A 60,948-nucleotide genomic window follows, 5' to 3' on the forward strand; every position below is an offset into this window, starting at 1 on the left:
TCCTCTTAAATCTTATACATTTCCTACAGTCCCTCTATGTCATTAACAAAGCACCGTAAGCAAAACTAGGGTTAGATATGTTAAGGTATAAAACTGACATCTAGATCCAAGTTAACCGGAGAAAGAAGGAAGTAGCCACATTAACCCGTGATTAATCAACTCAAATGACTGCCCTGTGGTAAAGCTATCAAGTCAACAACAACGGCATTACCTTTTTTTAACAATCCTTTAGTCGACAGTCATCTCTATTAGGTGATGGGGACTAACCTGTAAGAAATAAAATCTGTCTTGCCTAACTTAGAACCGTGCGTTATATAAATTTACAGTGAGAAAGTGCTTTGTTCATGGAACTCGAATAATATTAGCATAAAAACCGCAACTTTTTATTTTAGTTTTGCTTTGGAGCTAATAACGCCTGGTTCCGGCTTTCTTTGTTAGTAAAACGTCGCTATTAGTACTCTCTCTTAGACAACTTATTTCTCTGATTTTATAGCTAGAATATCTTCTAGAGAGCGTGATACCTTAATCTTTCGTCTTAGATTGCTAACTCACCAGTTTTTGTTCTGTCTTAACCAGCATTTAGCCACTCTTACCATGGAATCCATCTTAGACTGTTCTTAGGTTTGTTCAGCTAGCAAAGGGTATAAACCAATAACCTAAGTGATTGGGTCAGTCTATGTGAGTAAGAAAGGAGGTAGTTATTATTTTATGTACTGTGCATTTCTCTTTTCCTTTGACTGTAAGGGTAAGTAGTGATTATTTTTTCCATGTGCTAGTCACCCCTAACCAACACCTTCGTGATTCCTTGTAATACTAAGTAATAGCACTCTTTATGCTTTTTTGAGGGTATTTTGAATGACTTAAGTCCTCCAAAAAGCATGTATAAGAGATAAGTCTCTTCGGTTACTCGATACTCACGCATATGCCAGCGTTTTTAACTTTTTCCCTTTGTATTCTTCTACCTTGTTAACATCTTAAACACTTACCTTGCGTAAACTTCCTTGGCAATGACTGAGAACACAGCGACCTTGGCTATTCGAGTGTCATTATTTTAAAGATAAGCTTCTTAGCTTTTTCTGTGTGGGTGCTTATTAGAGTGTATATAGTAGCTGATAGTTTTATATCTTGCTAGCTCCGTTAGAGGCAAGTACACTCTTTAGTGAAGCAATGAATGCTGTTTGTCGCCATCGTAAAGAGTCCAAAAAAAAAAGTCTAACCAATAGTTAATATTCAGTATCTCTAGGGGACATTAGTTCCAACGGACAGCATGAAGTTAACCTTGAGCTACCGGTTACCTTGACACGATCCGCCTCGTTGTATGCCCGTCCGAGGGAAAATTGCACGCGAAATGCAGAGACTGATAAAAGCTCTGATATTTAGTAACATTATAGGCTCGAACTTCCTTGACTCTAGCTGAAAAGATATAGTAAGCTATTGGGGAATGATCGATCAAAGTAAGGTGTGAACCCGGTTACCTTGCTTTTGAGGGATATCTCTAAAAATTTATCGTAAACCACGAAGAGCTATACAGTTCCTTGACGTTCTAGTCCTAAGTTTTGCTCTTACTTGGTAAACCTTCCCCAGGGAAAGAAACCTTCATTAGGTGCTATTTTTCCTATGAAAGGTAGGCGTTATTATGATTCGAGTTTAAAATGAGCTTTATTCACTTAAGGTTCCAGTTATAGTGCTCTAGTCGGGAACTACACCGCTGTCCATTCGTCTGTTGATACTACTTTAGACATATATGCTGAACTGCATCTAGTCATGTTCTTTCATTTTTCTACATTGATCAGGCGGAACTTGGGCTGGGCCTTCATTTTACATATCTTACCTTATTTATATTATTGAAGAAAGGTATCATTACCTGAGCTAAGAAGATATGGAAAGTCTACATCTTAACAGAGGCGATTAGCTCCGGACTAAAACTATGGATGTACTGTATCTGCATACCATCTCACACACAGTGAAGAAGCTCCCATACATAAATAATTTAAGCAACACTATTGACCTTGATGCTAGGGGTTGATACACTAATTGAAATTGGTGGAACCTATGTATGTTGTATGTTGATATAGGAGCGTTCGAAGAACTGCGCTTTATTATTAGTGCTCTAGGTCTCTAGGTAAAGGGACACCTTAATTTTGGCTTCCATTATAAAGTCGCCGTTTTGGGGACTTACAAGAGTGCTTACTTCTAGTATAGTATACGGTATAAAATAGTTCTTTAGAGGGGCATATACATAGTGTTGTTTATAGTATACACTATGCATTTCCAGTCTAGTGCTAGTCATTCCATTTGCATTATCCACTTATTTAGTGCTGTTACCCAGAAATAATTTTTTTAGTATTTTTGCACGATCTTATGTTACAGTTTGAAATATTAAAAATCCTCAAGGTATTATAATTTTCTCAGGTCTTTGAGCTGGAGTGTCATCGCTTGTGTCCAAAGATATAATTTCATTGTAAGGCACAAAGATTGTTAATAATACTGCCCTTTACTCTGAAGATTATAAAAATACCACGAATGCTAAAATGCTTGGGGCAACTCGACTCAGGCATCTTCAAATGATGACTTTCATAGTACCCTGCTATAGTAAAATGGAGCTCTTAAAATTAGCAACCCATGTCACTCTAAGGGAAAGACTAATTCAATTAGTTCGATGGTTCGACCCGAGGTCAATGTTGGACGATTACCGGTATAGGTTCTTCAACTTAAGCCGTTGTCTTACTTACAAATTCGATATAGAGGCCTTAGTCCTTCCTAACATTAAAAAGGAATAGAAAGATCACGGGTGATTAAATTATTGACTGGAGGCTATTAGTATGTTAGCTTTGTTGCGCGCCCCTATTACTACTGCTGAACTTAAGAGTTACATTCTCAAAGTCACAAAGAAAATCGATGTATAATGTCCCATTAACCACGTAGACTTTTTTAGTTGATTAACTCTTCTCCCACTTGAAAAATCATAATGTTAAGGGAGTAGTTCTAAATACATATGACTCAAAGCTACGTCCTAAATAATTACAAAACTAACTGAACCTCCCTACCATTTGCTTAGATATTTCTCATTATGTTACACTAAAGTAGAATTAGATAGCACAGCTTGAAAGAAGCGGTACTAATGTTATAGCATATCCTTCCCCAACTAAAATTAAATCCGTTCAATTGCTAACGAAGTTATAGACTCTAGGATTGTAGTAGTAGACTTACTGGGATACCTGATAACCATCCTTTGTTCTCATTTGCTCGTAAAAAAGTAACCACAGATAAGGATAAGTACAACCCAGATTTAAGGATATATTTCAAAAAGTTAAGAGCTCTAACAATATAAATCGTAGTGTAATTCTACTGAGGGAACCTATGAATATGAACTTATTTGTGCTAAAAATAAGGCGCCTTACTACTAATAAATTTTATAAGAATTGATACTTACATTCTTTGCCTCCTTACCGCCTTCTGAGAGCAGGAAAGTACCAAATTACCAATGTTAACACGAGGAAGAAACTCTTTATCGTAGAAAAATTTTTTCTAGTAACGAAAACAATGACAGAGATCGATGGCAGTCAAAATAGTCAATCGACCATTCGTTCAAATGCCCAACACAATTGTAGGGCTTGTGTCATGACTTAAAAAACCAGGATTATTTGGTGGGTTACTAAGTTGTCACTTCTATCAAGATATTCAGAGTATTTCGATTATTTTAAAGAGATTTTATTTAATATCAGGATACCTGGTAAAATACTTAAAATCATCATAACGGAATAGACAGTTGTTGTCTTAGTTGCCTTAGCTCAGTGGTAAAAACATCGAACTTAGTTAAGGTCGTGGGTTCAATTTTCACCAAAGCGACTTTCGTATCTAACCTTAACCTCAAGTTTTAGAAGCGTGCCTAATTAGTTAGGGTTTGATGGTCAGGATGACTTCAAACAGAGACCTAGTGGCATAGTTGTCTGTAACTTGTTGAATATATATTATAGCCCTGATTCTTTCGGTTAACCGAAAATGGTACTATCAAGCTAAGGTACTACCAACAACTACCTTTAAGTTAGGTCATGTGTCACTCCCTTCAGGATCTGTTTTTTTATTTTCTATGGGAGACTTTAACCTTGCTCTGTCTTGTTTTTAGATTTACCCTCGATTAAGGTTTGCAGAGTCAGCTTGAATATAGAACTTTATTATTCTGTCGAACCCATTAACCATAAACCATTCTTCGTCTGATAACCCTCTCAATAATATATTTATCGTCTCTTACTCGTTGGATTGCCTATAGAAGAGTTAGTTAGCCGCTAGTTTGGCAGCTTGCTCGTTGCTTATCCCAGTAAGACAAATATATAGGGAGAATACGACGTTAATTCACTTAATGTTTAAAAAGATAAAAGATAATTAAGATTACTTTCATAGTTGAACAGATAGTAACTAGTTTCTACCTGCTAGGGAAGTTGTTTTACCCTGAAAGAGTATGAGACTCATTTTAATTGTCTAAATCTAGCTCCAAGGTTGAAAGCTTGTTTAAGTAAAATGATGAGGAAACTCGGCTTCATGTTTGTACAATAATGACAATGGCACTATCTCAGCACCAACCATCCTCAAAGTCGTCTAAAAGACCTAGGGATTATAGTAAATACGTTATACTTTAGTGGAACCAGCTAATACCACTTTAAGTGAGGCGAGTTAACTTGTTCTATTAAGACTTTATTTTACCAGTTGCAAACCTTTTTTGTTGACTAGCTTCCATGTAATAGTGAGTAGGGCTCCGTTAACTGGTAGTTACTAGGAAATATTTAATCATATACGTACATCATAATATAACTAAGACCTAATTACTTTAAAACTGTATCCAACCCTATTACGAAGCTTTAGGTAGGTACACATTTCTTTAAGACAATATAGCGTGCAAATTAGCGATTCAATCTTTAACCGGTATGACTCGCTAAGTTTTGTTAAAAGTACTTTTTACTATTAATGGTATGCAAATCTTGTTCTTACAAATTAGGTATTTTAAACTTTCGTAGTCATTGGTAATTCAATGTTTCCAATTTAATAAACGCTTTTTTTTAATAATGGAATCAGCAGTTTACCTAAAATTCGAAGTATGGGGCTTAAAGATGTATTTCTATGTCTCCCGCTTCTAGTCCAAACTGTAGTGCAAGTTATACTTACACGTTATTCTCGTATGAATAATGAGACTCTTTATTTAACTACAGTGGCAACTCTTTTAGATGATATTATTAAGCTTTTCTTGTCATTCATTATAATATGGATTATATTTGAAAAAGGTAAATTGTCCGTTTGCAAAAAAGTTATCTCTGAGATAGCCAAAGTGCCTAATAACTTCATAAAGCTTTCTGTACCTGCATTTTTATACGTTGTTCAAGATAACTTAACGTTTATCGCCTTAGAGAACATGGACGGCGCTCAATTTCAAACTTTGTTTCAGTTAAAACTAGTACTTACTTCCATTCTAAGCGTTTTGGTCCTTCATAAAACAATAACGCCCATCCAGTGGTTTTCGCAATGTTTACTCATTTTAGGAGTTGCTATGATAACTTGGAGTGGGCCCCCAAAGAAAACAGCTGGTGAAAGGGATAATTTAAAAGTTGGTGTAGCAGCCGTCCTGGGTTCTTGTGTAACATCATCCATTGCAGGAGTTTATTATGAATATTTTTTTAAGACAGAGGACCCAGGCAACGGAGACGACCTCGTTTTAAAAGAAGATTTAATGGTAACTTCTGACGACAACGGTTGTAGTAATTTAGAAAATAACTGGCAAAAAGTTGTTTCTAAAAATATGTGGATTTCTGAGCTGGAGTTAGCGTTGTGGTCTATACCTTTTGGCCTAATTGCGTTGCTAGTAAAAGACGGAACTGCAGCAAGTCAGGTTGGTATTTTTTATGGATTTACTTATGTCGCCTGGGGTGTAGTTTGTGTAACAGCTGTAGGAGGAATCTTATCTCTTATTGTTGTCGTAAAATTGGATAACATAATGAAAAATGTGGCGTATAGCTTATCTTTTATTCCAGTTACTATTTTGTCTATTATTATGTTCGACACACGCCTTAAAGTAAGCTTTGTCTTTGGTGGGATTCTTATCATTCTCTCAACAATAATATATGTTTTTTCAAATAAAAATCAAACACAGAGTGTATATCGCAATAAAGGGCCTCCATCAAACGCAAACGGGGAGAATATACTAGGAAATGAGTATTCTTACGCGCTGCTAGAACAAAAAATTCAAAGCAATAGGGAAAACACTTATTAATAGTTACAAATGCAAAAAGTTATTTTTTGTTAATGGAGCAATTGAAACTAAGTAAACGATTTTTTGACGAAAAAAGGTAGTTTTCGACCATAATATAAACTGCAGTAAGCTTTACAGCTCCTCTCAAGTGTATCCCGAAAAAGCCGACTAATGAATAACTCAATAACATTAATAAAACAATCGAATGGTAGGCCTCCCCAGTTTAATTATCTTAACGTATAGCCTCATTTATGGCAAAGCCTTATAATTAATTAACACTTTAAAAATTATAAATAAAACTTTTCAAAAGTCTCCTTAAAAGTAGAAAAACGTTCTGCTTTTATCGAGGATCGAATCGCGCAAAAAAAGTTTTCATAAAGTTGCAGATTGTGCCTGTAAATATAAATAACTTATTAAAAAAATTGTGGTTACAGCTATAGCAAAAAAAGTGTCTTAAAGTTAACCTGTATATTAGAATATATACCTTTATTTTAAACAAAGAGCTTAGCTTAAATATTGCTAATAAGTTTTCGAAAGAGCTCGGTTTGTCTTTATACAATTAATCAAATACATATAAGCAAAACTGTTATATTAAGCTATCACACTTAGAGCAACCGCCTGGCAAGTTTTAAGTTAGACTCGTTAGTAAACCGTGTAACTTAAACATATTCTTGAATGAGATAAGTTTAAAATGCTGCAAGTGTAGTTTGCTGAAAAGAGTTGACTAAGTTATGCAAGAATAACTAAACTACTAATAACTTTTAATATTTATACTCAGAAGAAGCTTTTCAAAATATTACTATGCCACCAGTTTTATCCTTTTCGAGTAAAAAAAAGAAGTACCCGGTCTAAAGTAAATTTTACTTTTTTAACGAGTTTCTATTAAAAACAGGTTAAAAACATATAGATAAGCATGTGCTCCTGTTTTCAACACTATCCACCAGAATATTTATGAAGTTACTGATGGCTTCAAAATTAAAAACGCTATATCAGACACTTCCATCTCTATAATAACTTTTGGTTTTTTGTAATTTGTTGTTAATAAAGATTAAGGTATATCCGGATCGAAAATTTAGCCTTAGTTATACAAATATTTTATGTGAACAACTATAAGTTTTTTAGTACACTTATCCTAAGTTCAGTATTAATATAAAGTAGAATGCAAGGCAGGTCTTAACCACGATTGGCAAGTGACACCAATTGTAAAAAGTTTTAAATCTAAATTTAACATAAGTGGTGGACAAACGCATGAGTGGTGGACAAATATTTAATCTGTTTACTTAATTTTCGATTTCGTAAATCAATTGAAGAATTAATTGTCTTAGTAATGCACGAGAGTTCAGGAAACGTACAACTAGAAAACCAAATTTCTGTGCAATCTAGTCTCTCCCCCCCCCCCAACCCCTATAAAACCTGAAAACAAGACACTGCACGTTCACTGAAAGCCATCATGAGATTAGCAAGTAATTAATACTCATCAAAAAAAAAGCGGATTTAACAACTGTTTGCGAGATCTTATAAAATCAGACGGTTAATTATGTGCAATGCATAAGGGGAGAGTTTTAACACACCCGACTTAAATGGAATTAATAAAGTTGGCCTCCATAGGAAGGGGAGTAAAAGAGAAGCTAAGCTTAAGAAAAGCGTCCAACAACGAAGCAAGCGCTAGCAGCGTTTCTCAAACAATCTAACAGGTCGAATACGTAAATCCATCATACCGAGATCGAAAGTTGTCGTCGTAGCTCAGCAGTTAAGAGCATTGAAGAGCAATCAAAGTCGCGGGTTCCATTCCCACTGCGCGACTCTTTTTTTTCGATATTAAAGGGTTGCGTACTTAACCCCTCCCAGAATATACCCCTATACAGATTTTCTCTTGGATACGCCAATACGACTATATAACCCGCTTCTTTCTCGTCAAGCCTTTTATTAGTAATAATTTTGCAGGGCAAAAGTGCTATTTATCATAAAGATGGCGAAATATACAAACAGGCTGAGTTGGACTACACAGACAAATAAACAAAATCTCTAATCTTTGTATAGGAAATTAAAAAAAGAACTCACAGGGTAAGAAGGACTTTAGCCAGCATTTCATGAGTGGAAAGCAGGTGATGCACATAGGACCTTCTACATTATAGAAAACCCTAAACGCTAGTAGCCTTGCAAACTAAGCACGTATTACGAATAATCAGTGCAGGCCATACAGGAACAACCAGGGCAAAGAGGGTTTACATCGTCAAGGAAGATGTCATCCCACAGGCTTATGTGCTTTGCCTTAGAGATTGTCTATTAATTATCACATAAGTTAAGCAATATTAGCGCTATAGTATTGACCATTCGGCAAACCGAGTGACCCGGTATGTAAAAAGTTAGGGCGTTACCGTCCTCAGCCATCAGAAGGGGGTACCTTAGATTCAACAAAAGTTGCAAAAATAATATAACAAGACGGCACGGTACATACGTGCCGTCAAATATATCAATTCCAAACTCAACAGCGTCCAAAACAAGTTCTGTCGTCAAAATAAAGATAAAAAAAAATAACGAGAACGCAAAGTTAATATAACTCCAGGTAAATCACCCGGAATCCCAAACGTACTGATCATGCGGGGCTTCTCCGCAGAAAGTTCATGCTAAATAGATGGAAAAGTTTATTTTTTAAATAATAAAATTAAAATAGAAAAATAAAAATAGTTTAAACTTTACATGTCACACTTTGAATATAGTAGTACACCTTTTCTGTAAGAAAGAGTATTGATAATTGTTAAGTTCCTTGCGTAAACCAAGTGTAGTAACTTAAAAGTACCATAAAGTAAGCCTATCACACAGGAGTAAATAAACTGATAACTTTTTAGACAGGTAACTACTCAGATAATGATGAAACTTTCACTTAAGAGTCGAAACGCAGTCTAAGTCTTTATAAACCCGATAAACATTTGAAAGCACAAAGTAAAAATTCAAAGAGTCGGATATAAAGTTTATAGTTAAATAGTCGACTAAATTTAAAATAATTATAAGGAACAGAATATATCGCTATGAACGAACCTTAATTATCACAAAGTTATTTACTTTTAGCTACTATAAAAAGCAAAATTGAAAAACTTCTGATAGTAGACTAAAGCTTTAGAGAGATTGGATACATAAATCACCACGACGGTAGAGAGAAGGGTTCTAAAAACATCACGTTTAAGATGCGAACCAAAATTTTCAAGTAAAAATCCTATAAAAAAAGGGGTTCACAAGAATATAGACGGTGTAGACTGTTTAAAGAAACCGTCAACATCTCTTTTTGAAGTTTCATAAGCAGATCTTCGCCTCCCTTCGATAGAACTGTTTCCTTGAATAACTCCAAATAAGGCACTGCTTTGCTACAAACAGATTTCAGATTATTCAAAACAAACAAAGAGCGTGGCCAAAAAAAAAGCTTACGAGATCAGGGTGGTCTTTCATAGCAAGGATACAATCATCAAGAAGCATTAAAGTCCTATTAACTAATATTTTTATTAATAAAAGCAATATACTCTTTAATAAAATGCCGAACCGGCCTCCTTATCTTTATATTTAGGGCAATGTAAAGGGATATTATCAATAAGCGGGCAGAAGACATCCGGATTTAGTTCTTCCACTAGTTTCATATAAACACGAGAACTTATCTATAATAAAAATAAGTTCTGCCCTTTAATTAGAGCTAAAGTTATTTCTAAAGTGTAGGTTATTGAACCCCCCTTCCTCCCTTAACGTAAAATAAAAGCGAAAAGTTAAATGCAAAGATTAAAGTTTCAGCAAAAACCTTAGTTCGGCCGTTGACGCTATTAATTTTAATATGTTTTTTTGTATTAAAATGCTCTGGAAGTACTAGCATTGGGTCGCTCAGTGTAAAAAAAAGTAAAAACCCCTAATTTTAAATTTAAAAAATCGGCTAACAAGAATTAATATTATACGGCGCCTCTAGTCCAAAGAACTTGCGAAATGAGGATATAGGGTAGTTGGAAGCAGAAGTAATCAAGATATCGAATCTTTAGAAGTTATAAAAATTGTTATAATATTGTATAAGTAAAATTCTATGTAAGTAAACAAAATAAGTTACAAAGTAGCCAAGCAAAGCTGAACAGCGGTAAGTTTTGGATTTATAGTACGTAAGTTATCTAAGGTTGTATAAGGAGGTGCCCCGTGAGAAGTGTAAACAAGAAAACATGGTGTATTCAGGGACTGTAAACTTCTCCCAAGGGTTAACGTTCCGATTCTCGGTCTAGGAGACGATGCAGAGGATTGAGTTACAAACATGAAACAAAAGATTACTTTCCCAAAGGCGATATCGTAATTACACAGCACGACAAAGGAAAAACAGCATCACAAACCTCGGAATTGATATGCTTACTCCACTTCACATGTGTCATGATTTGTTTAGTGAGAGAAATTATTTTTGATTAATAACTAAGCCTTGGGCGCCCTCTCTATAATTACAATATAAACCGCACCTGGGATACAAATTTTATCTAGAGATAATCTTGCAAGTAATTGACATTATTTTAATAATAAAAAAGCGAGTGCGTAAAGGGTTTTTTAGTTTACGGTGAACCTTTAAACTTCTTAATGCAGATAATAAAAGTAACTTCAGGTGGAAATAATTATAAATAAGGCCGCTCAGAGGAACAATCAATATCTATATGACAGCGAAAAATTAGGTATAGTTATAATTAAAATTTAGGACGCGTGTGTCCGAAATATCTAAGTTTATGCTAGTTCATCAGTCCTTGTTTAGTGCATATGCAAAGGGATTTTAGCTAGCCCAATGATGCGGGATAGGAAGGATGACAGAGAGTAATCAGAGCTTAGGAAAATATATAACGATTTTTAAAACAGATAAAATGGGGTAAACAGGACCCAACAAAGGCAACGACTGAGACCTGGGTAACAAGCATTAATCTCACTTAGGCAGGGAAACACAGACCTGCCGATGTCTCATATATCAACGCTCACTGAGCCGTTGTAAGCTTGACGCCCAGCATTCGTAATTCATTTAACATTTTCCGCGATGTACATGACATAAACATGAGCATAATTTCTATTGTTTATTATATCAGTCACCTTCCAATGCACAGACTTTTTTCACATAGAAGCTGCAAGGTGCGCATTGTATATAGTATATATAAGGTACTAACCTATTTAGATAGTATACTCGCCCAATACTACACCAAAGCTATCATTAATAAAAAGAGAGCATTATTGATTATACCCAATCGGCATTCAGCTAGTTTTTCTACTCACTAATGTTGCAGTGTGATAGTAAGATAGCATTACTGTCATTGCTCAACCAGTGTCTAGACAGTTAGAAGGCCCCTAGAATCGAGGCAAATAGTGTTATTATCAGTTCTTATGGTAGCCTTTCAAATAGCAGATTAAATCTAGTACACACCTTGCTTTCGAGCGCATCTATTCACTAATGATGCAGTACTAAACATAAAGTAAACCTAATACAACGTATATTTCTATATCAGCTTGCCTTAAATCTAAGGGCGGGCAATAACGCTATTATATTAAAACGGCTCACTAGATATTCTAACATAAGCGAATGTCTTGTATGATCATATCAGCTTGAAATCAACAGGATAATACCACCTATATCGCTCGGAGGAAAGATAACACCTCCAGATTGTACCAATGCCAGTGTTTTATCATTTTAAGAGCCGTCCTCCCTAACCGTACGTTAATGCATTTCTAAAACCTTTTGTGTCCACGCCAACTCAGGTAACTGGTATTAACTTCCTGTGTTTAAGCATTCCCATAAAGATAAGGTTAAATTAAAGAGTACGAAAATTTACTTGATATTTTTCAGCTCAAGCGCATGTAAGCAGGTCATCATAGAATGTTACTAACCTCGCAGTGTGACCGGTCACTACATCCGCCGTAGGTTAGCTCTATGATGGTACTTCGCCATTACGGATCAAGGCACTTCGGGTCAGGAAGATCATCAAGCAGTGCGGCAAATATAACCTAAAAGCTGTGCCTTTAAATTCATACTATAGCACCCATCTTTTTCGGGTGCGTACGATGCTTCAGTGCCACGAGAAATCTGTTCGCAGGAAATACACGAATAGTAGGATTCTGTTTGTTAGGCTTAAGAAAAGAAAAATAGTAACTTTTATTAATGTTGACTAGCACCCAGCTAACATAACTGACTTAATTTAACAGGTCACATAAGCTTGCCTCACTGTTTTAGAGCGCAGAAAGGCTAAATGAGCATTTGGTAGCGCCTTAAATATATTTTTGCAGTGCTTAATTATTTAAATAATTATTATTTCTTAGAACCAGTAATAGTGTTTTACAAAATATTGTTTTAATAAAATTTGTTTCTCTTCTTGAGGAGAATTCTCTGGATTAATGCAGAATTCCAATGCTACTATCAAGAACGGAAATACAAACTCCGATTTCAATCTAGTCGAGACAGTATATGCAGTAATAAAGATATTTCTGTTTTCACGGTTAAAAATTTTTTGCTAGTCCTTATGAATCCTAAAAAGTACCCCTATATGGAGGTTGTTGACATAAATTATTAGTCAGTCTACATTTATTTTTTTTTAAGGTTATTAATTAGTTCTAACTCTTGTTTTAGGCATTTGGCGTATCAATAGCGATTGTTAGTATATCAAGCTTTGGGTTCTGGTTTAGTTCTGACACGATTTTAAGCTATTTTTAGGCTGCATGGTAAAACTGTCCCCTCGGATTATCACCACTATACTATAGACAAATACAAACATACTCATAAGCAAAATGCTTACACATAAGTAAACAATAACCTCACAAATGATAAACATTAGAAATGTAGACCAAATTCTTAAAAAAAAAAATATAATTTTAAACATTTGGCAGGTGTGCAGTTAGAGTGGGTTAAAATGTCAAGTTATAAACTGCCGGTACTATAAAAGGTACGCGCGTATCCGAGATTAATTAAGATTATTTCCTAAATGTATAAGCCCCTCGCAGGGGCCAGGGAAGCCTGCTGGGTTTGGTCCTCTGGGACATTCTACACCTTAGTACAAGAAGAATATTCCGGAACACTAGGAAAAAAATTAAATAAATAAAATATCGATTCAATAAATCAGCCCTCACTTCTTTTGTATTCTTTTTTTTTGCCTTTTGTTGCGTTGTCAGTACCAGTTCATTCTTTTTTTTTGCTCTTTATTTTACTTATAATTATTTATTATGCCTTTGTTATAACGTTCTTATTTTATTTTATTTTTTTTTCTTTTCTTCACTCTATGCTTTTTTTTTTCTTTATACTTAATATATCACATTTCCTTTATGCTTTTGAAATTATACTTGTGGCAAGGTCCTTTGCTTAAAAAATGCTTCCCGACTTTGTTAATAGTCATTCGACATTAAATTATCCTTAACAATGGATATACACGATTATTTTTTCAAAAGAAAAAATTGGTGAGCCTGAGAACCCTATATAGGAGGAACTAAGTAAAGTGGCTCTTGAGATTCAAATATTTAACTGCAGCCTTCTCCCAAATATTAAAAATAAAATTAAGGAACTCAAAACCGCAGAACCTGAACTTGCAATTCAAAATGTTAAAGACGCATTTGGGAGCCCCTCCTTAATTACCTTTATGCACAAAATTCATGAACTCAGCTTTGCTTCGGGAGACCCAATTGAAACATTTCAACAATCTGCCAAAAAGTTATAATTTTAATCGAAACAAGTCGAGGAACATTTGTGTTATTGACAACCTTGCTCCGAATATTAAGGAGCTAATTATTCTTCATAAAATTATTGCTCTTATACATAAAGTGGGGTCTGAATATAAATGTGATACCATTTCGTCGGAACAATATTTTATAGCAACAATCTTTACGTTCTAAGCGTCCTATTACAAGCTGAAACTAGACTAAAGGTAGAAAACTCTCTTAAACCTTAACCCCTTAACTAGTCAAATAAAACAAATTACACCCAAAAACTCTACGCATAGAACTATTACAGCAACTTACCGACAACGGAACGTAAAGGATGGCAGGGAAGAACTTGCACTTAACACCATACAAATGAAGGCATACCTCAACTAAGAACTAAAGGTCCCCGAAAACTAAGTGATGAACTGATTGTTGACACCGGCGCTTATCCCCATTTTATCAAAGACCACGACCTTTTTATAATATAAAATACGACAAAAATGTGGTTAATACCCTGAGTAACCAATTTGAAGCATCTCTGGACCGATAAAATTATTTGATCGTGGAAAAGCAATCTTTCCTCCGGATTTTCGAAATAACTTAAATTTCGGTTAGGAAACTAATTGAAAAAGGTTTTGATGTGCGTTTAAAGATAACGAAGTAACAATAATTAAAAATAGTAATATTATAGCGCAAGGTGATAAAAGAAGTTGGCCTATGTTATTCATGTTTACCCAAGTTGTAACAACTACTCCACGGTATTATTCACCGATCATACCAACTCAGTTCCCATCGAACATTTCAAATATGGATACCTTAGCTGTCAAAGTTTAAAAAAACTCTTCCTGGCATATCACTTTTTAAAAATGAAAGATGCGAGCTTTGCTTGAAGTGAAAAATGAAAAAATGAAAAAAAAAGTGAGCAAAAAGAGCAAATTTCACAACTAGAGCTTGCCAGGATAGCTAGTATGCGTTGACACTATACAATGGGACGTAACCTCATACGACGTTTGTAGCGGCCACTGGCCAGGTCTAAACCCACTACAATACTATTTGCCAAAAAATAATGAAGAAATTAAACACTTTGTAACTTGCTGGATTAAAAACATAATAAACTGATTAACAACATTAAACTTACCAAAGCCATATCTACTGTCCTCATCGAGGAATTGGGCATCGATGAAGTAAACAAATTCGTTAGCAACAGTCTAAGCCTGGATCTTCGACAAGAGGGTCTCCGACTATCCATAATACCAAAAGATAAACCATAGTATATTTTATGCGAGAGGGTTATATAAACTATACCCAATACGGCTTGCTGTATATTAAAACAATCAAACTATCTCTTAATCACTGACGTGAGGCATTACGTGACGGAGTTACTAACAATATACCCAAGAAAAAAGAACGCCGTTCGTCTAATGAAATATTTGGTTTAAAATCAGCTGGAATTAAGTCTCTGTCCACTAGGTTGCCAAGTCCTTTTTTAGACTCGAGGTTTAAAAATAGTTAAAGGACAGCACTTGAAGGAGTATTCTTATCAAACCGCGAAGTCTCTAGCCACGATGAATAATCAATTCTTAACATGAAAACAGGTAAAACTTTGCGATCTAGGGATGTTTAATTTTACGAAGATACATTCCCTTATGATCCTATATAACAGCCAGAAGATGAAGTGTATGTGCAAAACTACCCTGGATCTGTCACCCCACAACCAACTCATCAAGGAAATTGGTTGCCAACCGCTTCTTTGAACGAAAAAAGGCCAAGGTTAATGGTAATGAGTAACCAGATAAGCCACTTGAGAATACTCTAAGTCATAAGGAGAGCACACAAATGGAGCCTACCTTGTTATTAAACCAAAAATTAAAGGCAGACCTTAGTTGGCGGGATTCAATATTATTTACCCGAGGAAAATACAGATAAGAATGATATTCTAATAACAACAAATAAAGAAGTTAAGACAGATACCTTTTAATAGTGAGGTAACTTCGGGTCCATTTACATACACTCGAAGTTAATATGAACCCCTTCCACCAGCATATCATTAAAAAGGACCCTCAGGTGTTTTCAAACATGAGGTATGATTCCACTCAATAGAATCCGTCATACCAAAAGGAAGCTTTGTTACACATCACCAGTTTTTGACCAAAGGTAAAAATAAACTAAAGAAAACGTGATATTATAAAACGAACCCCTACAGTATACCTGATGCAATGAAAATAAAAGACCGGAACGAAATTTTTATTGAAATAACATCAACGGAACATGAGCAAACGGATATCGAATTATGTGATAATAAAAACAATATAATAAATGCCTAAGAACTATTTAAAGAATTTGTTGTCCAACTGTGTCTCGAAGCTGGTTACTTAAGCTATGAAACAAGACAGAACTACGAGGGAAATACTAACTTTAAAGGACAGAGACCACAAGAAGGCCAGTTCAAGAATTATCTATGACCCTTCTAAGAATTAAAGGTCACCGAAGCATTTCTGACCCACAACTTTCTAACTTTTACTGGAGCCAGGAACTCTATGAATAGAAGTAGATATAAAATTACAGCATTTGAGGAACTTAGCCCACTATTGGATCATGATGACTTCGAGGTGATAGATTTGGCGGACGTACCCACTAAAGAAAAGGTTATATCCACCAAATGGAAACTCCATATTAAACTGAACATCGTATTTAAAACCAGACTTACAGCAAGAGGGTATCAACAAACCCTGGAGTGGATTATCAAGAAGCTTTCTCCTGCACTCTCAAAATCATCTTTTCTGCTTCTACTTGCGATATCCAACATTTCGTAGTATTCCTATACATGCAGCCGATATAACTACTGCTTTCCTACTATAAAGTTACGAAACCCGTCTATGTCTATATTCCACAAGAATTATACCTAGTCATGAATAAGCTGCATCCTAATCCAAGAGTCTTGCTAGAGGGTCACTACTATAAGGATAAGGAGTGTTTCTTAAAAATTAACGTAGCTTTATACTGTTTTAAAGATTCTTCTAGCTCTACATAGATTTATCATCAAGATTAAAAAGGTACGGAAATATACAGAGCAAAATTGATGAGTGCGTTTTTCACTCTACAAATTTCGATACATATGTTGGTAGATTTGTAGACGCCTGTATTATACTTGGAGTCAAAGATCTTTTCTTAAAAAAGGAAAGCAGATTACAATATAAAAGGATGCGACAAACTTATAAAGATCCTTGGAATTAACGTAATAAACTATAAAGATGATCGAGCCTTGATCAAACTGGCATTATCGAACAGCTTGCATCTAAATTTCATATGACCACCAAGCAAAACTTATAGTACCAATTCCTACCAGCGTAAAATTGAAACCCTTTTTGGAAGCGCTCCAAGTCGTTTGTACTGCAGCCTAGTTGGATCGTTACGAAGCATCGCTGACAGCACACGGCCGGATATCACAAACACGACTTCTATGTTGGGAAAGTTTTTGCACTGCAGTAGTGAAGAACACATGAAATATGCAATCAGAACATCGCAATACCTGTACTGCACCCAAGCACTTTCATTAACCTCAAAACCTGAGGTTTACCAACCTAATATGCTATTGAGTACTACTGTAACGCCTCAAGGGCCGCCAGTTAGAGCTTTAAAACCACAATGAGCTATATTATACTGATTAATCGCAGCCCTATTCTCTGGTCTTCCTACCTTGACAAAACTAAAGTTAACAAATCATCCTGTGAAGCTGAATACAAGGTCTTAAGTAAGGCTTTAACAAAAATTAATGAACTTCTTCCTAACTTTAATACCAAAATAAAATTTTTTATTTATAATGAAACAGTAAAAGATATACTGAAAAGCGATGCCTCAAGTAAGCGTATGAGACATATTGATATTGATTATCACTATGTTGAAGACGACTTACAAAGAAAAAATTGTTCGATTGAGCACATTACTTCAGCAGCACACTTAACTGCTATGTTTACGAAGCCATTATAAATACAGAACTATGGGTGCCTAATCCCAAAATTTATGGAGGCAATTAATCAATATGCAGTTATAACATCCCGGGTGGTTGTAAGGTGTATCGAACATTCTAAACCCTCAGTACAAGCATGTTCCGGGGTAATAGGAAAAAATATAAATATAAAAATTGCCAATCCAATAAATTTGCCCTCATTCCTTTATGTGCTTTTTGTGGTGTTTTATTAGATAATTTTAACATAATTTGTATACGTAATTTATCGACCGAAAATCTGAGTTGTCACAGTAGCTCAGTGTTTAGAGCATTACCGCGCAATCTCAAGGTCGCGGATTCTATTCGCGTTTTTCTGGTCTGTTATTTACGTGTACAACTTCCTACAAACAGAATTCCTGATAAATTTAACCAAATATTTTATATACAAATATGGCAATTTTTTATATTACCTGACCTACTCCAACCAGCCCCTATATAGGGCCTAGTATACTGCTTAATCTGACCTAAGCAAGGAGCTTGAACAATCATGACGTCCGGAAGGACTGAAAAAGCGGGATATATCGGGCCCGGGTCCCACTCTTAGATCTAGTGTCTGTAGAAAACCGCTAAAAACCACTATCGAGAGAGGCAGTCTAAGGCACAAGACCCGGGGCTACCTGAGATACTGAGCAGCACTACTGCCAGCCAAGTCTCCCCGACTGTGAACTCCTCACCCAGAAGGTAGGAGCCCTTGTATATGGCAATTATTAACTTCAACTTATTTAATTAATGAAACCAAATTAAACATTATTATTTAAATCTTAAATTAAATTTTTAATTAAACAAGTACTGGAATTGATTTTTTATACCTTTTTATAGGTGTATAAATGCTTGAGTGCCTTACTAAAAACCTAACTCCCGTTCTTTTCTTTTTTTTCCGGCCTTATACGTTGTTGGTGTCATTACACTATGACAAATGAGTACGCGTGGTTCCATTCAGTGGCAACGACGCACCGGACGAAAACAGAACAGCTAGTTGGATTCTTAATAGAATTTTTACATTAACGAATTAGCTCAAAGATCAACCAACTTCTCTGTTAAACCTCTGGGTTATGAAGAAGAAGAATTTACTCAAGGTGGAATAAGCAGTATGTAGGTAACTTGAATTTTTATATTAAAATAGTAGCAAACAGCTGAGGTATATCTAAATAGGCAAGCAACAGTGGAATAACAGATTATTATCATAAAAATACAGATTATTATCATAAAAATTATTAGGTGGTCAACATCGTTCCCTCGTTAAACAGTGTTATTATGACCGAGTCATAATTTCTTTACAAAACCGGTTTCACGTTTTGTGATACGATAAGCTATTTTAAGGAGGTATTACTAGGTGCCCTAATATGATCAGCGGATCCAATTTCGATTTTTATCTCCGGCAGAGGTGCGAACCTTTTAACTTACTATATCACTTTTAGACATATTTTGAGACCTAGTTCATTAAGATTCCTCAATCCATATCCCAGGAGGACCCTGACTGGTAGTACGTTGTCTTCTGCCATTATTATAATTTAAAGCTAGCCAAAGAGGGACTAACCCTACCTGGTGGAATCCCAACACCTTATAAGTTGTTATTCTTATCAACTTAATCCGTTTAAGCGCTAGTATAATCGTTACCATTAAAGTTTTCAAAATGGTTCTATTCTCGATGAGTAGTTTTAAATTTAGGTTATTATTACTTGTGAAAAAAGTGCTATATACGCTGAATAGAGAACGCATATTTCACACCTATATAACCTTACATAAGGGCACGATTTAACTATTAAATAATAAACATGTATATTTTGTTCCTTTCTTCTTCTTTTTTGTTTTTCTTGTGTGTTAGTGCGCCTTTTTTTTAATCTTTTAGGTTTTCTTAGAAGGTTAACAGCCAAGCTCGATTAACAACTGTCTTTTTAAAGCGCACTCCAGCTTTTGCAGTAAGTTAGCCGAACTCAGTTGAGGACTGGGCGAATTGAAGTATTTACTTGGAATCCTACCTAATCAGTATAGATGCGTTTAAAAACAGTTACTGATACTAAGTGTTGCCATAAGAGAAAGCTCGGATTAGTATGGCGTTATCTCTAGCATAGACCCGAGTTTAATGAATATCGGTAGAGAATTTGGGGGTTTGAACAAGTTGAGTAGTCCTATAGGTTATTATAGGTATAATATGCTTTGTGTGACATATTTAATGTTGTCAAAGAAGAGCATCTTTAGAAGAGGAGTTCGCGAATATGAAAAAATTGGAGGATGAAGATAGTAAATCGTTAACGTTTTGAGCTTTAGGATCGAACTGCAAGGTAGAAGCACAAGAATTAGCAAAAAAAAGAGGAGCGCCCTACCATGTTAAAGAATATGGGCCTCCTTTAAGCAGAACGTAATTCAAATTTGTTCAAGATATAAAGTATTCTTGAAAGGAGTTCTAGCCTCTGTAATATCGTGGGAATTTACAACTCAACAGAAGGTTGGGGTACACGAAAATGTAGTCTCAAGTGCAAGCTTGCCAAAGCTGTCTTTAAGGAAGAAGGGCGAGAGGACTAACAGTAATATGAGAACTTATAAGGCTATAAAAGCAAAATTTTTAAAAATTAGAGATGTTTGGACTTGGAAAAGTATGCGAAGTGTTGAAAGACAGTGCAGAAACCGAAATTTACTAAGTGGGAGAACTCTTATGTTCCTAAATAGTGCAAGTAAAATTTGCTTGGGATTGAGTGCTGGCTGTCGCATATCTTATGGCTTGAGACTTATGAAGGCTTTTCTTCCAACCAAAGAAGGGATCATGGTCATAAAAGGTCATATACCAGTCTTAAGTGTTTAAAATTTAACAACTGTATGGTGAGGATAAAATTCTGATCATATTTGTTCCCCATTAATAAAATATATAAATGAAACCACTTATAGATACTATACATTACTAGCAGTCTAGCAATAAAGAGCTCATAGAAACTGATCCCTGTATGTTCTAGAGGTACATTCAGAAATTGTAAGGCAGCATATATCTATCCAAAGTTTATCCGATTGTTTTTATTAAAATGAGTTCTTTTTAGAAATATATATAAGTATTGTCTCTTCTAATGTTAAGCTGGCTAAATGCGAGACCAAAGATATCCTGCTCAAAAAGCATAGGATATATAGTTTGTGGCGGTTAAATCCCTGAAAAGAGGAGGAAAGATAGTCAATGCTATAGGTTTCAATGTTTTAAATATACTGCAGATCAAGTTACAAAATTTCAAATGCAGTTTAAAACAAACCGTTGGGCTAAAGGCGCGAAGGACTTGCTAACTACGCCAATTTCTAAGAGAAACATCCTTCAAATTGTAGAGGCCGCATATACCATCCCATAAGGAGAGTTTATAAAATACTCTGCTAAAGCTTTAGTGAATTTATAGATTGAAATACATCATTTCAAACTGATCATACCACTTTGTGCAACTAATGTGGCTTTTTATTAGTGATATGATGAATAAATTTGTAGTTACGCTTAGTGATCAGCTTTTATTTAGAGAAGACTGTAGCAGAGCTGTGTTAATACTTTATAATAATGCTTAATTAGACGAGGACATATCCTAGAATTTTGGAAGAAACCCCAATGGCATCGCTGCAAGGAGCAAAAATTTACGGCCGAATGGCACTTGAAGAATTTGTTATTTCTGAGACATAATTGAAGGAAGATAACTTTCGTAGTGACCTAACTTTATTGTTTACAAAAGCGCCTGAAAGACAGTGAAGGCGGCAGGTAGCCATATATTAAAATAGAATTCACACAAATATGTTCGCTACTATTTCGATGTTATAAGTATGGAATCTGTTGGCGCGAATGAAGAGCTCTATTACTATGCAAGGTCGATATAATTGCTGCTTAAATTTTTCAGGCAAGGCCATGCAAAAGTTTGATGAGATGATTGAAAACGCCTATGGAAGATAGTTTAGCGAACTATCTAGCAAAAAAGTGTTCTAACGTTAAGGTTCTTAAGGCGTTGCTCAGTCTCAGGGACAACTAACGTATTAGTTGTCGCGGTAATAAGAAATATATGTGACCCCGTTATCGGCAATACGCTATGTAAACTCTGCTGTTCACCACTCATCTTCATAGAGAGAGGAGATAACACGTGGCTTCCGGTGCTTAGGCTAGTAGGTAAACTAGTTGGCCACCGCTTTAGAGCATTTAAACGAATACATAGCCTCCATGATGCTCCATAAATGTAACTTCTGGCTCAGTCACGTCTGTTACCAAATTTAACCAGTAACTGAGGGCGTGGGATTTTATAAGCCCATATAAAAATAAATAAAAAATAATTTTTGGAGAGAACTGGCAGGGCCTTTATAATCTAATTTTTGTTAATTTAAAATCTCTTATAGATCCATACATACAAAACTAAAATACAAGAAATATTTGTAGATGTAAATTATAAATGTTATATAGAATGCATACAAAATTTACCTGTGTGTTATTCTTATAATAAAACGGGCTGAAATATTAGCTAACGCTGTGTAAGTAATAATAACGCTTATATTGAAGTATCCTAACTATAAAAAAACTTAGAATTTTTAAACAATAACTATTTGGCAAAAGCTATAAGTACAATGCGCACAAACCACTAACAGTACAGCTGCCGTAGTTTAGAGTGCTACATTCAACACAAAAATTTGTGTTTCCATAAGTTTAAACGATGATTAGTTATAGAATTTTAAGGATTTATGGGATGTTCAGCAGCAATTCACGAGGTAGTCGACACTGTTCAGCAGCCTTTGTGCAGTGGAGGCTTTACAACTTGTTTAGCCAGACTATTGATATATCCATACTCTTCTTGGCAGGATTTCCAGAAACCAGAAAATATCACGTAAGCATTGACGAGGCTAACATATAGAAAAGTAAAGAAAGTAGCTCGAAACAGTAAGTTGGTTCGTCGATTCTTCTTTTTCTTTTGCAGAAAGAAATTTATGCAGTACTTCTCTTTTATTCTTTCAAGTCCCAACGAATGTCAATGTTTTCTTCCTTAGTTCCGGTGCAAAGGGACTGGATGTAAACCAGTTATCAGCATTTTCTCTTTTGTCTGTTCCATGGATAGGAGAAGCCAAACGTAAAATTAACTGAGTAGGCTCCCCCGTTTTTTTATCATCACAATGGTTAAGTCCATCGCTCTCCTTGCCAAACTAAATATAGGCTTTCAAGAAGTATTTGGGTCTATGCAGCGTACATTAATTTTCAAACCTTATTTTCAAGCTTTATTGGCAAATACATGTGGAATTTGCATCTCCGGTATTCTGGACAATTTTTTACAAACATACATCTTCATTACTAAAGATATTGCAGCCGTTGCATCAGTTTCGTTCTCCCCGCTCTACTAGATGTATCGCTTTAAAGGGAAGACGCAGCAGAAGATATCGCAACCGGCGTTATCTGTAGCAAACAGTGCTTCAAGATCTTCATAATTTATTTGTAGATTAAAGAATATATCAGGAGCCCTAAGAATGCTCGAAATTCTACGATATTAACCTCTCTGGTATCTTATTTTATTATTTTCTAAAGAAAGTTGCAGCCTAACTCGCGACAAATTTCGTTTTCCGTTAAATTTTTCGCTCAATATTTCATCTGGACCAAAAGCTCCCAGGCAGAAAGCTGGGTACAATAATTTCCTTTTTTCTTGGCTGAACTAATAACTCCTGTATCTGTAATCATGTTATACTTCCTTGTTTCGAGATTGACATTAAAGGTCCTAAAGATCATTTAGATTTTTTCTTTTCATAACATGCTTCGGGACTTGTCTTCTGCTTTTTTCTGATAAAACTCCTCAGGTTCAGGTGTGATAAGCTCCTCTTCGGAATCACTCTCATGGTCTCCTTCTTCACCATTATATTCACACTCTAACTCATTATAAATATTTGTTGCCCATCCCTTAAAACCAGGTCATCCGATTTCATTACATGACTTGAAGACGTGTGAGCTCTAACGCCAATCGAATAATCAGTAAAGTATATAGTAAGGCGGGGTTTGGTAAACCCCAAATTTAGATATGTAGGGATATAGTTTGAAATTAAAAATTATTTCGCAGCGTGCGTGTACTATACCGGTAGAATGCTAACTGACTGAAAGGTGTACAGACCATGAACAACCTCTAACTACCTATAATCATTTAGCAACACTTCTTAATTTCATTGGAGTTTGACAAACCAACCCCACCAGTGCGGAATTTTGAAAGCATTGTCTTATTTTAAAAATATGTTAGGTCTAGTTACCGCAATGAATGATTTTCTGCCCCCTTAAAGGTAGGCGTCCACTTTTTGACGTGATGGAAAATTTAACAACATACAAGGAAAGCTACGGATCCCAATGGTATTCTATCTACCTTTTGATGTAAAAGTATAATTAACTACATTCTCTTTTAAGCTACAAGGGTTTGTGAAAGTACGTGCGTTTCTTCATTTCTAATTTAGTGTGCAAAAAATTACTTAACTCCAAATTTATAGAGGCTAACTAAAGATGCTACAAAAACTTTTAATAATAGATAAGTAACAAATGTGGTTTTTTGAGATATATAAGGAGGCCCTCAAATATATATGGCATGATGTTCTACTTTATATGAATACTTTCAGTTTTCCTTTTCACTTAGTTACTTTAGAACCTCATACCTTACGAAAACTTTTGGCTGCTAGAATAAACTTGATGAAGTCTCTTGTTTGAAGTTTTAAGTGGATGTTTTTTAGAGCTCTATTGTTTTCTTATTTTTGTAAAGTTCTATATGCCCCATTCGATAATCCAATAAATAATTTTTCTTGCCCAGTACGCTGATAATGCCACAACGTTATAGTTTAAGGTCCGCCTTACTAGTATTGAAAAACATACAGTAACCCTCTTTGACAACGCTCAAGGCATATTTTTTTTAGGCTGTCAATTAATGCCCTTAAAAGTATAGATTAATGGGGTTTCAGGATAGGACTATAAACAGAATAATGACTATGAGAATTGTGCTTTAAAGTGCGGCTACACTATACATGTCCCACCTTAAGTAAACCTGTCACACTGTATCCTTATGAAGTTGCATTTCCAAAATTGTCCAATATAGCAATTGTTAATACAACAAGATCATAATAAAAGTAATTGAGGGTTAACTTATTTAGTTTAAAATTTTTGTATTTATAATTTGCCTAATATCCCGAAACATTCTTGATGTACTGAGGGTTTATGTTCAAGACATTTTAACTGCATATCAATTAATAACTTTAATAAAGTTGTAATTAGACTCTCATGTTCCTATGTTCCTGTGTTGATAAGGCTTCGTAAACATGTCAACTAAGTTTGTTGCTGAAATTGTGTTAACCGAACAATTTTTTCTTTGTAATTCGTCTTTAACATAGTGATAAAAAAGATCAATACGTTTTTATGCTTTTTTGAAGCATCGCTTTTCGGTATATCTCCACGGTTCCATTTTTAGTATAAATTTTTATTGAGACATTAAAAAAAAAGTTAGGAAGAAGTTCAATTAATTAAGTAAGTATTGCAATAGTGTTTCATAAAGCTTTATTTAAGACAATGTATTTAGCTTCACAGGATGATTTAGTAATTTTATCTATAGTTTTATCAAGACAGGAAGACCATAAGACAGGTGGGATTAATAAGTATAACATAGGCCATTGTTCCAAAGTCAAAACTGTTAGTCCACGAGGTATCACAGCAGCATTCTATTAGTACATTATGATGATAGATATCAGATTTTGTGGTAAGTGAGAGCTCTTTGGTATATTATTATAGGTATTGCAATGTTCTAATGCATAGCTGCAGACTCCATGTATCCTTAGCTACTACAGTGCTAAGCCCAACGTTGAAGCTGTGTATTGCCAGCGATGTTTCGTAACGACAAAATTAGGCTGCAGTGGACATGATTTAAAGTGCCTGCTAGAAGTTCAATTTGACTTTGGTGAATAATTTGGTTTTATTCGAGACTCGATTATCTTAATAGTTTATTATGTTATTTTTTAAGATTTTTTCAATTTTTTGGGATTCTTTTATATTATATTGTGCATTCATTTTTTAAAAAAAAAAACAGTGATCTCCTAGTATAATACAGTCGTCTATATATACTAATTACATCCATTGAGTTGTAGAGCGAAAAATGTATAAAATCTGTACCTTTTTAAATCTTTATAAAAAAGCCTTTAAGAAACTCTTAAGCCGTATAAAGCTAGGTTAATTGATAAAGCTCATTTTATAATTTGGTGGTAATGACCTTTAGCTAGCGAGTCTCTTTGCTTAGGATGCAGCTTGTTCATGACTAGATATAATCTTTGGAATGGGCATATACAGTTTTTTAAAACTGGGTGCAAGAAAGCAGTAGTTATATCGGCTGAATGTATAGGTATATTACGAATTTTGGATATTGCGATAGTAGCCGAAATATTGATATTGAAAGTACAGGAAAGAAAGTTTTGTTGATAATCTCTTGCTCTAAATTTGGTTTTTTAAACGTTTTTTTATTCGGTTTATATTAAGGAGCTTCCATGTGGTGGTTATACCCTTTCAATTATGGGTACGTCCGCCATTTTATTATTTCAAAACTGTCGTGATCCGTTAAAGAGCTAAGTTCCTCAAATGATGCAGTTTAGTATTTACTTGTGGGTTAAAAATACATCAGTAATCTTTAACTTATTAGAAGGACCGCCCGTAAATTTCTTGAAGCTGTCTTTTTGTAGCCTTATTCCTTTTTAAGTTAGTATTTCGTTAGTTTCACGTTTTAACAGATCAGGTTTGGGGTGCAGTTCGACATAGAATTCTTAGTGTTGTTCTTGCGTATAATATATATTGTTTTTGTTATCGCATAGTCTGATACCATGCTCATCTTCCACTTGTGTTAGTTTAATTGTATATTCGTTCCGATCTTTCGTTTTAAAATGCTTTTTTAGTATATTATGTAAGTTTGTTTTAACAGGTCCGTTCTCTTTAATTTGTTTTACTTAGCAAAAGACTGGTGATGAGTAACGATGGCAGATCTCGTGTACGTAACCACCCGCGCGTCCTTTTTGATAATACACATGTAACGAGAATTTACTTTAAGTACAGGTGTATGAAATTTAACTGGGGTAACCTCACTATCTTTAGTTCTGTTTCAACTTCTCTTCTCGTAATATCATTCTTTTAAATTTTTCTTTCAGGTAAATTATAATAAATTCCGTCAGCTAAGGTTTGCTCTTTAATATTTTGGTCGATAACAAGACAAGATAGGTTCGGCTTCTGAGCTCTGCTTGTGACTTAATGTATTCCCAAATGGTTTATTTCATTTCTCATCATCATTAACCTTGACTCTTTTACATTTGAGAGGGTTTTATGAAAAATTTTACGGTAAGTTGGTTGTAGGGTGATAAGCCCAGGGTAGTGTTGTTCACATACTTTATCTTAGCTTCGTATAGGATCATAAAGGAATACCCTTTCAAACACCCCTACATCGCAACGTTTTAAAGGTTTTTGTCGCTAAAGTCATTAAATTTTTATAAGGGCACTCTTTCCAGTGCTCAGTCCTGTGACTTCTTTTCAAGCCTCGAGCCTGAAAAAAAGACTTTGCGACCACGTGGCTCACTAAGTCGATTCCCTGATTTTAATCAAAAAGTTCATTAGACGAGCAATGTTCTTTTTTTTTTGGGTACGTAGTGGTAATTGAAACCGGCTCACGAAATGTCCCACTCCAGTGTTTAAGAGGTAGTTGTAATTGTTTTCAAAAACAGAGATTCGCATTAGTTAGTTTGAACATTCTTTCCGCTTAACATATACTATGTATATCCTTTGGCACTATGTGTAGTCATACACCCTCTTGTCGAAGATCCAGCCATAGCCTATCTTTTTTCAATGCGTAATTCTTCGAATGAGAGCAGTAAGTGTAGGTTAGTTAAGTTTTGTGTTTTTAACAAGTTTATTGTGTTGTTTAATAAAGCAAATTATAAGGTGTTTAAATTCTTCTTTATTTTTAGCAGTTAGCGGTGTAATGTGTTTAGACTTGGCAATAATGGCATTACGACGCACCTAAACTTGTGGTATGAGATTATGTCCCATTGCATAGTGTCAACGTATTCTAGCTATCCTGGCAATTTGTAATTGAGTTTTACTCTTTCGCTCTCTTTTTTTTTTTTTTTTTTTTTTATATTTACACTTTAAGCAGATTTCGCAGCTTAAAAATGGTATTCTAGTAAAGAGTCTTTTAAGAATTTGAAAGTCAAGATTTCTGTCTCTGAAGTGTTCAATAAGATTGGGTTTGTAGGACTGAAGGATAATATTACAAAGTAGTTATTACAACTTGGGTAGAGGCTAATAACATAAACCCCCCTACTCTTAACACCTTGCGCATAATGTTATTATTTTCAACTTTGTTGCTTTGTTCTCTTTAAAAAAATGTACATTATATACCTTTTTATTTAATTTCCTAACTGAAATTAAATTACTTCGTGAATCTTCGAAAGATTGCATTTCCCCGATCAAATAGTTTTAAAAGCCCAGACGTATGCGCTTTAGTTTGGACACTTATGGTATCAACCACATTTTTGCCGTATTTAAATAAAGTAAAAAAGAGTGATCTTTGACAAAATGGAGGTAAACGCCGGTATCAACCATCGGCTCATAATTTAGTTTCGGGGAGGTTTTGTTCTTGGTTAAGGCCTTTCCCCATTCTTAAGGTGTCTAGTATCTTTACAAAGGATCGTGATTAAGCTTGCGTATATTGTAACTTCTTCCTTGCGTCTGTCACACTCTATTAGTAGTAAAATACTTTATAGTAGTTCTAAGGCTAGTTGATATCAAAAATCTATCGACGAAGTTGGGAAATGTTTTTGAGCAAAGGACCTCGCTTTGATGGTAATTTCGGAAAGCGGGCCTTTTAAATTAAAAAACAATGGTATAAAGAAGAAAATGGGGAAAAAAGGAAACGAGGGCTGATTTACATATAAATTTTTGTACAGTCCACCCGCTTATAACGAACTCCAGGGGGCCGGCTATTTCTGTTCGTTAAAAGCGAGGTTTCGCCAAAAAGCGATAAAAAATTTGGAAAAAATAGGACAGTTAAAATGTTTTTTTAAATCATTATAAGCATGTTTTATTGGTTCCGGTTAAAATCCATTCAAGTTAAGTTTTTAAAAAAATAATCGGGTTTCGACTTCTATTGCAAAGCATATTTGCCAAACGTTGTTTCAAGTCCAGAACCCGAAAGGTTTGGTAGCGAATTCGTCATAGGCGAGGTTGGCTGTTCTTATATTTTTTCATATTCCTGGCTTTTTAATGTACTGAGGGGTTTGGAATGTTCGAGACAATTTAAAACCTTTCAAGATGTTAATTGATAATCACTTTCTGTAGCAAGGCAGCGTTACAATTAAAAAATATTGAAACAATAAAATGATACCTTTGCTCTTTGCATTTTATATGCGCGATGTACCACAGCACTACTATCTTTACGAGAGGATAGCCTTATACGCAGCTAATACGGTGATTTACTCTCTAGGTTAGTTGTTGTCTTTCAGTTTAAAAAAAATTAGCAATTTTTCAAAAACCTTTTAAAAATTTTAGCTTTTAAGCTTTGATATGTTAACATTTGTAGCAAACTACACTATTCTAATCGCCTTTGTAGAGCTCCGTTTTTTAAAAGAGCGTTTCCTAGCCACTAAATGATGTTCTTACAAATTAACATTTTTTTAGCCTCAATAGGACATTGGACTTTTTGTATTCCTTACCGGCTTTTCTAATGCTATTTAGTTAGCCGTTTAATTTTACTACACCCTATTTGTTCGTTTCACGTAACACACATATTTTTCAGGCCTGCAAATAAAATGGTTATTCATTTTTTAATATGTACATAGCCAAAGGCAAAACTGTTCAATATGCTTTGCGTCCATTTAGCATAGTAAGAGTAATATATTTCTTACTTGCCTTGTCCAACTCTCACTGGTAAAAAGGAGTTGAGAATTGACTTCCTTAGCTAAAATCTTAAGAGCATGGGTACGCACACTCAAGGTCGTGGTTTGGAGTCCCACCAACGCGACTGTCTTTTCCGGTCTTTATCGATTGCATGTTGAACCTCGCCGTCATATAAATTCTATTCAAAGTATTTAAAAAAATTGTTTACTAGTTGACCACATATCGGCACCATTTAGATAAAAGCATGCATGGTGCACACCACTGAGATAGCCTTCGATTTAGACACAGCTGTTGCGCACACGGTAGGAGCTATAAAAGAGGTCTATGGTGGGCACTCTTTATTTAAATGACGCAAAAACCAGCACAATGACCTACCAGACCACGAGAGTGTTGGGGGAATACACAAAGACTATGTGGGCCAAAGGCCAATCAATGGGGTAATATGAACTGTAAGCTCATGGAAAGCTATTAATAAAATTGTGTGAACATAAAACTAAGCGGCCCCAAAATAAAAATCTGTAAGCATCAGAGGAGATCAAAAAAGAATAGAGCTATAATTTAGTGCTTCACGATAAAACATATCAGTGTTGTACCTGACTTGGTACACATATTAATTAACACTACGTAGTTAATTGGTATTATATTGTTCTATGATAGTTTCTACCAAAGCAAAGTAAAGCATGTCGTTATAACCAGGGACGTCACTTAGTAATGAACAAGTACTAGAGTTTTTGGTATGTTTGTAAAAAGATTACAAATTCTTAGAAAAGGATAATACTGGCAGGGCCTGGCAATAGTATAAAATGGACTGAATTTCTAAACATATATACTTTATAGTTGTTACAGATTCCTTAACGCGTCGGTATAAGGTCCATTTTACATGATTATAAAAGTTAGGGGTGAGACTACTAAAATTAATCGCTGTAACAGAGGTAAGTATTTCAAAAGAATATTACAAACAGGCAAAAATTTTACTAAATTGGTTTTTTTTATAACAATTTTAGTGTTATGGAAAATTAAGAGAAGAGACAGGCTGATCTATTCGACATGTTTCTAAAGCAAATTTAGGTCCAGAAAGTCAGAGCCACTTCTGAGCTACGTTAGGGAGGCAGAGAGTATGCAGGCCTAGTTTAAATTGTACAATATAGTTAAATTATTGAGAAGGCAAAGACTACATGACCTAAGTTAATTTTTTGGTGAAGTGTACTTAGTTTCAAAGACCTTTTAGTAAACTATACTGTAACACTTTGAAAAGGCTCTATATTTGGTCATCACAGTCTACACACCATTTACAAATTAAATATCTTCTTTCTTATCTTGACTCCAAGTTATAGCCGAGTATCTAGAAACTAGAATTTCATATTTTGAAGTAATTAAAAAAATCAAAATTTATAAAGTCCTTTACATAGCTAATACCAAGAAAAACGCACATACATTTTCTGAGTGTAGCTTATGAGTTTTTTTCTTTGACTTACATTCGCTTTTACAACCTATGGAAGGGTGCGATTTTTTAATCTTCTACAACTATTGGAGCTTTAATTTTTTTTAGACGACTTTAGGTACATTTTGAGCCTTACTTTAAAGTCATAAGCTTATGCAACGATTTTTTGTTAATATGAATTATAAAGTTTACGTAAAAAAGTTTTGTAGAATTAACTAAAGGCAAAGATAATTTTAAAAAATTAGAGCTATCTCTTTTGCTATATATTTACTGAACTTTGCCTTTCACTTTAATAAAAGTTTTCTACCAATTGTTATTTATTTAAAAATAAAACTAATTTTTTTTTTAAATATTTTTTTATCTACAAAATAAATTAATTAACCTTTATTCATTTTCAGTGGTGGCCATGTCTAACGAATTTGGTGGAAATGCCCTAAGAAAATTTAAGTTGGTTTTTCTCGGTGAGCAAAGTGGTATACAAACCTTTTAAGTATTGACTGAATGTAATTTAAGTGAATATTTCGATAAACTATTTACGTTCATAACAGCTGGTAAAACTTCACTCATATCGCGCTACATGTACGACACTTTTGATGAAGCTTATCAGGTATTATGCCTTTTTATTTATTTAATCCTTAACAATCGCTTTTTATATATAAATTATTAAAACTCTTTTCTTACTCTCAGGCCACCATTGGAATCGACTTTTTATCGAAAACAATGTATTTTAATGACAAAACGTTACGCTTACAGCTTTGGTAGTTAATAAAGCCTTCCTCTTTTTAAACCTTTTCATTTTCAGTGGTTTATATTTGTTTTTGTAATTATTGTTATTTTCAAGCTTACTTTTTATAAATATCTTTTTAAAGATAGAATACAATAATTTAAGTTTTTATATGCCCTATACTTATTTCTTGGTTTTTTATGTTATCTTAATTTTTGTACGCCCGTCTATAGGGATACGGCGGGTCAAGAGAGATTTCGAAGTCTTATTCCTAGCTATATTCGAGACTCTTCCGTGGCTGTTATAGTTTATGACATAACAAGTATTTTTCTTTATTTTTTTTAACTTGGTGAATTTACAGTTTCTATTAGTTAGAATATATTTAATAATATATTGGTACTTTAGACCGGAATTCATTTGAACAAACCACAAAGTGGATTGAAGATGTTAGACAGGAAAGAAGCAATGATGCAATCATCATGCTCGTCGGTAATAAAACGGATCTGGCAGGAAAACGGTTATTATTTAAGCTTTATTTATAGAAAGCAGTGTTGTAAAACCAAGAGTATAGTACTTCTGTTACTTTAAGCCTTGATTAATAAAAGGAATGATTATTAAGCGCAGACACTTCAACCATTCTTTAAATAGAAATTACGCGGATAATTTATTTGTTTTGAAAAAGGAAAATTATCTGATTTAATTACTATTTCCAACTACTCATATTTGCAGCATTGGAGTAATTAGTGCAAATGAATAACTTAAGTTTCTTTGAGTAGGGTCATCGGGGTAGATGAAGGAGAAAAGAAGGCAGCAAGCGCCAATGTGATGTTTATTGAAACGAGTGCTAAAACTGGGCAGAATGTAAGGGAGCTGTTCCGCCAAGTGGCAAGTGCTCTTCCCGGCATTAACGGATCCACAGAAAGAGAAAGTCTTGCGGAAAACTGTAATTTTTTAAACTTTGGAAATTTTAAAGCAACAGCGAGTTTTAGCGTACAACTCTTAATTAAGCGAATCTTGTTTATTAAAAGTTGAATAAGAGATTACATGTAGAGTTGATTATTAAGCGCTAATGTATTTTTTCAGTGATTGACGTAAGTTTGAAGGACCCCACTGGAGGCGCATACAAAAAAGGATGTTTCTGTTAGGAATTGAAAATCTCCTTATAGATATTCACAGACTATCATTTACTTTTGTTAAAAAAAAAAAACAAATTAATAAATTACAATTCTTATGACTAGTCTCCGTATAATCAACTGTAAAAAAAAAACAAAAAATTCGAATATTGAATATTTATTTTTTATTTTTGATGCACTGCATGAAGCAACTACTTTTTTTTCTGGGTATAGTGGTCCAATATTTGGGTATGTGGCTCTTGGTTAAGCGCGAGGTCAAGATCACTGAAGGACAAGTCAGAGGTGTGAAGAGGTGCGTTAGGATGTTGCGTTTTTAACGAGGGGGTTCCTTGCCAAAAAAATAGATAAGTAAGAACAGCAAAGCGAAGGATCCGTGAGAATGCCTTGAAGCACTTCGGCAAGAAGGGCCTTGTCCGGATTCATAGTAGCCAGAAGGCTCAAGTTTAGACTTCCGGTATGCTCGTTTATAAGCTTGCAGCACATCTTGTCGATGGCGCTGGTAGCTAGCGCCGTCTGGATGAATGCCTTAATCAGGTCGTCAATCCCCAGACCTTTTTGCACGCAGCTGTGAGAAACAAACTTGCAAGGGGCACTACCTGTTAACCCAGGCGGTTAAAGTCCTTTCTGTCCACGAGCATTAGCCTGTCGGTTTCAGTGTCCCAAGCGCCATCGTCTTTTCGTACAGAAAGGTTAGTTCCTGCAAAGAAAAAGCTCATAACTTTTACGTAATTAATATTGTTGCCAGCAATAAAACCTAATATTGTCCACGAATCATGACCCTCACTAAGTTGCTCAGGAAGAGGCGCACTAGCCTGGCGAGAATACATAGCGAGAGGCCGATACCCCTTGGATGTAGCACAGACCTTGCATTATCATATGCTAAAGGAAATTCAAATTAAAAGAAAAAGAAAGTTACCGTACCATCATGCGCAGATCATAAACGTACGAAGTCAAATACTTGGCCGACGGCATGGTCCCCACATGGTAGTAGCGTGTCTTGCTGGTAATGGAAGACCACTCAGCATTGCCTCCAAGACAACTGAAAACAGTGTAATCGGGTGAATTTATAAACAATACCGATCAGTTGTTGAACGATGAATTGGTCATAGTCGTGATGCCCCTGCATTAAGTCATTTAGTTCCTTTTCATTCGTGACGGTATAAACGCTGCATTGCCGGGATGATAAATGACCTCTTTTTCCCCTAAAGAAAGAGAGAAGGTATACCCCTGTCCCGCATTAGAGTAAGGGTTCTTAACAACAGCCCGCCCTCCCAGCCACTCCACGAAAGCCGGAACGTCGCGCTTCGAGACTTCACGAAATGTTTGAGGGACTGTTATCTGAAAGCCGTGGTGTTTGAGCTCCTTGTTGTAGAGATCATAGGCCAGAGCGGCAAGGCTTTTATTTCGGCCACCTGCCAAGCTATATAAAGTGAAAAGTGGTAAATTCCTTTGTAAATTTTGCATCAAGTACTGCAAACCAGACGACCGTGGGGTTTAGTATTAACGTGCGTGAATCGACCGGAATTCTGTTCCAAGGTCTCTGTGTAACGTATCGAAAGCATGCCCGTACGGGAAGCCACTTCTCTTCCGGAGTAACTTTAATGTGACAAACACCGTCCTCCGACCACTTAACTCTAACAAAAATTTGTCGCCAAACAGCCCGTAAAATTTCAGCATATCAAAAGGCTATCAAGAGTGTTGTAAACAGACCTGACCAAGTCGGGTGGAGATGTCTCACCTGGACGTGTGTAAGAAGTAAAGTCACGACACTCCACTAAATAAACGGGCTCATTAAACACGGTGGCCAACGCAGCGGCATACCCGCTCGCTTCCATAATGTTCTTATCATACAATACTGCAAGCACTCCTGTTAGTTAAGGTCAATAGAGAAGCATAGCTTAATAATACCAAGGCGATTTGAACAGTTTGGAATAAAACAATATTAAATATTAAATCATGAAAAGCTATACCTTCGTGAATGAAGTCTGATTGGTTCTTCTGGGCTTCCAAAACCATAGGCTTGAAAGTAAGCTCAACCAGTTTCCTATAGCAACTACGCAGTACAACACAGGTGTATTTAGTTTTCAAAAATTAATTGTGTTTTATAATAAACTCTTAAAACCCATATTCGTCATCGTCAGAAAGGTGGGGCATGGATTTTTGTCCAGAAGGACAAGAATTGGTTTCAACTATAAGCATGGCCCGATTACCAACTTCGTTGGTCACATAAAACAAATCAGAACCAGCCCACCTCAGATACTTAGGCTTAAAAAAAATATGCTATTTTAACAACCACAAAAAATTAATATATAGAGGAAAAGTGTCAACTTACTACATATTTTAAAGCGGATAAAAGGGCCTCAGAATTAGCTTGCGGGTGAAGATGGCAGTAACGTTTGACCATTTGTTCAGTGGAAAGATTAAAAAAAAAAGAAACAAAGGGATGAAGTTGAGAATTTAAGACTCGAGGGTAATAGTGCTTGCGTGATTCAAATTCATCCGGCTCATATCTCTTGCAAAAATCTGTTCGACTAGACTCCCTTTCGAAAAATAGTTCCTTTTAATTTAATAATTAGTTAAATTTTTTAAAAACCTAAAATAAAAAACTGATAAAAACAAGTGTAAAAATAAACAATAGCTTCAAGCCCAAAACCTTTTGTATAGGATTCAATTTAGAACTACGCTTCTCTTCCTCGACGTGGAGTATCGACTCGCCTGCCATCGTTACCTTTAACTTAGCCCAGTTCGACTCAGTGAGTAAAAGAAAATTAAAAACAACCACATAATGCTCTTACCAGTGAAGGTGCAAATTTTTTTCTCTTTATATAATAGCTTGAAGACCCTTTGTAACAGATTTAAACTCAAAAAATAAGATAAGAAGAAAAGTGTCTTTTTGTAAGGTAAGTAACACTAGCCAAAAAATCATAGAAGTTAACTTAAAATATATAGGGGACCCCCGCCACAGCAAGGAAGAACTAAAGGCAGAACAAGTTGAAATACCTAAAAAGCGGAAGCAAAACGCCATAACTTCCCATAAGCCTAGGAGACCCCAAAATAATTGTTTTCTGTAGGTTGAGACCTTCCACAGCCCTTTCACCACATTACTGTGAGTGCAACTTAGTGATTTGATCAGTTGTAATAGGTTTAAAATGGCTTATGACCGTTTACTTCTCTCGAGTAAGCTCAAATTTGGCTGTCTGTCGTTAGAGGTTAGGGTATTAAATTACAGAAAACGAGAGGTGTATAATTAATTTTTAAAGTACGCAAATTTTTTAAATTACCTTCGATTCCTCCCTAGCTGATGTAGTTGATAGTTTTGAGAGCGCGCTGACATGGTCTTCTGGATTATCTAATGAAATTTATTCGTTAACACCGCCAATTGATAGCCTGGTTGCTGCTACATGAACCCTGACGACAGCTGGAGCTAAACCGACTTTAAAGGCATATCATTACAGAGGACCACTTTTGGGCGCTTTTTTAAACGAATTCAAAACGACTACCGCACACAGTCTACGCCACTTAATAACGGCGTGATAATGATTGTAAGCGATGGAGAAAAGGTTCTCCTCTATCCCTGTTAACTCGCTGCTCAGTGCGTGCCTATAAGTTGGGCTACATTTAGCAATGCAGACATGACACCGCAAGCCCTCAACCACTGGTGGGGGGTTTATCAAACCACGCACAGCTGATGAAATCGCTGTTATAAATTTCGCGACGGTAACCGTATTTCCTGTTTTGCACTACAATATATCCGGTTCCTTTTCCCGAAAGCCGCCATAAAAGAACTCTATGATTAATGTTTACTATACACTAATCCTTGATCCAAAGGATGCATGCTTATTTAAATCTTTTAGCTAAGGATGTAATATAGTATTAGTACTATGTACAGTATTAGTTAACTGCAACAGATCTTTCTAAGAGAATTAGATATACAACCGCTTCGAAAGGCGATGACAGTTCTCGAAGCTTTCATCAAGTTTAGTAGATTCTTTAATGGACGTAAAAGATGTGCCGACAACTGCCGTCTCGAGGTTCGTATCGTAAAAGTGGTCAAAAAGATTCCAGCCATTTTAAGTTCCTGCTACGGCAATAAATTAGCCCTAATTTAGGCAGCTGAGGATACGGTGTTTTTAAGCACCTAAAAGAGTAAAAAATGATCCTAAAGGTCAAAAATAGTGCTTCTACAATCAGCTATGGTGCTATCTAATACTCCGTGGACTTCAGCAGATTCCAACAAACATCACCTCATAACCTACTTTTAGCTGTGGGCAAAACTGTGGAGGTCGATCAATTACGTAGATTGGAAGGGTTTGTTGAAACACAAAGAAAGCACTTCTAGAAAATCAATTCAGATTTTGGAGAAGTGCTTTGTGAAGTACAACGCTACTCGGAAAGATTTGCTAAGCGGTGCTGGCACTAGAGGATGTGGCCATTAAATGCGGTGATGCGGAACACTTTTCATTTTAAAAAGGTGCGCTTCACTACTACGCCTCTAACCTTTGATAAGCGGTTATGTCGGATCCATTGCGGTTATCCAAGCACTCTATCCGCTGCTATGTGGAAAAAGCGCGCTATCTCTGCGAAATAAATGGCGCCTTTATTAAATATGCGTGTCCTATTATGGTTAACGAATCTATTACTGTCACATACGAAAACTGTCCACGATTGCTCGGCTTCCTAGGTTTAAAACAACTTTAAACTTTTTCTCCAAATTGTAGCTACTGTTTCTTTCTAATGTGTTAGTAGGCATTTGAACCTACAGTTTGCTCAAGAACTGACATACAAACCCTAATTAGGCGCACGCTCCCATGACGGCCCCCCGATGTGCGTTGAGCGCACATTTGTCGTTTGCATACCCCTACTTACCTAAGCACTCTGCGCTCGGTTTTACTAAGCAAAAGCATAAACAATCGATTAAATCCTGTGTATTGCACGTTATATTAAGATATTACCAAACTTTTGGCCATAATTTTTTTTAAGGGGCTAGGTTGACGGCTGACTGCATATGATTTGAAACCCAGTAATTAGAAACCCTACGGGTAGAGTCAGTTTATTTTTTTTAATTAATCTATTTATTAACGTTTTCTTTTTTTTTTACACAGCTAACGTTTTAAGGAACAACGAGCAAATCCATCTACCCCTTTCGGGGTTTTGAGAAGATACCGCAAAAAAAGTTATTTGGTGTTGTTCGCGATACTACGGGTAATGATAGGGGTGCTCTCTAGCTTTTGAGGTCGATGAGTTCTTTGTGAGCTTTTAAACATGTCTCTCTGCTTAATAGTAGCTAATTTTTATATAAATAGTTTTTAGTGTTCAGCACTACAAAATTTTATTATTACTAACAAGAATATTATATTTACGTATTGTAATTTTACTGTCCATTCCTCTCGTTACCATTTTCTAAAGATGGTTAAGGAATTTAGATCGAATTATTTTATGTCATGCTTCCAGAAAGATAGAGAGTAGAATATATATTATTGATACTGACGTTCGAAAGAGCGCTTTAGAACAGTTCATTCCGTTTTTCAATTTCAGTTTTTACAAAAATTTAATATTTGGAGTTAATTTATTGTGACTGTACAGCCGTTTATTTCTCTTAACGTTCCTTGCATTTCTTGGGATCTGTATGCCAATAAACTTTTTGGTAATTGAAATTTTTTTTGCTTTCAAAATTTTGGATTTGTATGTTAGTAGTATGTCCCCGAATGTTCGTGATTAATCCTAGCATGCGCTTTAATTTAAAGGTATAGATTGTTGGGAAGACTATGCAAGAAACCTTTTTTTAAGTGTTGAAGCTGGCGCGAATGCATTTTTGTGTAATAGTCGTCTCAGTGCGTGTTTGTTTGTATATCGGGCGAGCGACGCAATAAAGCTGTATATCTATAATTCTTGTTATTCTTCGCTACCTTTTATTAGGCGCTATAGTTAAACACTACACGAGAAGATAGGGAGTTCTAAACAAACATCAAATTAAAATTCTATTTTCTCATTTAATTGTGTCAAGTTTTATATTGTCGCAAACTAACCTTTTGCTGTCGATTCCCAAGAATAACCTTTATTATAATTTATGAAGGCGAGGTCAAGTACGTATGCCACCAATGACTGAAAAAAGAGAATCACGTCAGTGGGAATCGAACCCACGACCTTAGTTTTGCGCGTCCATGCTCTTAACCTCTGAGCTACAACAACAACCTCGATCCTGGTATGATTGTTTTACAGTTCTCTTACCTACAACAAGGTGATCTATGTACATGGTAACCAAGCGAGCATTCCCACGCAGAACTAATTTTTAATATTAGAGTTGGTGAGTTTTATCGCTTCGCCTAAAGGTAAGAATTTCACAGGAGGCTGATTAACGGTATTAGGCGGAGAAACTGTCTCGGTGCCGTCGGCAGCATCACAAGTTTACGTGGGCCACTAAAATAGTTTCAGTATAGCAGTAAAAGTGTCGTCAAAGCCGGGTGCCATTCGTCTCGGTAGGACTTAATGATCTGCTGCTTTACTAGTAAACAAAAAAAGTCATGAGACGCTGCAACTGTAACGCACCGGATAGGTTACATTTATGAGGATGGGTAGGTGTAAAAACAAAGATATTATTGATAATTTATGTGTATACGTATAAATTTACTTAAAAATTACAAAGAAGAGAACTACAGAACAGAAAAGTACAGAGCCAAGACAAGGAACCTCAAAACTCAGGTTACCTCTCAGTTCGAGTTGCATTTCGTACATGCAAAAGCCATCTAAAAGTTGATAAGTCACACTTGGTTAAAGGTGTGAGGTTGCGGTGAAGAGCTGAGAGAGTACACCAACTGGCTTGAATTAGTCGTCTAGTAATTTATAAGCAAGAATTCGTTCTTTTGTAGCTATAACAGCACTAGTGTAACTACTTTATTCCTTGGGATACATATAATTTCTTAACGCGATGTCCCTTTTATTGTTTCTCTTTGCACTTACTTTTACTTTTTTAAGCCAATTTAGTTTCCTTTTTCTCGCATATATATAGTACTAGTAGCCAGCACTCTTTAGTCACTACCCAGATCCTATAGGCTAGAAGTACCATACGTATTATATAGTCACCGCACTGTTTCCACCACATGTTTCGCAAAAATTTATGCTACTTTATGTGATTTTGACAATGATTTTGGAATCGAACTTGAATTGTAACTTACATCACTCATTATGTAGATTTTGCTTTCATGGCTTTCGGCTGAACCTATTAACTCGAATGTGAAGTAGTGTACTACATAACTTAGCATGTTCCCCCATTCTTCACATCATATTTCCATTCTTTCTAGGCATATTACAATGAACTGCTTTGAAAAGCGAGAAAGTACTCAGCGAATCTTTAAGTAATTAATGAATGAGTTGTTATCTCTTTATGTGTTACGTTACTTTAAAGCAAATAAAGTCAACCGTCAAGCAAGATACTTTGGTCAGTGTCCGCAAATGCAGGTTTATAACCATCATGTTTGCCTGAAATTTACAGGGAATTTAGCACCTGCTTCGAGACTTTATCAACCGACGCGTTTTTACCATTTTAAAAGCATATACCATTCTATGTAAGGCGAAACACCTACGGATTCCAAAGTAATACCTAACTCTTAACCCTTATATGTGCACAGGAAGGTACCATAGTCACAACTAAAATGTTTTGTAATCATTATATTGACCGGTTTAAGCTACATAAGCTTTCGATCAAAGTAAGACATTTTAGTCGTAGAGGGTGACATGACCCATGCAATAGTAGTCTGCTTGCAGACATTAATCCACCTTTGGATGGAACTTGCTTGATCGCCTTAGATCGAAACTGTAGGGAAGCCGCACGAAATAGCACGCTGGCTGAGCGAATTTGAATATATAGGCTTCTCTGTCACAAACACTTTTACGATGGACAGCCTAGGGACAAATTGAAGGCCTCGCGCAGCCAAAGGGTGTACGCCATTGAACGAAAGTCTCAAGATATAACTACCAGTCTAACGTAATGACTTAGTATAACGATATTTAATTCACAATTTAAAAAACAAGATACAAAAACACATTTTAAGGAAAACACAAAATAGAAAAACAAAAATAAACATAGATTACAAAAAACATCTTGTATAACACATTAAGTATAAAGTACACAACCGTAAAACCTAAAACAACAAAAAAACTAACCCTCTAATTTTTACAGGAAATTGATCCGTGATTACTCCAATCAGAAACCCGAGAAACAACCAATAAAAATACAAGCAAGGGGGATGAAATTTTATACCAAAAATTTAATTTGAACTACCTTACGAATTAGGTACAAAATAAACAGAGTAAAAGTTTATTTGGTTCAATTAAATTTATTGTACATATATGGAAGCGTATTTCGACCTTTTGGAAAGGTATAAAATACAGATCGCAACTGGTCAATACAAGCATTCCTGATTTTAATATACTTTTTATGCATTTCCTTACACAAAATTTTGTTACAAAAATGCGCCTTGCCCTGTAACTTACAAGGCCAACCTGCATCGCTGCCCAAATGGGATCTCTAAAGGTTGATTGGCCACTACCTAGCGAGGGTCGAAGCCTAAGGAGGAGTCGACACAAGTTTGTGCGCCAGTAAAGAAGACAATCTCAGTGCACGAGAGAAAGCTCGACTCGAGAGAGGAGTAAACGAGCTCCTCTCTATTATACGACCGGTTCTCGGTGCTTATTTTTTGTAGTAAACAACACTAAACCGATGAGAGACTTTTATGAAGTATGCTACTATATAGTAAATGCTAGCAAAATACCCTATTTAAAGGTGATGTATATTAGGTTACCTCCCTGAATGATAAATTATTAATTATGTTAAATGACTGTGTTAAATTAGGTTAGGTTACATTATGTTATGACCTTTCTTTTATTAAGTTCATCCTTTGTTGATTCGGTAAGACAACCTTGGTCCTTCCTTTTTGCGACTATTAGATTGCTAGCCGCGTTAGAGTGTAGATGCCTTCTCCAAACCACCCTCCTATTAGACAATCTCTTTAATCTATTAAAAATTATTTATCCTTATAATCTTGTACTGGCCAGAATCAAAATAGCTTCTTTCTGCGAAGTTCTACTATCTAAGCCACAGTACCAATTTTAACCTACACTTTTTAAATTTAGTAAAGTTAGTTTTTTTATTTATTTGTTCTCAATTTTTTTGCGTTTGTTTAAGGTAAAAGCACTAAAATAATAATCTATATTGGACTTCAAGAACTTTGCTAGTTAATCACTAGATAATTATTTGTTAATATATTGTATTGTTTAATTATGGTTAGTAAGAGAAGGGGTACTATAGATTCTAATTAAAATAGCTTAGAAACATCGATTATGACACCTTAGCTGTACGTTGTGAAATGGTTATGAAGGCTTGGCATGTTACTCTAAAAGCACTGAAACAAATACTTTTCTAAGGTGTAAAAACAGAGGCATCAAGATTAATAAAATAATGGACATAGAACCAGTTTACAGCTAGTTTCTATAGGATAAGTTAATATAACCAAATCAACCTTTGTAAGTCGCATAATTTCACTCTGGCATCTTAGCAAGTATTCCCAAGGTTCCACAGGCTCTTTCTTCAGTAGATGTAATGTATTTATATTCATTTTTACTTTACCATTTTATCAAACTCTGTCACACATTCTACTATACAGAGAAGTCAGCATTTCCAGTTAAGTAAAATTAGCTTGAAAGCACCAAAAAGTTTTTTTTTGCATTTTTCTGAGTAAAAAGCACTAGTCTAAATGCTAAGGTGTTGAATAAGAAAGTAAACTTAGAATCTCTCTCTTTCTCTTCAGAGCGACGATCAAAGCTAGGATTTACCATTTGACCAAGCTAATAACCATTCTCAGATTGTATTATTACTGCTGTTGAACCATTCACCTTGGGTTAAATTGCTTGCTTCATAGTATTATTACTGTTGACGAGTGATGTACTAGTTTTAGACCCCTTTCTACAGCATTTGATGAAGACATTAAGGAGCGTATTTGAGGCCGTATGCCATGTTTATACCTTGAGTTTTAAACCTTTTTTACTAATTTACACATTCGAGCTTCAAAGAGCCTCCGGTGTTTTCTCCTAAAGGAGCACTTTGAGTGGCTGAAGTGTAAAAACCGAAAAAAAACAGGGTGGTTTGCTTTTTAAAGGTCAATCTCCCAGTGTCGTTAACCAATTCTTCTTGGTAGTTAGCTTTAAATTTATAGTTGGACGGTATACGGCTAAATAAATTTAATTTTAAAAGATTTAATTTTTTCCCCCACCTATAGAAACTTTTAAAGACACAGCTCTTTTAACAAGCCACTGTCGTCGATCGGTGTACTAAAGTTCTATTATTTGAAGTTTACCCATTTTTTAAGACGGTACGTTTTAAAAAAAAAAAAAATGGAGACATTTAGGTAGTTAAAAATATTAAAATTTTGGAGGCGGTGAAAACATAAGTCGTACCATTGTTACAAAGATTGGTTATCTCTCTCGAGCTTAAAAGAATGAAGTAGCTTAATGCAAATCTTGTGGATATGAAACTGTGGTGACGAGAGTTTGTAAAAGAGAAAACTTTAAACAAATTTTCTTTCTAAGTCAAAGCTCCAGAAAAATTGCTAATATTATTGTATCAAAATTTTCGTCAACGGGCGTTAAATGTCGTAAAAGGACATTTTTAACGTTCTGCGACCTATTAAAGCGGACCTGATTTCTGTTAAGTAAAATAATTCTTCGCTTCACTGAAAAATTTAGATGGATAAAACAGACGTTTAGTGGTTTAAAAGGTTAACAGTTAATCGTTTTGTGAAAAGTTATATAATATAATGGAGTAGTGCCTTCAAAAGAATTGCTGAAACTTGGCAGCGCAGTGGTAGTGATAAACATGACAAATATGAATTTGGCGGAAGGTTTTAATTTATTAAGAAGCAATCCACTAATATTATAAACAAAAATTGCCATTAAACAAGTTCAGAAAAGATAAAAGTCCAAAAGTTAAGGTTGTGGATCACCTCAGGGAATTTGAAATATAAGGATATAAGTTAAGGGGCCGGTTAACCAAATGTTGTGGGTTATGGGAACGTCCCTGCTTAGTTAAAGGTATAATTCTTATGAGGGTTTAGTTTATCAGAATTAATAAGGGCTAGGTTAATTACTTAAGTATCAAAACTCCAAAAGAAGAGACTAGTCGGTGAAAATCGTACCCACAACCATGACTTTGCTCGTCAACGCCCTTTAATAACAAACGTTAATGAAAACCAATAGCAATATTTTAATTAACAGAAGACAAACAAAAACACAGTTTTCTGTGTTCACAAATAGAGAAACCTTAAAAAGAATTATTTATGTTTCCTGTAAAGAATATACTTAAGATAAACCTAACTTAAATGTTAATAAACTAATAAACTCTATTTTTATTAAAAAATAGATTGGATTGTGAATCCTATACGACCAAATCTTGCATAGTGAGTGCCAAATATTATATGTAGCACGAATTCGCTGTTCTATTTGTTAGCTTCCCACCACATCAAAAAGTGGAGGCCCACCATAAGGGGCAGGAAATCATTTATTAAGGTATCGAGTTCTGACTTTTTACAAGCATGTTCTTTTCAAACTATCCCAAAAAAAAATTAATAATATTTTTGCTTAAATATTGTCACTTAAACACGGAAATGCGGTGGTGACGCTCAACCCCACTATGTCGGATTTACATATTTAACAGGGCTTTAATAAGCTTACATCACGGGGTGCGGTATATGCTGTAGCTTCCATTCCTCTTTTACAAGCTTTCTGAGACTCAAAGCTAGGGATTTTCTCATTGATAATGTTATCGACTCTTTAAGTAATCTTTAATAAACCGCTAGTTGTCACTATGGTAGCTGGTGTCCACATGCTCTACTACTTCACCAAGTAAATCCTACATATTATAATTTGATATACCACTGCTCAGCCTGTGATATGTATACTACAACTTTACACAATGACATGACTAAAAAGTTTAACTATTAGAATTACAAAACAGAAGAGGATAAGGTGTCCTCTGGAACGGACTTGCTTAATTCCTGAAAAGCGAAGCTTTATTTCATTTTTTCCTATATTAAAATTATGATGAAAGCATTAACATCAAGTGGGTTTTAAAATAAAAGGCCACACGGCGGAAGCTGTCGAGCGCTTTAAAACTAGCTACACGACAGACGCTTTCTATTTGTTATGGAGACGATACCTTTAGCTTGTAGCAAAACTTAAATATTTTTTTTGTTTAGTTGCAGGGTAAAAAATTTGTTAATAGTGCGCTTACTATACCTTCCTGATTTATTTAAACATTTCTTCGGCTAAGTTACTAATGTCATTCATCAGAAGTCTGCGAGGGAACTAGTTTTACAGGTGTTAGTATTCAATACCTTAATAAATGAATCCCTGCTCCTTTCAGGTAGGTGGCCACTTTTTAACGTAGTGGAAAATCTAACGACGCAGGACCTGATCCAATATGGTTTTCTGCAACGCTATAACGACTTGTGTACGTTTACAATGTCTCGACAATGTATTTGAACAGGCACCCAAAGTCAGCAAGTTCAAAAAACTGGTGTTATGCTAGAAAGACACACGACCCTAAGCGTATATTGAAAAAATCCAACGCAAAGTTGCTATTTAAGAAGTAGAAGACTCCTTGCCCGGAATGTTAAAGAAAGGACACAATGCCAAAGTATACATTTAAAAGTTAAAATTACGAACCTTTTTATGAGTGTGATCAAGTCACTACCATTATATCAATTAATACATCATTTAAGCATTATAAAAAAAAAATTAGATACCGGGCCTGATTGATTTCCCACCCTCCAAAGGCACGCTAAAATTCTTTATGAGGGTGTTCTTTTTATTTAACCTTGCGCCCACTTATAAGTAACTGTTTGGTGTAAAAATAAATTTAGCAATGAGGTGTATTAAAGCAGATCTAATCCATTGCTATTAGGTGTTTATCACTATTTGTATATTTCTCTTTTGAAGTTGATTTATTTATGCATGTAAAACATATTAATAGGTGGAGATTATATTTATAAACATTTTTTTTAATACGATGGCTTTTTCAGGGTACTACACATATAAATTAGCTATTAACATCTTTTGAAAATAACTATTTGTTAATTGTAACTTAAAGAGCAGCTTTTATAATAAAAAAGTCCTAGTTCTCCAATTAATTTATTTGTCAGGAGAAAATCGCCTAAATCGTGACAAGTTAGGGTAGAATATCAATATGGTAACTTTTAATGCATCGAAAAAGTTTCTCTTCGAAGTTAAAAGTGCCATTAATTATGGCTTAACGGTTTTGTTTTAACTTGTTATTAAGTTATAATGATGAAACCAGTTCAGTTTATTTTTTTATATCCCCTCACACCAAACTAACTTCAACGTTATAAAGTAAATAACTTTATCCAAGCGAAGCGGCTGTTCGTTCGCCTACCTTGGGGCCCAAAACCAAAAGAGCGATTCTTGAGAGAGCTTATAAGAAATATAATTTTTTTAAATGCGCTTGGAAATATTTGATACCAGTGCTGTATAATTTTTTTTTTTGATTTCGTTACCCCTTGAAAAAGGAGGTTATTAGTATTAGGTGATTGGCAAATCTTTAGAATTGATATAATAGTTAAAGCAAAGAACATAATCATTAACATTATTGTAATTCAAAAGTAAAAAGTTGCTTCTTGTAGAAAACCATATAGAGAACACTAAACCACCCATTAACAAGGTTTAAGTTAGCTCAATTTTGTAATAATAACTTAGAGTATAAATATTGTAAATAAAATTAGTTATTAAATAACCACCCCTTCGTGAAGGAAATAAAACGGCCGAAAATGATGGGGATAAAGCTACTCTTTTCGCCAGTTTGCTATTCAAATCGTGCCAGCTGCTCACTTGACTGCTACTGATGATGCGTTCCCCCAGCTGGGCGTACCCCTCCTGGTTTACAACGAATCACATAATCTACTTAATGTTGACGAGGTGCAAGCAATTGTCGAAGCGCTACCTAAAAGAAAAGAAAGTGCTTGGCCCCGAAGGCATCACTAATGAGATGCAGAAGAAAATGCCATTTATAGGGATGCACTATCTTTTACTCTCTTATAAAATCTTCGATGGAAGACAGCGATCGATGTGCTGCCACCAAAAACACAAACCAGAACGGACATCTAGCGAGTACCGACCGACAGCCTAGTATTGACGGCAGGCAAAGTGGGAGAGGTCGTTTTACTGCGACGTCTTAAAGAAGTCGGAAAGTTTTACCGGCGTTTCAGTTTGGATTTCGGCAAGGGCACTCAAACGACCCAGCAGCTTTCACCGCTTAACTTAATGTACCACTCGGACTTTTAACCATAAGAAGGTAACAGGCGCTGTCTGTCTTGACGTTAAAAATCATTTGATCAAGTTTGCCATGAAGGTCTGCTGCACAAACTGAGCTCGTTATCCGTCCCTCATGGTTTTATAACGCGCTGAGATCATACAGGAATGACCGCGTCTTCAGCGTGCGGGTGGGAGATACCCGGCCGCCGCTTCGATCTCTGACAGCGGGGGTCCCTTAGAGATTACTTCTCTAACTCCTTTTATTTGCAATTTACATGTGCGACGTGCCCTTGCCGTCCGACCCAGACACACGAATTGCCCCCTACGCTGATGATACGGCCGTATATCCCTCTTCGAAATCTCCCGCCTTGCTATGCATGCATTTACAGCGCTATCTTGACGCCCTTGCCGTCCGGTGCCGTGATTGGAAGGTCGATGAAGAGCAAAGCTATATTAATTTAAAAAAACGCGTTCTTTTCTTGGTGCCCAAATTTTTAAGGCGTGAAGGTTCCATGGTGTTGTCAAGCGAAATACTTGGGATCCTCATCGACAACAGATTTTCCTGGAGACCTCACGTGGGCTCTATAGTGGCGGAGGTCAAGGCAGTAACCAAGGCGCTTTATCTCCACTTGGTGGAGAGAGTTGGCTTTCTCTGCGAAACAAACGATAATTGTATTTGTCTTAAATTCAGTTAATAATGACATAGGCGTCTCGGTTGCTTGGACCTACGACTACACTGCGATAACGTCGGCACTTCAAGTGCGACAGAACAAATTGCTGCGGATTCTGATAAAGGTGCGTGGTTTATGCGAAATAATGCTCTCCACCGGGACCTTCGGCTGGCCTCTTTAAACATTGTCTTCCAACGCCATGCAGTGGTCCTTTAAGACAGACTCACCAGGCACACTAAAATCGCCTCTGGTGAGCAAACTTATTCACAGCCAATGGGACGGGGCACGTTATCGACGCCCACGTGATGCGTGTAAGCGCTAGTTTTATTTTTTTTTACGTTAATATGTAAAAAAATAATGACATCCTGAATGCTATTTGTGATATAGCTGCGATCATTCCTGTTGAGAGCTCGAGTATTCGAAGTTTTTAACTCGATCGAGCACTAGGAACTGTCATTAATAAATAAATAAATAAATTTACTAAACAAAATATAAAAAATGCTTAATATTGGGAAACTTATTCCGTTATGGCTTTGTTCTTATTTTATAAGGGGGTCCGTTCAACACATAGTATCCCAGTTAGATGAAATAGATCAGGAAACCGAGGCATTTGCACTTTGCTTTTTAAATAATTTTAACTAGTATAATTTTTAATATATTTAGATTATTTTAAAACTGTATATATATTCATTTCAACCTTAATAAACAAGATATTTGTTCTGTCTTTGGTAGCGTTTGTTCAGTCTGTAAAGGCTGACTCAATTCTCTAGAGGACAATATTTTTATTATTTGGTCTATAGGGTTGAATTTAGTATTGTAACTTACGGTCTAAAGGACAGTTTATAAAAGAGAGCTTAATGCCTAGAGGGCGTGTGCATTCATTAAACTTGATAGCTATAAACACTGTTAACTTTCGAAGCTTCTAGTTAGTGTGATAACCGTTATGATATTTAGAAGGTATTGTTAATATTTTTAAGGCAATAATATAAGTGTCTGTATATCGAAATATTTATTAAAATTGAGTTATTAAAAAAAATTTTGAATTTTTAATTTAAAAGGACAAAAAGTTCTAATGTTCTGTAAAAATTTATTAAAGAAAAGGCAAGCTACACTAAAATATGATTAAATATAAGAACGCTAAACTTTTATTAAACGTTTTTAGGATTATCGTAAATGGGTTAAATATTAGTGTTTAATAGTTCACCTGGTGGTAAACTAATTTGTTGACCCTCAAGGAGTGTTGATCCCATGAGTTTGTCAGCTTCCTGTTGTGACATCTTTTTTGTCCAAGTGACTTGGGTATAAATAATATTTTCTCTTATATTCTGCAATAATAAGAGTAAGCCAGACAAAATATCTTTTGATTTAATAATTAATAAAGACTTTAAAGATAGTTTATATTTTGGAAGTTTTTGGTCTCTATGAAAATCTTTATTTAATTTTCTAATAGTTTACGGACTTAAGTTGATAAGATCTTATGAAACTAATATATGAATGCATAACCAGTGCCAGAAAAACCAATTCACGTATAACAACTTAAATTTGACGTCTACTGAATGTTTATTATCAGGTTTGAACCAGTTCCTTGGAGCCTTGTTAAAATACACCTAAATTACATTTGTGACTTTTACTGTTTATTTTACAGTATAGTCCTAAGTGTATTTCTTTCTAGGGGTAGTAGCTGGGGTGGCGGCTAGAACAGTTACTGCTCCCTTAGAGCTAATAAAAACACTTTTTCAGCTTCAAGAGACGCCCATTTCAAGCACCAACGAAAAAGGATTTCATGGTACAGTTTTTTAAGCTACAATAAATACTTCAAATAATTAAAAGAGTTAACTAATAAACTAATTCACGAAAAATTTATTAAAAGATCAACTTTTTTGAAGCAAACTAAACTATTTTATAGGCTTTCTATTAATAAAGTTACAACTTAGGAGTTATTGATGCTCTTATTAAATTGAGCAGACAAGAAGGGTTTTTGTCTTTATGGAAAGGCAATGGCGTGGGTTGCTTGCGCCTGGTTCGTATAATTTTTTTTATTACTTAAAGCATTGCATTACGTTGCGTATATTTATAAACGGGTTTTATTAATTGTCATGTTCCAGGTTCGAATGCCCCCATTAAAATATGATTTTTTCTTATTCAACTTTTCCGGTAAAGCTGTAATAAATTTTTTTAGGGTCCTTATTCTGGCCTTAAGTTTTTGCTGTATGACAAACTGAAATTACAAGTTTACCAGAACGAGCTAAATGCCTCGAAAAGGTTATTCTTAGGAAGTTTGGCAGGCATTATTGCAACTGTGGTCACTTACCCTCGTATGTTTTTTTTATAAACAGTAACAACTAACCTATTATCACATCAATCCTTTAAAAATTCTTCTTTATTTTTCTTTTAAAATATCGTAATAATAAAGTTGATATCGTAAAGACAAGAATGACCGTTCAAAAAAGAGGCGAAGTTTACAAAGGAACCTCTGATGCTCTCTTAAAGATGCTTAGAAAAGAAGGTACCTCATCCCCTTCTGCCCCTCGTTTATTTTGTACTTATATTAGTGCGCTTGTTAAGTGATATAAAAGCTTTATTATTATCCTCTTTTTTTTCAGGTACGCATTCCCTCTTCAAAGGGCTGACTCCCACTCTAATAGGCGTCATCCCCTTTGAAGGAGTCCAGTTTGCCGTTTATGAGACCCTTAAAGGTTCTATCCAGCACCATCGTTGCATTCCTTGTTATATCTGTTGCCACACGCCTAGAATATACAGTAGACAGCAGGTGGCCCTCTTGGAGATGGCCGGAAAGCAAATTGGACTCAGACGCCGTAAACTTCTTTTTAGTGTTTTTGTTCTATGCTCCTTTGTACATGTGCGGTGCAATCAAGTGCCATTAAACAAGACGTTTCGCTGCCCGGAGTAGGCGCAATTATTTCCCTAAAGTGTTAAATATTTTGTTTTATTGTTGCTGAAGCATAAGTTGTAAAAGTCTTCAGTAAGTTATTATTTTATAGATGGACATTTTGGTGATTGGTTCACTCGCCGGTGCTGCAGGTCAGACGGTTTCATATCCGTTTGATTTAGTCCGGAAACGCATGCAGGTTTTCAAATCCCAGGGATTTTCCGTTTCACGAAAGTGACAGTATCGTTAAACCACGAGGTCAAAGGCATGATTCGGTCGAGATACACCGGAACAGTACACTGCTTCTGCTGTGTGTACAGAGAGGAAGGGGTTGGCGGACTATTTAAAGGGTCTTTCCCAAACTTGCTGAGAATAGTGAGTAGGAAACCTCCCCCCCCCCTTTTTTTTTTATTACTTTTTATGCAGGGCCCCTACGCCGCTGTCGTGTTTTTTACCTATGAGTCGGCTAAGTCCTTTTTTTTGTTAAACCGTCGAAACAGCGAGGAGTAAAGCAACTTTACAAGGTGTCACGAAGAGGGGCACAACGGCATAAAAGAAAGGAAGGGAAGGCCCTGGAATGTTGTGTCCTAGCAAACTACTAGCTTGGGCGTTTTTATAGCTAAACATTTAAACTGCTTTATTTTAATTATTTACTGTAATAAAGGGGCTGTAAAATTGCTTGATTTGCATGAGATTATTGTTTTTCTATTTTAGTATATTATTTCCGTCGGCAGACAGAATTTTCCTTGAAACTAGTAAACCCAAATACAGCGCCAGCCTTTCAGGCTCGAAGGCCGGGAAAGCAGCTCTTACTTCGTCGACACTCTGTTATTAAGTGTACCATAAGAAAAAGCGACTAAGTGAGAGGAAATGGCGCTGCACCAATGGGGTTCTGGTTTGCTTGAAGAACATAAACAAGTCGGTTAGGTGCCTTGCGCCAACTCCCGTCTTCCATATAAAAAGCAATAGAAATGTCAATTAAAAGCTTATTTCTAAAAGTTAAATTACTAAAGGCGCCAAAAAACAGTTTTGCAAACTGTTAGGCTTAATTAATATTATTAAAGTGCCGAACATATTAGTAAATCTTGAATAAAAGAAAAAAGCTATAAATATATGTTAAATAAGTGCTATTAAAATAACTTTAGAGTTGTTCGCTGTTAACTGGAAAGTGTTAAAGTTTATCTTAAAAATATATAATAAATTTTGCACTGGAAACGGGGCACCATAGCAACAGTTAAAGACGACCTGAAAACTGGTAGGAAACTTAGACAGATCGAGTGGGCAGCATTTAAAGTTCTGATTTAACAAAATTTCACTAGACATAATGTACCCTATAGGTTAATGTAGAAGTAAAAAGTAGAAAAAGGAAGCGTTAAAAAATTATATTGGTCTTCATATATTGTTGACTGGATCAGGTGTTTTTATGTTCAAAGTTGACTCAAAAAAATTTCTATAAGTTGTAGGTGTAAGATGTATGTCTGTCCAATAACCTTTTTTGAGAGTAGAGTCCAGCGCAGACAGTACGGGAGTATCGGTTTTGATAAAAGAAGCTGGATATAAATAATAAACAAGGACTGACATAGGATAGAGGATTACTAATCAAGGCTATTAATATTCTATTACAGAAACAAATCTGAAATCTAAATAAACTACAAACAATAATTTAGACTAAAAGGGGAAGAGTCAAGTCATACTACCAAAGATGTTTTACATTTCTTAAAAAAAAACACTTTCTTGAGTGCAGGGCTCTTTGAATGGGCATTTGGAAAGAGAACGTGATTGCAATGCTTCTATACAACTATTAGAAGTAGAAGGGGCAATTGGAGTCGAGGTTCGGGGGGGAGAATAGCTGTGCTACTTTAAAAAGAAGATGCAAATCATTTTAAAGCATTATAAAGTGTGGAGCAAACCATTTCACTAAAGGCGATAGAAGAAGTGTTAACAACTATATTTTCTGCTGAAGCCTTCCACTCCCCACTTAAGGAGAGATTTTTCATATGTTGCAGAGGATCTTTTCTTTTGATTTGGAAAAGTGTAAAAAAGTTCTCCCAAACCTAAGTTGATAAAAAATATGAATGATAAAAATAGAAAAAAAGGGAAAATGGATGGCTGACTTTACAACAATATATTTTTATGAAACCTGCAAAATCTGGTAAAAATATTGAGCGTTTTGAACTAATTTTTTTGATTGTTGTAACATATTATAAGATATTTCTTTTATAAAAACAAAATCAGAGTCTATTTCCTGTAAAATTTTAGTAATTTGTTGTTCCAGGAATTCTAATTTGTCAATTTCAAAGGGCATTCCCAACTAAAAATGAGCTGCGTAGAAGATAATAAATGTTCAGTGCTCGTTATAAAGGATTGAAGTATACCTACCCATACCGGAAGGTATGCAAGGGTTATCTAAAGTTTGACCTGATAGATTTACCACCACGCCATATCTTGGACGTCCTCCTAATTTATTTATTAATAGCATTCTGCCTACTACAGGCGGGTTTTACTAAATTACTCCTCCTAATTTCCACCATTTGGGGAAGTAGACAGTGGAAAGTATTAAATTAATATTGAAATCAGTGTGGAGTTGTGTTTTTGAACGATAAATTAGAAAATACCGTCGGGACCCAGGACTTTCTTTGAATTAAGTGATAGAACAATATTTTCAAAGGCGCACGAGTAGTTGGCTTAATCTAATTACATATGTTAGTTAGGTCTTAAAGCAGTTAGGGTGAACACATGCTTGAAGTGATGTTCATTTAGGTCGGGCTCTAACATAATGAATGAGCTTCCACGGGAAGTCATTTATTAAGTCATAACATGGCCCTTAGAAGCGCAAACCTCGTTACTATTAGAATTTATGAGGGTGAGATAGATCACGCCACCATCCAAGACCGAAAAAGAGAGCCGCGTCATTGGGAATCGAACCAAAGTTTTTGAGTATGCGCGTTAATGCTCTTAATTGCTGAACTACGATGTCGACTCTCAATCTCGGAATAATGAATGGTTTTACGTATTTAACCTGTTAGTTACTACAAAAAATTATGAATACCTACCTGGTTACCCGCTCCTTCTAGTATTTCATCAAATTTGACTTTCCTATTGTTCTAAGATTGCTTTACTCGACTAGTTTTTTAAGAACTTCATTAGAAACTTGGTAGTGTTAAGGGTCGACGTCTCGTAGTAAAGGCTTTTCTACCCTCTTTCTTATAAAGACTTGCCACGTTAAAAAATTTTCACTCCTGCTAATCTCGAAAGAAAGTTACATACTGTGAGTTATAACCAAGTTAATATTTGATTTGATATAATATTGTAGTTTAACGGAATTCTAGCAACTATTACTTTGCAAATGGGCCTACGTGTTTTAATAAAATATTCAATCGACCTGTTGTCCTAAAAATTTTCTCCGTTTAATACGAAGGTTATTTGGGCTTCTCGCACAATACCAAACTTTATTATCAAATTCGAAATATTCTTATTTGGTGCAAAAGTACAAATAAAACTTGTAATCTTTATGTTTACATTCCACTAAATAAATTTGCAATTATCTAGGCTAATGACTCGACGAGTAAAACAGCGGTAAGTTTCCGAACCAAATACTAAGCAACTGAAGGCCTGAATTTAATAAAAGCGAAAATATCGCATTAACAAAGTTAAAGCTATCATGTAACTATAACTCGTATAGATATAATTTGCTTCTTAATATATATGTATTTTGCTCAGGTTATTTGTTTCTTGTGTCATTAGGGTTTAATTAGAGTTGCTTTATCTTAACAACAAAACTTGTTGTGAACAAGGCTTCTCTCACCTCATAAATATAGTTTATAAAACTTGATCTGACCTAACCGGAATTTAACATAAACATAATAATATGCATAGTAAGTTACGTAATATAATAAGTTAATAATATACTCGTTTTGAATAGAGTGTAAATTCTATGTGTAAATTAAATTAGTCTGAAGCTATATAAATAGTATAAATTTCTTATTATTTACTGCATATCCTAACATTAAAATTAACTGTCACCCAATTCTGTTTAGAATTCAAACATTTTTACAAAGTAAATTAGAAGGTCGGTGATAGATTTAAAAGTTAGTTCATGGCAGCAGTCTATTTTCTCTTACTTTTCGCTGTGTTATGCCAGATTGATCCGTTTAATCTTTTAACTCTTTAACGGGCGAACTCTGGGGCTTAAAATAAAATTTTTTTTTTCTGCGAAATCACTTCCAAAGTTGAAACTATAAATTAAGGTCCAGTATTTGTTTTCGAAATTTGATTCTATACATCCCAACTAATATTTCAAAAAAAAAACAGTAAAACAAATGTTTACTTACCTATCTATCCAAAAACAAACTTCTTACAGCCAGAATGAACACTTTTCTTATCCATAAAAATATCGCGCCACGCATGCTCAACTTAACTTTCACTGGCATCTAATTTACCACTCTTTATGGTTTGCTGTCTAATCCGTTAGAGCACGATACTCAAACTTACTAGAGATTGTTTCAGACACCAGGTATGTCATTTAGGTTCAATTTCATAGACCTACTCTTGTAACTGAACCAGACGACAAGTGGTATACATATTAACTAGTAACCTACGAAGAGTTAATATAATAATTCGGAGTTCAATAACGGTGGCTTTCAAGCGTCTGTCTTGACCTTATTTGGTTACTACTAAATTTGAATAAATGTTAAAATACTAATACTGTATTCGTAATCAAAAGAAGTTAATTTTTTAATCATTTTATAAGGTAAGAAGGTATATTAGAAATTGGTGGAGTAATAAATGATTTCCTGCCCCCTAAGTTGAGAGTCCACTTTTTGTAAGGTGGAATTTATATCACATAAGAAGGTGGATATAACACGAAATTTTCGTAATATTTAAAGGCTCTTGGTTTGGATACAACTAGCACAATGAGAACAAAAGTAACCTTTTCAATATTTGATTTACAATAAGAACTTTTAATTATTAACTAGTCTTTGCTACGCTCAAAGTTACAAAAAAAACCATTTTACCTAGTAAAAATGTTACTTAAAAAAAATATGCAGATGATTTATTTTTGAATCGGAGGTATAAAAATATACTAAAATTTTAGCATAGGAGTAAATTATACTTTTGTTAAGGAGATACTTTATAAACCTATAAAAATGCTATTTAATTATAATAAAATCGTTGAAAGCTATAATTAATTTCCTTATGTTAAGGCTTTCTAGAAATACTTTGAAGTGTTAAAAAGCTCTCTATCTTCTCGCAAGTTCATATTAACGCTACGGCGCAAGTAAATTAAAACTAAAGCTAACAACAAGTTCGGTATATTAATTCTTATCGCATTTCCAACCAGATATAAAATTAAAGGAAGGCAGTTACAGCTAATTGCACTACGTGTAAAATCCTACGCAAGCACACGCTTAAGTTTCTAGTGGGGTTATGCAGTGTTATTAAGATTTTATTCGATCATGTGTTACGAAAAACCTAAATAATCAGGAATCTTTCGTAGACAGACTCATTTTTAATTTTTCTAATTAGCTATTGTGGTAGCAACGCTTTGTAACCAAATTTTTCCCTGTTTTTAGTAAAGTTCACGTTTGTTCTCTTTATAGTTTAAGCGTCCTTCTTGCTTCAAGGCTCTGTTCTGTTTGTTTTTCCTTAGTTATTTAATGAATAATAAAACCATATATTCTATTATAATTTTATATCCTTCTATTAATACTTTTCTAGCAACTCCTTATCATCTTTGTATAAGTAACGGTAGCCTTTTGACGTATTACATTTCTAGGTTTAAAATTTTATTTGTTTTGTAATTTTTTTTACTTGCGTTGCTTTCACGAGCTGAAGGTCTTCGAAAAGCGTATACTAAAGGCGGTAAAGTAATATAGGAAAGTCGAAGTACTAGAAAGCACTGTAAATTTATTTTTTAGACTCTCCAAGCGCACCAAACTCAACTGCGGAGGGTGCGCGAGCCAAACTTATATAATCACAAGTGCACTGCCTTTAAATGTTACCCCTTATTATGAACACCCCACCCACTTCTTTCAACTAAATCAAAGATTGTAGTTGAAGTGACTTTATTGTATACTCAACTTGTACAACATCTGATCTCGATAGAAGGGGGCCGTTAAGAATTTACAAGAGGCCGATATAATAGATTTCTTTGGCTTAAAAGTTTTCGAGTGGTCCTCTAAGAACAACCAGTATTCCCACAATTCATTATCATTGGGCAGCTCAGAAGGATTTAATCCCAAGAAACTTCTCCAGCGAATCCGCCCATCCAGTGGCAAATATTCTGCCCAGCCATAAACGCCCATGCTTTTATTAAACGTTTGAAACAATTTCTTCTTTTCACAAACGGTAGTAATAGGGCTATGAAATAACTCACTAACGTAGATTTTATTATTTAATTTTCCCTAAGTTCATAAGGTTAGCGCTTGACTTATTACCCTTAATCCTCTTTTTTTCATCTCGATGTCGCCTAAACGTCTTTCCGTTAAAATTAAACTCAAACCCACCGGTATCTGAAATTTTTGCTACAACAGCTGGCCCCAACCAGTTCTCGTCCTTGACCTTAAAGTTATTTTTAAAATAAATTATGTCACCTACGGGAACTAACTTCACGTATTTGTCATAATTTTCTTTTATTTCTTTACATAGATGGCCTGGCTTCTTTCAAGTTGGCGTACTTTACCCTTTACTTCAGTACTTTTGAAGTTTATCGGAAACCACATTTTCCATGATGCTATTTTCCATCATCTTTCCCTCTTCAATAAAACTAAAGTAATCCACTGGAGTTTTTATAAGCATGAATATAGGAGGCTCACCAGGGGCAGCCTTTTGCGACAATAAATTTATTCATCGAGTATTTCATCCATTCAAAGTTTTCTTCGGAGCATCTTTGTCTTAGGGCCTTTTTTAAAGTTTGTATAGCACGTTCCGCTAGCCCATTACTTTGATGGCGGTCTACAGTTTTACTACATGGCGCTTGATACTTTTGCATAAAATTCTTCACATCAGTACCTAACAAAGACCAATCATTTATCAGCTATAACTTCGCGGATTTCTGCATATCACAAATAGTTTCCAGTAAATCTATTACCTCTCCTACTTTTACCAACTTCTTAACAGAACATTACGAGGATATCTGTAAGCCAGGAGTAGTGCACTGTTTTAACCAGAGTTTGTCTTTGGTAGCTTGATTATACCCATAGACAAACTGTATAATGGTAGCTTATGGCCTTTCAATAATAAGCGTGGGTTAGACTTATTAGAATATTTCTGGCAAATAATACAATCGCTGACAGCTTCGTCTATGTTAACATTTACACCTTTATGAGCTTTCAACATACCTTTAAGTTTCTTTCTTCCCGTGTGAAATGTATTTATGTGAATTTTGCGAATGTAATCCATGCTTATATTTTCGGACGTGGTAAAGACCACAACATTTTCCGTTACCTTAGGCGCATTAGACCTTCCGTCAGTTAATACTAATCTAGACAACACAGATGCTAATTCATTTTCCAGGAAGATAGCGCAGAGTCCAGGTAAAAAAAATTCATAGTCTGCTTTCATCTATTTATACGTGTTTGCCTTTCACCCAATCATTTTCAGTCATTTTTAAAAAAATTCCAGTAAATCTCTATGGTCTGATTCAATTACTAGTGTGTATCCACTCATTTTAATTAAGTTCATTAATTTATTAGTGCACCAGAGTACTACTGACGCTTCCAGATCGGTGGTGCTGTAATTCTTCCGCGCTTTATTGTATTTCGAACTAACGAAGCAACATAATGCGTCCTTCCGCCATAACGTTGCAGCAGGACGCCCCCAACCCCGACATTGCTTGCATCAGTCCGCAAAATTAACTCATGATCCACTTTAACTTGCTCCATGCAAACTCTACCACGCCAATTTTACTCTCCACTACTTTTACTACCTTCATCCATGTCAATAGCTGTTCACCACCTCAAAGAAAATTCAAGTTCTTTTTAATAATCTGATGAGGGGCCCTAAAATGATGGCATTATTTGGAATATACCTACTCCAAAAGTTTAACATTTGCAAAAGGCTACTCAATTCTTTCTTATTCTCCGGAAGTTACACGTCTTTGAATGCTTGGACTCGCTCTGTGCTCAGTCCTGAACTTTTATCGCTGAGTTCTCTCCTTAACGACTTCACTGACGACTTCACGAATTTACATTTAATAACCTTAGCCTAGCATTATATCTCTCATATAGCACCAGTCGACATAGAGAGTCGTAGTGATACAATTTATTTTCATTAGATATTAGGCAGTCATCTACAAAAGAAATATATATCAGACAGTCCAGAAGTAATGATATCATTCACTCTTGGTATTTGAACAAAGCGTTAATATCATCCTAAGTGTAAGACAGTTCATTGCACTCTACAACTACCTGGCGTTGTGAGGGCGAAAAACTTTCTGCTCTCTTCAGCCAATGCTCTTTAGTAAAATCCCTTAGCGTTATCGAGAGTGGTGAAGTATTTACTATTCCTAGTCTTCACATTTACTAACTGCTTAACAACACACTGCTTGTTTAAGTCCCTCAAGTCGTCACACATTCCCATGTAGCTATCGGGCTCTCTCCGTAAATCTTTTCCTCAGAAGCGTATTCTAACCCAAGCTTGGTTACTGCGACTTGACCATGGTTCCAGTTGTAGTTGTTGGTTGGTTCTAAAAGTCCGCTTCAATAACTTCTCGCATTCTCGTTCAATCACCAGGCGCTTCAACTTATCTTTAAGTGTGTACGTGCTCCAAACAGGGGTAAATCCTTCTCTTAACATTACTTTCAGTGGCTTTAGTTTCATTATTCGGATCCATTTCACCGCGTTATGTGCCGGTTTAAGTTCCTGTCCACATCAACCTCCCTACATATAAAGCCATTCATTTGGTTTTCAATATCATTAGCTTTCAGTACGCACTCTGTTCTTTCCTCATCGTCATATTCCTTTATGTATATTTCATCTCTTTCCCCGTAAATTTGAGTTCCATCTTTGCTCCATCGGTTTCTGAGGAACTTCTGGCCCTCTTAGATACCTTTCTTTCGCAACCTCATTCATGATCAAGCATACCTACTTTACAGTCGTCCTCTTTACCGACACTTTTAACTGCCAGTAAAACCAACTTACAGTTGAGTGTCCCGTAGTAACCTCTTCCTTGGACGTCCATTCCGTTTTTAATTCGTGTTTTACGACGTTTACTCGTACTTTAGCCCGCCTACCTTTTATACAAACCGTTAACGTGCGCACTACCAATTAGTTTGATAGCCATAGCCACCGAAACCTTATACAATTCCTTTTCAGGAATAACGTTTAAAGCATACTTTCCGAACTTTTATAACTAATGCAACTCTCAACATATAAATGAATCGAGCTCAAAGATATAAGCTCTCCTCTTTAATCCCCCAGACACTAAAATTTCACTATTACCGTCTGTTTTAAATCTTGTTAGTTATGCTCAACACATCACCTATACTATTCCGAACACAAAATGATTACTAAGACAAAATCTTCTACTATCACGATTACTTCTGATTTTATCATCTAACCTATTCTCGAACATATTTATTCTATTTTATTCTTTATCTCTTTTATTCCTTTTTACTTTTAAATCTGTTACAGGCCATTTGGTCAAGTGTTCATAATAAGAGGGTAATGTTAAAAAGTAGTACATATGTGATTATATAAGTTTGGCTCGCACTTCGACTTTATTATATCACTTTATTATCTGTAATATACTTTATATTATCTATATTATATTACTTTACTTTACTGTCTATATCATACAATTTTTCGAAGACTACAGCCCGTGAAATCAACAATTAGACCTAAACTTTTCAACAAGCGTTCCACACATGAATATGGAGGGTCAGTCACATCTTTTTAAAAATTACATAGATGGTAAAGTTACCAAGTCGAGGGGAGTAGTGTTGTCTTGTAGAACTTAGCGGTCTAATAAATATGATTGATAAGAAAAATTA

The 60,948-nt window shown here is 35.3% G+C and overlaps 6 protein-coding genes across 16 annotated transcripts; 3 read left to right on the top strand and 3 right to left on the bottom strand.

Annotated features, from left to right (window-relative positions):
• Nucleotides 1-4,559: 4,559 nt before the first annotated feature.
• LOC135145411 (CMP-sialic acid transporter-like) lies at nucleotides 4,560-6,410 on the top strand. The gene is made up of 4 exons (XM_064077506.1): nucleotides 4,560-4,617; nucleotides 5,205-6,061; nucleotides 6,140-6,201; nucleotides 6,377-6,410. Exons 1-4 carry the CDS (start codon nucleotides 4,560-4,562, stop codon nucleotides 6,408-6,410), a joined length of 1,011 nt encoding a protein of 336 aa, XP_063933576.1.
• Nucleotides 6,411-6,505: 95 nt separating this feature from the next.
• Nucleotides 6,506-10,655, bottom strand: LOC135145433 (queuine tRNA-ribosyltransferase accessory subunit 2-like). Of its 10 annotated transcripts, none has more exons than XM_064077539.1 (14): nucleotides 10,532-10,655; nucleotides 10,320-10,481; nucleotides 10,179-10,248; nucleotides 10,023-10,127; nucleotides 9,774-9,885; nucleotides 9,662-9,723; nucleotides 9,507-9,600; nucleotides 9,373-9,452; nucleotides 8,814-8,865; nucleotides 8,697-8,745; nucleotides 8,582-8,642; nucleotides 8,418-8,521; nucleotides 8,300-8,362; nucleotides 6,506-6,631 (listed from the first exon to the last, which is right to left on the bottom strand). In XM_064077539.1, the coding sequence occupies exons 1-14, from the start codon at nucleotides 10,627-10,629 to the stop codon at nucleotides 6,526-6,528; spliced, it is 1,218 nt and encodes a 405-aa protein (XP_063933609.1). In that variant the 5' UTR covers nucleotides 10,630-10,655; the 3' UTR covers nucleotides 6,506-6,525. The 10 variants fall into 10 exon arrangements, with proteins under 10 accessions (XP_063933609.1, XP_063933607.1, XP_063933606.1 ...); XM_064077537.1 differs by having other exon boundaries at nucleotides 8,570-8,642; XM_064077540.1 differs by adding an exon at nucleotides 6,723-6,787 and having other exon boundaries at nucleotides 6,590-6,631; nucleotides 8,570-8,745.
• A 20,971-nt stretch (nucleotides 10,656-31,626) lies between these two features.
• LOC135145423 (ras-related protein Rab-6A-like) lies at nucleotides 31,627-33,129 on the top strand. Of its 2 annotated transcripts, none has more exons than XM_064077518.1 (7): nucleotides 31,627-31,695; nucleotides 31,771-31,829; nucleotides 31,910-31,980; nucleotides 32,180-32,268; nucleotides 32,352-32,463; nucleotides 32,723-32,889; nucleotides 33,030-33,129. In XM_064077518.1, the coding sequence occupies exons 1-7, from the start codon at nucleotides 31,629-31,631 to the stop codon at nucleotides 33,089-33,091; spliced, it is 627 nt and encodes a 208-aa protein (XP_063933588.1). In that variant the 5' UTR covers nucleotides 31,627-31,628; the 3' UTR covers nucleotides 33,092-33,129. The 2 variants fall into 2 exon arrangements, with proteins under 2 accessions (XP_063933588.1, XP_063933589.1); XM_064077519.1 differs by having other exon boundaries at nucleotides 31,628-31,712.
• Nucleotides 33,130-33,243: 114 nt separating this feature from the next.
• Nucleotides 33,244-36,039, bottom strand: LOC135145428 (uncharacterized). The gene is made up of 14 exons (XM_064077527.1): nucleotides 35,875-36,039; nucleotides 35,733-35,813; nucleotides 35,412-35,636; nucleotides 35,202-35,344; nucleotides 35,050-35,132; nucleotides 34,790-34,946; nucleotides 34,558-34,713; nucleotides 34,305-34,499; nucleotides 34,157-34,245; nucleotides 34,001-34,107; nucleotides 33,834-33,942; nucleotides 33,684-33,776; nucleotides 33,463-33,630; nucleotides 33,244-33,407 (listed from the first exon to the last, which is right to left on the bottom strand). The coding sequence occupies exons 2-14, from the start codon at nucleotides 35,799-35,801 to the stop codon at nucleotides 33,271-33,273; spliced, it is 1,731 nt and encodes a 576-aa protein (XP_063933597.1). The 5' UTR covers nucleotides 35,802-35,813; nucleotides 35,875-36,039; the 3' UTR covers nucleotides 33,244-33,270.
• A 13,296-nt stretch (nucleotides 36,040-49,335) lies between these two features.
• Nucleotides 49,336-51,616, top strand: LOC135145439 (uncharacterized). The gene is made up of 11 exons (XM_064077551.1): nucleotides 49,336-49,365; nucleotides 49,517-49,636; nucleotides 49,739-49,852; nucleotides 50,001-50,086; nucleotides 50,246-50,381; nucleotides 50,480-50,572; nucleotides 50,670-50,762; nucleotides 50,818-50,882; nucleotides 51,069-51,155; nucleotides 51,215-51,331; nucleotides 51,383-51,616. Exons 2-11 carry the CDS (start codon nucleotides 49,561-49,563, stop codon nucleotides 51,464-51,466), a joined length of 951 nt encoding a protein of 316 aa, XP_063933621.1. The 5' UTR covers nucleotides 49,336-49,365; nucleotides 49,517-49,560; the 3' UTR covers nucleotides 51,467-51,616.
• LOC135145440 (uncharacterized) lies at nucleotides 51,577-53,219 on the bottom strand. The gene is made up of 7 exons (XM_064077552.1): nucleotides 53,097-53,219; nucleotides 52,867-53,010; nucleotides 52,687-52,810; nucleotides 52,447-52,506; nucleotides 52,202-52,287; nucleotides 51,839-51,904; nucleotides 51,577-51,781 (listed from the first exon to the last, which is right to left on the bottom strand). The coding sequence occupies exons 1-7, from the start codon at nucleotides 53,154-53,156 to the stop codon at nucleotides 51,662-51,664; spliced, it is 660 nt and encodes a 219-aa protein (XP_063933622.1). The 5' UTR covers nucleotides 53,157-53,219; the 3' UTR covers nucleotides 51,577-51,661.
• Nucleotides 53,220-60,948: the final 7,729 nt, after the last annotated feature.

The sequence above is a fragment of the Zophobas morio genome, unplaced genomic scaffold, assembly GCF_036711695.1.
Source record: "Zophobas morio isolate AGI-343-1 ecotype UQ-CSIRO unplaced genomic scaffold, CSIRO_AGI_Zmor_V1 ptg000148l, whole genome shotgun sequence".
In the NCBI taxonomy this organism is placed as follows: domain Eukaryota; kingdom Metazoa; phylum Arthropoda; class Insecta; order Coleoptera; family Tenebrionidae; genus Zophobas; species Zophobas morio.

Coding starts and splice junctions, on each gene's coding strand:
- LOC135145439 (XM_064077551.1), top strand. CDS start 49,561: ATGCATAACCAGTGCCAGAAAAACCAATTCACGTATAACAACTTAAAT. Junction 49,853..50,000: donor CAACGAAAAAGGATTTCATG/GTACAGTTTTTT, acceptor GTTACAACTTAG/GAGTTATTGATGCTCTTATT. Junction 50,573..50,669: donor AAAGATGCTTAGAAAAGAAG/GTACCTCATCCC, acceptor CTTTTTTTTCAG/GTACGCATTCCCTCTTCAAA.
- LOC135145423 (XM_064077518.1), top strand. CDS start 31,629: ATGTCTAACGAATTTGGTGGAAATGCCCTAAGAAAATTTAAGTTGGTT. Junction 31,830..31,909: donor CTTTTGATGAAGCTTATCAG/GTATTATGCCTT, acceptor TCTTACTCTCAG/GCCACCATTGGAATCGACTT. Junction 31,981..32,179: donor ACGTTACGCTTACAGCTTTG/GTAGTTAATAAA, acceptor GCCCGTCTATAG/GGATACGGCGGGTCAAGAGA.
- LOC135145440 (XM_064077552.1), bottom strand. CDS start 53,156: ATGTTACAACAATCAAAAAAATTAGTTCAAAACGCTCAATATTTTTAC. Junction 53,011..53,096: donor ATTTTTACCAGATTTTGCAG/GTTTCATAAAAA, acceptor TTATCAACTTAG/GTTTGGGAGAACTTTTTTAC. Junction 52,507..52,686: donor AGAGCCCTGCACTCAAGAAA/GTGTTTTTTTTT, acceptor ATTTATATCCAG/CTTCTTTTATCAAAACCGAT.
- LOC135145428 (XM_064077527.1), bottom strand. CDS start 35,801: ATGGCAGGCGAGTCGATACTCCACGTCGAGGAAGAGAAGCGTAGTTCT. Junction 34,246..34,304: donor TACTCTAATGCGGGACAGGG/GTATACCTTCTC, acceptor CCGGCAATGCAG/CGTTTATACCGTCACGAATG. Junction 33,777..33,833: donor TGATTCGTGGACAATATTAG/GTTTTATTGCTG, acceptor TTTTCTTTGCAG/GAACTAACCTTTCTGTACGA.
- LOC135145411 (XM_064077506.1), top strand. CDS start 4,560: ATGGCACTATCTCAGCACCAACCATCCTCAAAGTCGTCTAAAAGACCT. Junction 4,618..5,204: donor TAAAAGACCTAGGGATTATA/GTAAATACGTTA, acceptor ATTTAACTACAG/TGGCAACTCTTTTAGATGAT. Junction 6,202..6,376: donor GAGAATATACTAGGAAATGA/GTATTCTTACGC, acceptor TAAGCTTTACAG/CTCCTCTCAAGTGTATCCCG.
- LOC135145433 (XM_064077532.1), bottom strand. CDS start 10,629: ATGACACATGTGAAGTGGAGTAAGCATATCAATTCCGAGGTTTGTGAT. Junction 9,453..9,506: donor TTCAAAAAGAGATGTTGACG/GTTTCTTTAAAC, acceptor CTTTTTTTATAG/GATTTTTACTTGAAAATTTT. Junction 6,632..8,299: donor GCTAAAGTCCTTCTTACCCT/GTGAGTTCTTTT, acceptor TTATATTTACAG/GCACAATCTGCAACTTTATG.